The 72,089-nt window shown below is 46.1% G+C and overlaps 1 pseudogene; it reads right to left on the reverse strand.

Annotated features, from left to right (window-relative positions):
• Positions 1-429: 429 nt before the first annotated feature.
• On the reverse strand, positions 430-8,909 carry LOC143172231 (proton-coupled zinc antiporter SLC30A5-like; annotated as a pseudogene).
• Positions 8,910-72,089: the final 63,180 nt, after the last annotated feature.

Raw genomic sequence — 72,089 nt, forward strand, 5'->3', positions numbered from 1 at the left:
TTCAAAGTTCCGGCTCCAGCTCTTTCCTGAGACTGCTCTGTCTCCCGCTGGCTATGACTCGTTCAGCTGGCTCCCCACCGGTGCTCTGTTCCAGCATTTTCGCCCCACGTTGGGCGCCATTTGTGGGGGTGAAAAGCGGCACGGACTCCGGCAGACACGGCAACCAAAGACCTTTATTGCTCTTTGTTAGCATCTTTTATAGCAAGCAGAAGTGTACACGCGCTACCTGCAGCTTGCAGATAGGTTATAGCCTTGTGTTCACGCGCATCTATGCTCTAGCAGATTGGCCCGTTCTTCCTGATCATGCGAAATGCCTTCATGGTCTTTATCTTGTTTTCTCCTTCCAGCTGCACATTCCTTTCTCTGTTATTTTCTGCTTAAGTGCCTTGTCATGCCAGGTGGTACAGTGTTTGCTCATTAAAATCAAACTCAGGAATGTCCGTTAGTGAGATTCCCATCCCCACAAGTTAGCATATTTGTATCTATGTCTGGAGGATCTACCAATCTGGCCACTGATTCCATGAAGATAAAGAAAGCAATTACCATCAGAAAGAGGCCATTAATAAATCCAGAGATAATTTCTACATGTCCATACCTGAAAGCAAGCATATGTACTTTTGAGAGTGAAGAACAGGTACTCTGAACAAATTTCAAAGTTATAATAAATAAAGTTATAATACATTTAATATAGCATTAAGATTGCTTTGATATTTTTTCTTCAATGCCACAAAGATCATGCTTTAATTTCTGGGTTATTTATTTCTGACCAACAGGTAGCTAGTTTGCAATTGTCTATATACCAATAGTAAAAAGCTATAATAATGTAAGTATTTTTTTTATATATACTGCACATTTAGGGCTTCAAACTGCTAAACGGCTATGCAGTTTAACCATACAATTTCTGATTATGTCAGTAGAAGTGAAATCCTCATAAAAACATTGACTTTCAACATATATTTTTGTTTGACATACATACATACATATATAGAGTGAGGCAATTTCTAAATAATATTCACAGTGATAAAGTTTTATTTGTAGAGATAAATTAAAATTACATTTCAGACACTTTTTGGCTGGGGTAAGAGGGGAATAGCATGAACACAAATGGAACAGAAAAGAGACATAGCAAAAAACCCACAGAAGCATGTACCATTAAAACATCCTGAACATATCTTTATAGCAGAACATTTTGAAAATAAGTAGAATCATTTTCAGATAGTCCTTAAACAACCTAATATACATACCCATAGGAAAATATAAGAGTTGCTTTCCATCTTGTCATCAGAGCTGCAAAAAGGCCCATCACTAATGCAGAACAATCAAAAAGCATGTGAAATCCATCAGAAATAAGACCAAGGCTATTGGTCCATACTCTACAAAAAAGCTCCACAAAAGCACAAGCCTAAAATGAAAGGGAGTTTGAATTTTTCCTCAAAGATTAAACTGTAATTTAATGTCTTGGTAGCTAGCAGGAAACTTTTAATAGGACACCTGCTAGTTTTCAAAGGTATTGTTCAAAGTATTTCTAGACCATTTTCTCTCTCCTCCAACAAAACAAAAATAAGTGATACATTCCAAGTCTATGAAGAGACATTTTTGAACCTATCCTCCCAAAAGCCTTAGACCTAAGAAAACAACCCTCTACATGAGTAAATTTAAGTTTTCATTTAGAATTTTAAACTAATGTTGTGCAGACAAAATGTTAAGCATTTTTTCATTAAACAATGTAACAACTCTGATCTGATGTATCATTAGTGCAAAAGCAATGCTGTCTATACATCTGTTATGTAAAAATTTTCTTCACAGATTATTTCATAGAATATCTCAAGTTGGAAGGAACCCATAAGGATCATCGAGTCCAAATCCCTGCTTCTCGCAGGACCACCTAACACTAAACCATATGACTAAGAGTATCGTCCACACGCTCCTTGAACTCTGACAGGCTTGGGGCCGTGACCACTTCCCTGGGGAGCCTATTCCAGCGACTGACCACCCTCTCAGTGAAGAACCTTTTCCTAATGTCCAATCTGAACTTCCCCTGACGCAGCTTCATTCCATTTCCTCATGTCCTATCCCTGGTCACCAGAGAGAGGAGATCAGCACCTTCCCCTCTCCACTGCCCCCCTTGAGGAAGTTGTAGACTGCGATGAGGTCACCCCTCAGCCTTCTCTTCTCCAAGCTGAACAAGCCAAGTGACCTCAGCTGCTCCCCATAAGTCTTGCCCTCGAGACCTTTCACCATCTTGGTCGCCCTCCTCTGGGCACACTCTAATAGTTTGATGTCCTTCTTATATTGAGGCGCCCAAAACTGCACACAGTACTCGAGGTGGGGCCGCACCAGTGCAGTGTAGAGGGGGACAATCGCCTCCCTCGACCGGCTAGCTATGCTGTGCTTGATGCACCCCAGGACCCGGTTGGCCCTTTTGGCTGCCAGGGCACACTGTTGACTCATGTTCAACTTGCCATCAACCCAACCCCCCAGATCTCTTTCCGTGGGGCTGCTCTCCAGCCTCTCGTCTCCCAATTTGTATGTATAACCAGGATTACCCCATCCCAGGTGGAGAATCCGGCACTTGCTCTTGTTAAATTTCATACGGTTGGTGATTACCCAGCTCCCTAGTCTATCCAGATCTCTCTGTAAGGCCTCTCTACCCTCAAGGGAGTCCACAGCTCCTCCTAGTTTAGTATCATCAGCAAACTTACTTAATGTACATTCGACTCCTGCATCCAGATCATTTATAAAAACATAAAAAGAGCACTGGCCCTAAAATTGAGCCCTGCGGAACCCCACTAGTGACTGGCCGCCAGCCTGATGTAACCCCATTTCCTATAACTCTTTGAGCCCGACCCATCAGCCAATTGTTCACCCAATGTATTATGGACTTGTCTAGCTGTATGCTGGACATTTTGTCCAGAAGGATACCGTGAGAGACAGTATCAAAACCTTTGCTAAAATAAAAAAACCCCACATCTACTGGCTTCCCTTGGTCAACTAGATGGGTGACCTTGTCATAAAAGGAAATTAAGTTGGTTAAGCAGGACTTTCCCCTCGTGAACCCGTGCTGGCTATGACCAATGGCTGCATTGTCTCTCAAGTGCTTTTCAATAACTCCCAGAATAACCTTCTCCATAACTTTACCAGGCACTGAAGTGAGACTGACAGGCCTGTAATTCTGAGGGTCTTCCTTCTTACCCTTCTGGAAAATTGGGACAACATTTGCCAGCTTCCAGTCGACTGGGATCTCTCCAGATTCCCAAGACCATTGAAAAATAATGGAGAGAGGTCCCGCAATGACATCGGCCAGCTCTTTCAGTACCCTGGGATGAATCCCATCGGGCCCCATAGACTTATGCGCATCCAGCTGGAGCAGCAATTCTCGAACAAGTTCAGGGTCGGCTGGGAGTTTATCATCCCCCCAGACATGGTCTTCCAACACAGGGCTCCGGGGGTCCCAGGGCCCATCATCGGTGTTAAAGACAGAGGCGAAGAAGGCATTAAACGTCTCTGCTTTGTCTACGTCCCTATTTGTGAGGTGACCGACCTCATCAAGTAACAGACCAATGTTATCTCTGATCCTCCTTTTGCTGTTGACATATTTTAAAAAGCCCTTTCTGTTGTCCTTCACAGCACTGGCCAGCTTGAACTCTAATCGAGCTTTGGCCACATGAATTTTCTCCCTGCAGTGGCAAACAGCATCTCCGTAGTCCTCCCATGTCACCCGTCCTTGCTTCCAATGTCCATACACTTTCCTTTTCCGCCTAAGTTCTAGGAGGAGATCCCTGCTCAGCCAAGCCAGCCTTCTGCCCCGCTTGCTTGACTTCCGACACTTTGGAATTGCCTGCTCCTGCACTCTTAAGAGAGGGCTCTTAAAAAGTGACCAGCATTCATGGACCCCAATACCTTCAAAAGCACATCCCCAGGGGTCCTTACTAACTAGCTCCTTCAGCAGCCCAAAGTCTGCTCTCCCCATATCCAGGGTCAAAGTTTTGCTGGCAGTTTTTCTCCTATTGCCAATGATTTGAAACTCAACTACTTCATGGTCACTGTGACCAAGATAGCCACCAATCACCACTTCGCCCATGAGTCCCTCTCTGTTTACAAACAACAAATCTAGGAGGGCACCTTTCCTAGTCGGCTCCCTTAGTACCTGCACCAAGAAGTTATCTTCAACATGCTTCAGGAATTTCCTGGACCTGTTTGTGTCCGCTGTATGATATTCCCAGTTGACATCTGGGAAGTTAAAATCACCCATAGGGACAAGGGCAGCTGATCTAGAGATATCCCTTAATTCCTTATAGAATAATTCATCGGTCTTGTCATCCTGGCTGGGTGGTCAATAGTAGACTCCCACAACACCACCTGCTTTATTTGCTTTCCCCTTCATCCTTACCCAGAGGCTCTCAACCGTGTCATCGCCAACTGCAAGCGCCATACAGTCCAACCCCTCCCTTATATACAGCGCCGCCACCCCCTGCCTTGCCTGCCCTGCCTATCCCTCCTGAAGAGCCTATAACCGTCCATCATGGCACCCCAGTCACAGGACTCATCCCACCAGGTTTCGCTTATGCCAATGATGTCGTAGCTCTGGGACTGGGCCAAAGCTTCTAGCTCCTCTTGTTTATTCCTCACGCTGCGCGTTTTAGTATAGAGACATTTCAAATGTGCTCCAGTGTACTCAGCACATTGTGGAGCAGACTGAAGGACCTCGCTAGCACACCGTCCCTCAAACATTGGCGTGCCACCCCCAGGCTTATCTCTAGCGAGCCTGGTTTTATCCCTTCCCCCCTTCAAATCTAGTTTAAAGCTCTTTCCATGAGCCCTGCTAACTCCTGCGCAAAGATCCTTTTCCCCCTTTGAGACAGGTGTACCCCATCTGTCGCCAGCAGGCCTGGTGTCATGTAGACCGACCCATGATCAAAAAACCCAAAATTCTGCCGGTGACACCAGTCATAGAGCCAGGTGTTGATCTGCTGGCTCTTCCTGTTTCTTCCAACATCACTCCCTGCAACTAGAAGGATAGAGGAAAACACTACTTGTGCTCCTGATCCCTTAACCAGTCGTCCCAAGGCCCTGAAGTCTCTCTTGATTGCCCTTGGACTTCTTGTTGCAACTTCGTCGCTGCCTACATGAAAAAGCAATAATGGATAATAATCTGAGGGCCGTACCAGGGTAGGAAGTTTCCTCGTCACATCTTTAACCTGGGCCCCAGGGAGGCAGCAGACTTCCCTAAGAAGTGGGTCCGGTCTGCATATTGGGCCTTCTGTTCCCCTCAGAAGGGAGTCTCCTATGACAATAACCCGTCTTTTTTTCTTTATGGAAGTGGTTTTGATGCAGGGCGTAGGCCGACTTAACCTAGTTGACTGTTTACATCTTAGGAATTAGTTTTGAGAAGGGTACACAAGGAAACATTTTTAATACATACATTTTCCCTGTACGATTTACTGTTCTTTATTAATTGGTCTGCCTATAAACTTTCTTTCCCATCTTTCAGATTCCATAATGGAATTCCTTAAAGTTATCATGGATACTTCAAGTTTCTCCCCCTATTTTCTTGGATAATTGCCAAAGAACGAAGAGAGATCTTCACAAATGATGTTCTATCAATCTTGCTTACTGCATGATCTTTTTCTATTTGAGATAGAGAGAAGCTAGAAATAAAACCAGCCTACTCCAAAATGACATTACTCAATCCCACTCTTACTATTTTGTTGTCCCCATCCTTGAAGGCCTTATTAGGCTTATCTGCTGGTAACATTGAGATACCTCAGTCTTGAATGGGACCCTACTGTTCCAATCATTATACAAGTATTTACTTATTGGTGTAATAGTTATACATAGAACCAGTGCCGCACTGTGACAACAAATCAAACTGACCTGCCACTTACTGTAAGATTAGCATAAGAATCTTCTATTTTAACATTCCATTTAATGAAACTACTGTATCAAGGGTCACTTTAAAAGCAATCAATCATGGGAACCTTTTAAAGAATAACTCTTTTTACTGTACTATGGATGTACTACTGTGTTTGGGTTTGAAAAAAAGAAACCATGCACTTACCAGATTTAGGCACAAGAAATAGAAGATCTGCCTAGAATCATAGTCCTCAGGGATTCGTTTCAGTGATTCCTTAATAAACCGGGGTAACGACTGAGATCTCTGCTGTAATGCATCACCCATGAAGTTATAGAGAGGAGTGCCTTCAGGGGAATAGTCAATAAGGGTGCCTTTCTGCCCTTTCCTGGAGGGGGAGGACAGAATATTGGCAGCTACAAGGAAAGTATTGAAGTTTTTGTTGCTGTTTCTAAGCTTCACAGCTATTTTATAATGTGTTTTATCAGCAATCAAAGCTTACATAAAATTTGCAGGTAGCAAAGTGATTGTCAATTTCATCTTGAGGTTTATCATTAGATTTCATTGCTATGTAAGATTAGATCATCACTTCCACAACAGAACAGATCTATTACATTCTTTTTTTGTAGACAGCAAAGGAGCACAACGTTACAGGCCCTTTTTATTCAAATGAATCCATAAAAGCTCATCCAAAAGAATTTTGCACACATCCATTTTCTGATTGGCTTCCCAGTCACATGGACAATGGATTTATTAAAAGATAAATAAGAATACGTACATAAAATGAAGAAGAAATGAAGAAGACAGCACTCACTACCACTCCTCCAGAAAGAATGTGCTCTATGCTTTCATGGTGTGGTGGCTTGTTCATAGCTCAAAGCTGGTCTGTTATTGGATGTGTCCAAAAGTTGCTAAAAAGCAGTGCACTAATGAAAATAAGAAAGGATCCATATCGAGCACACTTAGAAGCTTCCATCTTGACAGAGCATATGGACTCCACATAGAAATCCAGGATCACAACAAAAAAGATGACTGTTATGAAAGGCATGATGAGAGAAGACCAAGACTCAACTCTACTCTGCAACAAAAAATACATTTCAAACAGGATTGTTCACCATTAGGTGCTTGTATATACAGCATTAAATCTAGTTCACTTTCATTACAAATGTTTTCATCAATCCATCAAAACATAAATACTTTTATACTTTCAATTTCTCATATAAAACCAACATTCCAGCTATAGAAAGACACATATAGCTAATATACATTGCTGTAGCTTATTTTAAATACTTTCATGTACTTAAAAGTAATGCCATATGCAATGCCATGTTTGCAGTGGTCTACTCTCCCTAAGCAGGAAGGCATAATGAACACGTCTTTAAATTACAATAATCTACTCCTCAGGAAAAAAAAAAGATCCCTGTATTTATACAGTCATTAATACTTGTGCAATGTTAGCATATGAATCCAGGATATAATATTTGAAGCTAGAAAGATGAAATAAAGTTATTGCATAAAAGAGGAAATTAAGGTATCACACAAAGATATACATCAAAATATAGAGGAAAAATTTCAAATAGAGCTTACTAGAAAAATAAAGATGACAACTTTGGTAGTTTTAAAGATATTTTAAAGGAAAGATTTAAGTTGCACTTCACAAGCAGAAGCATTACAAAAAATGATTTATTTTTGCTAACGTGTACTTGCTATCTTACCTCTGTTGTCAGAGAGGACGATGACCCATGAGCACAACAGAAGGATGGAAACAAGATGAGACAAAGCTTGAAGATGCTTGGCTCCACCTACATCTACAGATAGCTTTCAGGAAACCATGTGAAAACCAACCTTACAGCACAATGCCAGTACCAGAAGCAGTACTCCTCCCTGGAAACAGAGGGATCTCATTAGCATTTCTTAAGAGCCAAATACCTCACTCCAAACAAAGTGACAGTTACATGAAAAAAAATTAATATGCTTTCCTTAACTTATCAACAAAAAACAAAGACAGGTTATTTCCTCTAATTGTTACTCTAGTTCAAAACAGTAATACAGCATACATGGTTATACCTCAGCACTATTCACAATAGCCTAATATGACTTGAAATTTAAAACTCTCAATAATGTTAATTGGCATACAACAGCAGCAAACTGGTAGTGAACAGCAGATGGGGAAAAAGAAAAATCACATAAAACTCGGTTTCCCATCTCCCATTATAAAAAAAAAGTGTTGAAAGCATACATAAACCCCAAAAGTGTCATGTCACCTTGGCCTCTAATACTTTTACAACCTTTTCATTCACTTACCTTTAATCGCACCGTACCATATTTCTTCACAATATTTTCTTTCAAAATTGTTCTATAAATGAATCACAAGATACTCCACACAGCATCCCATCTCCCTTAGATCACACTTTGTGCACAGTTAACCAGTCTCAAACATTTGATTTATTTTGATATTAATACTTTCTCAGCTGCTCCAGAATAAATAGCTAAAATTATTTGGGGAAAAAAAAAAGAGTATTTTAAAACACGAGATTATAGTCACTGTTAAATACTGCACAGCAGTCATGATACAGGATTTATGTTAATTTTGGCAACTAGACTTAGGAAAATATACTCAACAGCATTAAAAATTAGCTCAATTTTCACTAAAAGCACTAAAACAGTGAGGTGTTTAAAATATGATCTATATCTTTCCAGTTTCTAAATATTTAAACTTTAGAAAACTAAGAATAATTGACAAGCACAATCCAGCAAATATTCAAGTAACGATAGCTTTTGGGAAAACTACTAGAGGGCACCTTAACAATGAATTAACTCACTGAAAACTCAGTGGATTAATCAATACTATTTCTGAATATACCATTTGGATCTGTAATGCCATGTTTTCATCCTTCTTTGAGAAGGCTTACTTTCACCTTGTTATCATCTACATGACTTTGTTTTTACTGCCCATCCTTAGATGTACCACTTTTTTCCAGTACACTTCACTAAGAAAAGACCTGTTGAAAACTTACTTCAGAATCACTTCCAATTTACTCAGTGGCTTTGGAAGCATGTTAGCTAGCTTCCATTTGCAGTTTAAAGTCCATTGTTGTTAGAGCTATTGCAGGCTATTTCACATCACTTTTCAGCCTAGCAGATAAACTGACTAGCACATTTGCAAAAGCACAAAACAATCTTTCTGGATATACCAAAAAGACTGCCAGCCAGGCTGCCAACCATTTACTGCACACACTTAGGCTACAGCCATTATGTCTAGAATTTCTAAAAAAAGGAAAGCTGATCAAAAAAGCTTCTAGCAATCCTAAGTGGTCTGATATGTGCAAATGGGAAGGACCCTTTAACTACAACTTAAAATCTGTCACTGTGTTCTAAGTTATCAACAAAGTAAGCAATGCCATTCGTTCGGTTGTAAATATCAGTATTTAGATGTAAAAGTAAAAACTTATGCTATAATATTCTTGAAAGCTAAGATTCCTATCAAGAAAAATGCAAGCATATTTAATTTGGTGCATTCAACTTCACATTCTATTCTCTCTGCTCCAGTAATAATAAGTGCTTGCTCTTACACATAGCAAGAAAGGATGCGATGTTCTGCTATTTTAGCCAGGACGTCATCATTATCAAAAAGTAGTAAGCAGATGACAGCTATGATGAAAAATGCAGCACCTCTCGTCTATAAAAAAAAAAAATAAAATTTTATAATATGCTGTAACAGATTAATGTAAAAAATTCCAGGAAATCAGCCCCCTCCCTCCCCCCTTCCTGATCAATGTAAGCACAAGTTCAGTAAGAAAAACATGAGAAAAACACATTTTTTGAAAAAGTGACCTTGACAATATCATTTTATACTTATTCCAGTTTTTGGATTTACCAGATAACTCAGGGCAAATCACCACTGTAACAAGATAGAAACCTGCATCTTATGAACTTCAAGTGTGATTGCTTCCTTCTTCATGGTGTATTTCTGCCTGCCAGAACACACAGCTACTTAAGCCTGATGATTTAATACTTGGTAGTATCAAGGAGCTATAAACAAGATCTAGTGGACAAACTGTAGAATTTTGTCTTAGGGGAGGTGTGGTGGGTTGACCCTGGCTGGATGCCAGGTGCCCACCAAAGCTGCTCCATCACTCCCCTCCTCAGCTGGACAGGGGAGAGAAAATATAACAAAAGGCTCATGAGGTCGAGATAAGGACAGGGAGAGATCACTCACCAATTACTGTCATGGGCAAAACAGACTCAACTCGGGGAAATTAATTTAATTTATTACCAATCAAAATCAGAGCAGGGTAATGAGAAATAAAACCAAATCTTAAAACACCTTCCCCCCACCCCTCCCTTCCTCCCAGGCTCAACTTCACTCCTGATTTTCTCTACCTCCTCCTCCCCCCGAGCGGCACAGGGGAATGGGGAATGGGGGTTGCGGTCAGTTCATCACACGTTGTCTCTGCCGCTCCTTCCTCCTCAGGGGAAGGACTCCTCACACTCTTCCCCTGCTCCAGTGTGGGGTCCCCCCCACGGGAGACAGTCCTCCATGACCTTTTCCAATGTGGGTCCTTCCCATGGGCTGCAGTTCTTCACGAACTGCTCCAGCATGGGTCCTTTCTACGGGCTGCAGTCCTTCAGGAACAGACTGCTCCAGCGTGGGTCCCCCACGGGGTCACAAGTCCTGCCAGCAAAACCTGCTCTAGCATAGGCTTCTCTCTCCACGGGTTCACAGGTCCTGCCAGGAGCCTGCTCCAGCGCAGGCTCTCCATGGGGTCACAGCCTCCTTTGGGCGCATCCACCTGCTCTGGCGTGGGGTCCTCCACAGGCTGCAGGTGGATATCTGCTCCACCGTGAATCTCCATGGGCTGCAGGGGGACAACCTGCTTCACCATGGTCTTCACCACGGGCTGCAGGGGAATCTCTGCTCTGGCACCTGGAGCACCTCCTCCTCCCCCCTCCTTCTTCACTGACCTTGGTGTCTGCAGGGTTGTTTCTCTCACATATTCTCACTCCTCTCTTCTGGCTGCTGCTGGTGTTGTGCAGTGTTTTTCTTCCCCCCTTCTTAAATATGTTATCACAGAGGTGCTACCACCGTCGCTGATTGGCTCAGCTTTGGTCAGTGGCGGGTCCGTCTTGGAGCCGGCTGGCACTGGCTCTATTGGACACAGGGGAAGCTTCTAGCATCTTCTCACAGAAGCCACCCCTGTACCCCTCCCCGCTACCAAAACCTTGCCACACAAACCCAGTACAGGAGGTAAAGGCTAGAGCACTGTGCAAAGGCTCTGAGAAAGCAGAGCTCTGCAGTGCTTTCATGAAGAAGGGACTGAAGTTACTATGAAATCCCAACTCCCTGAGCTTTCACCACCCTAACTTAAAACACTGTAATTTTGGTATTCATCATCTTGGCAAAACACTGAGATCTACAGCTAAAAGCTATTATTACAATTCATCTTCTGAAGCCAAATATAGCTATCACATTCTTGTTTTGGAAAGTCAGCTGACTTCTCTTCACTACAGTTCACTTCATAAAGCTGAAACATTCAGAGGACAGGGTTATCGCTCCCTTGTTTCTACTGCCTTAGACATACAGCTTAACTGCCAAGCGTGGCCCACTAAGATACTGATTGACAAAACCTCTCTGAAGCTCTACATTTACCCTTTGAGTGAATGGCTGGAGAAAGAATTTATCTTCTAGATTAACAGCTTCATGCTGGATGCCCTAAACATCTCAATTTGAGGGGGGTGGGGGGTCAGAGCAGACAACTGTGCTATTCACTCTAAGCCCAGCCTAAAAGCAATAAGGGGACTCCAGCATAAGTTATGAGACAGATTTCAAAACTCTCAGCCTGAGGCAGCGCCAAAGCCATACTTTCTCTTACCCAGCAAGTACTCTAGTCTCAGGTATATGACATCATAAGGTATCTTCCTCTGACTATCACTGTTTTTGAGTGAAAGTGGCCAAGACTGCTGGGATGAGCTCATTCTGTTTAAGGCTGATTAGGCACAATTATAGAACAACTTGTGAAATTGTGTGTAATGGGACTCAGACAAAAGACGTCTCAGGTATAGATCTCTGATTAAGTGAAAGACTGGGTCCAAGAATTCAGCATATACAGGCTCATGCAGAAATTAAAGTACTTTTAGAGAATTTTTTTGCAGAAAAATGAAGTATGTGAAAAGCTACAGACACTGAAGAGGATAGGCGAGGCATATCTAGGACATGACCTTACATGCATGTGGATCTGCCTGTGGTCCTGACATATTGGAAATCCATCCCTGGCTTGTCAGTCTTGTGCAGTGATATTTGGTTTGGCCAAGAGGTGTCTTGATGTCAGCATGTGAACTCTTTTATGTGTGAAAATGTGTCTGCATTAGTTGTGAAAATACACATTACTATATCCCATCAGGGTCAACGTGAGGGCTGTTAAACTTGGATGTTCATATATTCAAGTGGAGCACCACTGCACAAAGAGATGACTACTGCCCTGCTGTAAAGACAGGATGCAGTTAACTAAAAAACAAAATTGGGGAAGAAATAACACCTGGTGAAATTGGTTAGGATTGTTCAAGGGAATGGTGAAAATAAATGACTGTTAACCAGAGCAGAGTTGGAGTCTGGCTTGTCTGCAGGGGCAGCTGAAGGAGAGAAAAACTAAAGTCTCAGAAAGGATAGACCCAAACCCAGAGACTCTGACTGAAAAGAGAAGCCATACAGAGGAGGATATGGGGTTCTTGGATAGGGTTTGAAAGGGCTCTTATTTAAACCCCCCAAAACGTGCAGAAATGGTGAGAAAATCAAGACATAAAAACATATATAAACATTTATTGTTTCTTTTAGTTCTAAATGTGTATTAAGCTAGTTAATTTTTTTTTTTTGAGGAGCCTTGCAAAGCCTGTGTTTCTGTTTGCTTAAATATTGCATACTCTTGAAGACTTGAGTTGTAAAATCAGAGTATCTAAAAGGGTAGAGCTCTGGGGAAGAAATGTAATTGGAGTGTTAGCAGTGGTCCTGGGGTATCTGCGTTACCTCTCAATGAAAATGTGACATGGTGTCATGCACCGTATAGTACCAAAAGAAGGGGGGGAAAATGACCACTACTCAGACTCCACAGTCAGGTGGGTACTATATGGTGACAGTTTATTATGAGAGCCAGAATCCTTAAGCAAGCATACAGGTTCACGAAATAGTAACACATAACACGACACAACTACATACACAGGGAGGGTAATACGACCTGTCAATAAGGATCAAGCCGGTGGTCACAGACGGTTCGGGGATCTCAGTCCAGCTGAGAGGGAGCTCCAAGGAGCCTCCTCCAGTGCGCATCCTTTTGTGCTTTTGTTGCCGCATGGTCTTGGTAGATAAGCCCTTGGTTGGGTCTTATCTTTTACTCAAATGCGCCGTGTTCTCCCCTTCCCTCTTATTTTAACAATGAGGATCCGTAACTGCTAAATCACTAAACTAAGTGCTCAGTATCACAAGTTGACGTTACTTTATGCAGGCGAGGTCCTCCTTTCACTTCCCCGCCTTAGGTTTTCCTCTCTCAGTGCGTTCAAATGTGTTTCAGAGCCTGAGTCTTTAGGCCCTTGACATAAGTTTAGGCCTCAGAACTGAGAGGTGTGGCAGAGGCGGACTTATCAAGGATGACAGTGTCCGAACAGGCGAGAGCTATGGGGCCTTCGCTCCATCCTGTTCCCCGTTTCTGCACAGTCATTGCTCCCTTGTGTCCTGCTACATGGGGGCATGGGCATCACACGTGGTAAGAAGAACACATGCCTAAGAAATGTCCTGTGAAACAATAAACCTGATTGTTGCTGCAAGCTAGTGAGACCAAGGGAAACTTAGAAGAGAAAGGCCAAGAGAAATTGGGGAAGATACTTTTTTTTTTCATTTTTTCCACTAAATGAGATCTTGGGGCAATTGAAGCAAAAAGGGACCTGTGCCAGTTTCTAAGTGACATACTTCTTTTTGCTATTTCAAGATTACGCTTAACTATGGTTAATTAAAAAAAAAAAAAATCCCCTCTCCCCGAAAGCAAAAGTACTTAATTTTGTGCTCAATGAAGAGCTGCAGAGTCATTTCAAGTTTGGGCTTTTGGTCTGTCAAGAAAGATCAAGCTTTTTCCTTCTGGGTGGAACAAAATGATGTGTGGGGGTGCCACCGAACACAGAAGTGGTTATTTGGAGCCGGCTCTGGACTTGGGTCTGCGGGGAAGCACACTCGGGACTGTGGTGAATGTCCAGGTGGGGGAGCTCTGGCAGAGCTGTGCTGCAGATGGGCATTTATTCCAAGTTGTGCTTTCATTAAGAGTTTTGTTTAGAAAATATCTTAATAGCTTTGTATTTATTGAGTAATAGCGACACAGATATCTGTTCCAGGAAAAGCTCACCAGGATTAACTAAATAATTGGAATAGCAGAAAATGTCTTTTATTTCTGATTCAGCATGAGAGAACAGTGACTTTGCTAAGACTTGTCTTCTGCATTTCTTCCTTCTGATTCTAATGCAAGCCACGCTCTTTCATTTTTCAGATAGCAAAGAACAACTGAGCAGAGAATGACATTTCTGGGAAGTGTGCAGACATTAGTGGTCCATGGATTTCGGTTCAATCATGACAGTAAACTGACCCATAGCAATTCGCAGAAAATTTCAGGATTGGTGTCTGAGGAAGTGAGGAAAGGGGAGCTGTCTCTAAAATAACATTGTGACTTGGATTGCTGTGAATCTCCTTCTCTTCTTGCGCTGCTGTTGTATATCAGTGTATATCACTATGTAAACTAGTGAAATTACAGTGATAGAAGAGAAAGCAAAAAAAAAAGGCCTCTTGTAATAATTCAGATAAAATAAATGACTTAGCAAGAAAGCCTTATTGTGACTTAAAAATGACATTTTCCTGTTATAAAGCTCCAATATTAACTATGTAGCAGGCATGAGAAGGGAAAAAGGGTTGATAGAAAATCAGAAAAGTGCCTGAAAATCAGGGTCACTTTAGAGGCTTTCGTGATTTCCTGTAATGTGACATAAACCATCTATTGTGTTTTTGCTGGGAAATTTGTAGTTGAGGTCAATGTAGCAGAAAATAAAAGTAGAGAAAACTTACACAGGGTTGCTGTGCTGGAATGAGAGTTGTGTTCCTTATTGAACCGGTCACAGAGGATGGTGCCTGTTCAAATTTACATAAAACAAATGCTAAAGCATCTGTCAGACTGTATTCTAACATCTGTGTTGCTTCCTGTCAGTTTAATTTTGCATTATCAGAAAGCTTTTGTTTAGATATAAGCAGCTTTTGTTACTCGGACTCGTCAACATGGGTCTCTGGCAATGGTTTTCCCTCCACTCCCTGCTGCGGGGTGGTGGCACTGAGCAGTGGTGCTCGCCACAGCCCCAGTGCCGCTTTCCTGGCATGGTTCTGGCTCTGCTGTGCTCTGCGCAGACGGGGCTGGCGGTGGGAAGCTGGCCAGCTCCGGCACCTCTGGTATGGAGGGCAGTCAGCCTCCTCTGCCTAGCTCTGTGCTCAGGTGCGCAGCCCCGCTGAGAGCTAGTCTGCAGTCTGACCTGGGGTTTCCTGAGAAAATCAAGAAACCCTAGAGATCTGTCCTCCCTTCCATGTCCCCCCTTCAGGGTTTGGCCCTTTGATGGTGACGATGCATGCAGAGAGCTGAGCATCTCCCAAGGTCATGTGTGTGATTTGCTAAAAAGTTTAGTGGAGGGAACACATACAGCAAGGACCAGCAAAGTGATGTGGTTTCATAGGGAGCCGAGTCAGGGACTGAACCTTAGTCCTAGGCCAGTGGTTTAACCACAAGGTCAATTCCTCATTCATTATGACTTGACTTAATAATAAAACTGAAATAAATACTTGAAATTGTCTCAGAGAATTTTTTGCAACTTTCCAGTCAGAATTAATTAGGTGCTATGAATAGAGCACCTGAACCATTAGAAATGACTCACTGCTTTCCTTCCTAAGGATGTAAATTAACACATGTTCTGTTTTGCTGACAAAGTGAATTCTGCTTTAGGAAACTCATGAAGCATGGCTAGTGTGAGTAGAGACAAATGCATGATGCTAACTTTCCGTCCGAAAACAGCAACTTCAGTTAGCTCTTATTTTATATCATCTTCCCTCCCCTGTGACAGTCCTGAGTAACAAGGAACACATGCTGCTGGGAAGCTGAACCACACAATCCTCTTTCAACAGCATTTTGCCTCAAATTTCCCCCTTCCCCAGAATGACTGAAGGCAGCAATTACAGAGTCACCATCACATAAACATTAACAATAAAAACACTGTCCTCTCCAACCTCCTGGATGATATGGAGATAAAAACATTGATGGTCAGTCTACACCAGCCCACCTATGTTTTCTAACACTAGTAGAAAATTGAAGAGAACTGGTAATGCAGGCACAGGGAGATGATGGAGACATGGTGAATTCAAGGCAATAGACGGTCTAAGCCCCGTAACCTGCTTCCCCACCCTCCTGCCTCCCCCTAGATACTGCCCAGGGGCTTAAAAAACAAGCCCCTGGGCATGTGTTAAAAAAAAAAAAGTGCTTAAAAAACCCTATATTTGGGCTATGTTCTGGCAGACTGTGCCTCACTGTATCTGGCTTTGTGCTGGTATAAGATGTGTACGGCCCATGAGTAAGTGCTTGGACCCATGTTCAGGCGCTCAGGCTCTTGACTGTGGAGGACTGCAGGCTTGAAATGATGTGGATGGTGGGCAAGCCCAGCCTCATGAACAAGCCTGGCCCGATGCTTAACTCATAGTACAGGCATATTCAGAAAGCTCTCCGTGCTGACAGAGATAAATGGAAGCTGTAGGAAAGTGATAGAAAGCAGAGTTCAGGCTACTCTCTGTGGGTGATATTCCTCTTCATGTTTTATTTCCGGTTATTTTAAAATTAAGCCATAAATTGAAGGCAGAATTCACATTACACATTCATCTCCTCTTCTGCAGGCCCCTGGTGGACAACTGGTCTACTTTATCAGGACGTAGAGTGGAGGGTATCTAACCACTGTTGATCTGTTGTGTGTATGTATATGTACTGCTTGAACAGGCAGGTGTTTTCTTTTATGTTGTCCTGGGATCTCTCAGGCTTTTTTTCCCATACTATTACTTGTTAACAACCATACTGGTATTCCTCAGGTCCTGTTTTGACAAGATGTATAATAGGGCCTGGTCCCTAGAGAACCAGGACTTATGCTGAGGATACATTTTTGCCCATATTGGAACATAAGGTTGAATAAAAGACTTTTTTGGATTTAAAAAATATTGTTATGAAAGCAGGTAAGGTGAGGAGAAGAGGGGAGAGAAATAAAAAGGCGCTGTGAACAAAGGAACATTTTTATTGCCAAAATCATAACTAGTAATGATATGTAGGTTGTCTAGAATGACTTTCCAACTACTGAATCGTTAATTAAGCCTGAATGAAACTCCCTGCTATTGAGGCATTTAGGATGGTCTTAATCTATGTGGATTCTCTATTGTCTAGTAGTTGGGTCAAGCTCATACCGAAGACTTTTTCCTAGTGGGACACTAGTCTGGGTCTCTCTCCTCCACTTGGCTGCATATTTTCACAAAACTCTAGGAACTGAATGTTTCTAGGACCTCTACTGCTCTGTCAGTAGCTAAGGCTGGCCAACAAGTAAAAACATCTTAGGAGGGGATCAACGCAAAGCCAATGAAATTACCTGTAGGCACTGCTTAGGAAAGCAGGCTGGTAGAAAAGTACACATCCAGCAGCAGTGAACCTAGCTAGTAAATTAAGTGGTGAACACGCCTGGGCACTCGACTGAAGTGTCTGCATTGTAAAATGGTTTGACTGTCTCCTGGCATGTGTGGCCCTGGACAGTGGGTTCCCTCAGGCTGTCTCGGGGTATGGGTTTGGTTCTGGCCCCAAGGAAACTCATCAGCACGATTACTCACAGCTTATTTACTCTGTGAGATTTCATGGGTTGGCGGCAGGGTGCAATGGAGGGTGGCTGGCTGGCTTAAGGAAGGAGGTGCATGGAGTTGCTGGGGGCCAAATGAGGTAGCTTGTTCTGGTGTCGTGGAAGGAAGGGAACCTAAGTGATAAGTCCTTGTTGGAGAAGCAATGGAAATGGAAACCAAAGGAAGAAATGCACTGAGGGATTGCAAGGAAAGGAGCAGTTGAATTAAGATGGAGGTGCTCTGACAACTTTCTTTCATAATCAGGTTCTGCCTACAGCTCTGAGCTCATGTTTTTGTACTCCCCAGCTTGCTCCATCTGCTCCCACTTGCTCTTTGGTAAGGCTGAATGTTTTCACGGCTGGGCTACAGAGTACCAGGCTCTTTGGCACAGCCGGTGGCTGGGATCAAGGCTTGCATTGCATTCTGGCTTGGCAGGTTGTGCTTCCCCTCACTGCAAATCCTTTTGGCTTTTGCCACCCAGGCTTGTTCTTTCCTGACTGAGCATAGCCTGTGGATTTAATTGTCCCAATTAAAGCAGCACTGCTTCCCTCTCAAATGGACCAAGAGGAGCCTGTGGTGCAGAGGCTACAAACATGTCCTTTCTTACCTGACAAGTGAAAACCCTCTTACAGCAGAGCTTCCTTGCCTTTTGGGGGGGTCTAAAGCACTGCAGCTGTATTTCACACAACCATCTAAGGCTCTCTGTTTGTTGCAGGCTGTAAAAAATAGCAAGAAAGGACATGGTCAGCAAGACAATTCCCCAGATAATTGCGGAAACATGTTTAATCTTATGTTGCTGTGAGCCTGTTGTTTGTTTCTTGATGCCAGTAGTCAGAACATTTATCATAACTGCTCTGAATTATCTCAACATGCCATGATGTCAGTCAGGGCGAGAGTCTCCCTTTGAAGTGACCTTTCTTTCAGTAGGTAGATTTAGCAAAGAAAAGGAGAAAGGATTTAGTCAAGGTTATTGGAACAGCCCGAGATCACTGAGCTCACTTGGAGTGGATGCTCCTGCATGAACGGTTGCTTTGTGTGCACTCAGACAGCAGCAGCCGATGGGTAGCCCTGTAGGAGCACGGATGATGAAGGGCAAGATTTGACACTGGCATCCACAAGTGCGGGTCCACCAAAACCAACGGAGTGGCCTATTGTGCCAGGTCTGGATTTAGTAGTGAGTGTAAAGACAGATGGAATGTGGAAGAAGGAGATTACCAGAATTCAGGAAAAAGCACTGGGCTAAGTAGTTAGTCCATACTAGAGATGATCAAACTGCTCCCTGTCTCCTGATAAACAATTATTGGGATTATGGGCTGAGGGAGATGTCATGTCTCAGTCCTTCTAGTGCAACATATTACCAAGGCTCATTTTTCTCATGTCCAGAGCAGCTGGAAGCACTTGAAATGTGCTATGACATGGAGAGCTTGAGTCTTACAGCCATTAAAACACAGCCATGGGGCAGGCTGGAGGGATCGGCACTAGCTCTGCCTGTGCTCAGACCTGGTCGGACACCAAGCAGCTCAGCCTGAGTGTGCGGTGGCAAGAGGCTCAGCCAGAGTGAGTGCATGCTGCATGAATGTAGGATTATTAGCTTAGCTCAGCACCAGGCTAATGTGGCCATGAGCTTCCCAAGATGGCATGGCTCACGTCCTGCCAGGGAGGCAAAGCAGGCCTGTCCCTCCTTTTGATCTACCCCATAGACATGTCTAATGTGTCTGGGACAATGCTGGTGCAAAACTGGCTTCAGCCTGGCAGCTGCCACAGATTCCCCCGTGCAGGTGAGGACGTCAGAGGAGTGATCCACCCTCACTGAAGAGATACACTGACCCTATAGCCTCCAGAGGTGCTGCCGCCAGAGAAACCCGAAGCTGCAGAGGGGACAGAGTGAGGAGGGTGGCAGGGTTCAGAGCATTGCATACGAGGATCTGGGGGAAAGCCTGTGGATTTAATTGGGACAACTAATGCGTCTTACAGCTTGATATCCTCTGCAGCACCAAGAGAGCAACATGCCTTCGCCTGTATGTGTTCCTGTCAGGAAGTTTGGCATCAGTACCATAATGGCTAAGACCCATTGTTTTTGCCCCTTTTTCCCCCCAAAAGAGGGCTGTTGTAGAAGCATTGATTTCAAATCATTTTCATGAAAACGGCAGCCTGGATAGAGAGGAGAGATGCCACGGAGGGCTCCTTTGAGGGGCCGGCAGCTGTCTGCGTTCACCCTTTATTGAACCCCGTAGAAAATCTACATGGGAAAGGGATACTTTGGATGTTCCTCATAAAAGAAAGCTTCACCTGGATTTTGTGCCCAATTAGAAAGCCCAAGCCTGAGAGGCAAAGCAGCAGGAAACCAAACTCCAGTAGTTCAGTGGCTCCTGGTGCTACTTCTCCCTTCCTCTCTCTCATTAATGTATGTGCAGACCTGGGAGCGGGTTTGGCTGGCAGTGCATGGGCATCCTGGCGTGTTTGGTTTGAAGGAGCTGAACCACACGGAGAAGCTTGCCTCATTTGCAGCATTCTACCACGTCAGGGGCATGCTGTGAGCTGGGCTCAGAGGCGCTGGCCCAGAGGAGGATGAGGCCCAGGAGTGAACCCGGGGGGATGGAGCGGGTTTGGCTGCTGAAGTCATGGAAGAGCCAACCCCATCTTACTGACTTGTTTCCTTCTTTAGGAGCGCTCCTATAAAATATAGCTCACTGAAGGGCATTGTCCCGTTTGCCTAAATGTTTTGACACTGTTAGTTATTGTCAGATTTTATTGGTGCTCTTCGAGGTTTCATTGGTTCGCGGAGACCAAGCCCTCAGGGCATATGACAAGGGATATGAGCTAGAAAAACAAGCAGCCTTGTACTGCAAGAAGTCATGTTTCTTTACTGTAAACACATGGAAATTCTTGGCTAAAAACACAATATGGGAAAAGCAAACTTTGATGAAAACTAGATCAAGGAATGACTGAGCCAATACAGTTCATATGAAAATCAAAAATAATACTCAAAATAAAGAAAGCCAGGAGCTTTCTTGGCTGTCTTGCAATGATCGGGAACATTTTAATTGTGAATGTAATTAGTTTGTGTTTTTCTTGAGGTTTGCAAAATTCTATCTAGCCTTTTTGTTCTCCTTTTTCTCTCTCTTTACACTTCTTGTTTTTAGACATTACCACAGAAGAACCCAAGTGTTATGAGAAAGATTGGCGGTGTTATATTTCTGGCCAGACTGAAATGAGGAATTTTCAGAATCTTTCCTGGAAGAAAAGGCATGTGATGTTGTCATTTTTCTAAATCGGGTAGTTTTGGACACTTCAAAACTATGCCTCAGGCTACTGGTTGCTCTGCAAATAAAAATGCAGGACTCCGTATGCTGGAATATTGAGTGACCTGTTTTGCTGAACCCTACATTGCACATGTAACTATTTAACAGGGACTGAATTCCCAGAGACAACTTCCCATTTACATTACAGTCTCTTCACCACCTTGGTAGTGCAAATGGACACTTAGGCTGACATATGTATGTACACACAGCTGCACCCACAGCTACACACAAATGTATGCATACATTTATCCCTAAAATGCATACATTATATATCTATATCTAGATATATTTTCTACAAGTGAATCCAGACAGCAATTATGAAACTTTTGTTTTACACGTGATGATTGTGGTGATATCCTCTTGCACGAGTGGAGGATTGGTCATGTAAAGAGTCAAGGGTGAGCCCCCTTTGTGATATCATAGAATCATTTAGGTTGGAAAAGACCCTTAAGATCATCGAGTCCAACCGTAAACCTAACACTACCAAGTCCACCACTAAACCATGTCCCTAAGTGCCTCATCTACACGTCTTTTAAATACCTCCAGGGATGGTGACTCAACCACTTCCCTGGGCAGCCTGTTCCAATGCTTGACAACCCTTTCGGTGAAGAAATTCTTCCTAATATCCAATCTAAACCTCCCCTGGTGCAACTTGAGGCTGTTTCTTCTCGTCCTATCGCTTGGTACTTGGGAAAAGAGACCGACACCCACCTTGCTACAACCTCCTTTCAGGGAGTTGTAGAGAGCGATAAGGTCTCCCCTCAGCCTCCTTTTCTCCAGGCTAAACAACCCCAGTTCCCTCAGCTGCTCCTCATAAGACTTGTTCTCCAGACCCTTCACCAGCTTTGTTGCCCTTCTCTGGACACGCTCCAGCACCTCGACGTCCTTCTTGTAGTGAGGGGCCCAAAACTGAACACAGTATTCGAGGTGCAGCCTCACCAGTGCCGAGTACAGGGGCACAATCACTTCCCTACTCCTGCTGGCCACACTATTTCTGATACAGGCCAGGATGCCATTGGCCTTCTTGGCTGCCTGGGCACACTGCCGGCTCATATTCAGCCGGCTGTCGACCAACGCCCCCAGGTCCTTTTCCGACAGGCAGCTTTCCAGCCACTCTTCCCCAAGCCTGTAGCGCTGCATGGGGTGGTTGTGACCAAAATGCAGGACCTGGCACTTGGCCTTGTTGAATCTCATACAATTGGCCTCAGCCCATCGATCCAGCCTGTCCAGGTCCCTCTGCAGAGCCTTCCTACCCTCGAGCAGATCAACACTCCCGCCCAACTTGGTGTCGTCTGTAAACTTACCGAGGGTGCACTCGATCCCCTCATCCAGATCATTGATAAAGATATTGAACAGAACTGGCCCCAAAACTGAGCCCTGGGGAACACCACTTGTGACCGGCCGCCAACTGGATTGAACTCCATTCACCACAACTCTTTGGGCCTGGCCATCCAGCCAGTTTTTTACCCAGCGAAGAGTACGCCCGTCTAAGCCATGAGCAGCCAGTTTCTCCAGGAGAATGCTGTGGGAGACGGTGTCAAAGGCTTTACTAAAGTCCAGGTAGACCACATCCACAGCCTTTCCCTCATCCACTAAGTGGGTCACCTTGTCATAGAAGGAGATCAGGTCAGTCAAGCAGGACCTGCCTTTCACAAACCCATGCTGACTGGGCCTGGTCGCCTGGTTGTCCCGTACGTGCCGTGTGATGGCACTCAAGATGATCTGCTCCATAACCTTCCCCAGCACCGAGGTCAGGCTGACAGGCCCGTAGTTCCCTGGATCCTCCTTCCGGCCCTTCTTGTAGATGGGCGTCACGCTTGCTAACCTCCAGTCATCTGGGACCTCCCCGGTTAGCCAGGACTGCTGATAAATGGTTGAAAGTGTCTTGGTGAGCACTTCCGCCAGCTCTCTCAGCACCCTCGGGTGGATCCCATCCGGCCCCATAGACTTGTGCGTGTCTAAGAGGTGTAGCAGGTCGCTAACCATTTCCCCTTGGATTATGGGGGCTTCATTCTGCTCCCTGTCCCTGTCTTCCAGCTCAGGGGGCTGGGTACCCCGAGAACAATTGGTCTTACTATTAAAGACTGAGGCAAAGAAGGCATTAAGTACCTCAGCCTTTTCCTCATCCTTTGTCACTATGTTTTCCCCCCACATCCAATAAAGGATGGAGATTCTCCTTAGCCCTCCTTTTGTTGCTAATGTATTTATAGACACATTTTTTATTGTCTTTTACCACAGTAGCCAGATTAAGTTCTAGTTGGGCTTTGGCCCTTCTAATTTTCTCCCTGCATAACCTCACAACATCCTTGTAGTCCTCCTGAGTTGCCTGCCCCTTCTTCCAAAGTTCATAAACTCTCTTTTTTTCCCTGAGTTCCAGCCAAAGCTCTCTGTTCTGCCAGGTCGGTCTTCTTCCCCGCCGGCTCGTCTTTCGGCACATGGGGACGGCCTGCTCCTGCGCCTTTAAGATTTCCTTCTTGAAGAATGTCCAGCCTTCTTGGACTCCTTTGCCCTTCAGGACTGCCTCCCAAGGGACTCTGTCAACCAGGCCCCTAAACAGGCCAAAGTCTGCCCTCCGGAAGTCCAAGGTAGCAGTTCTGCTAGCCCCACTCCTTACTTCTCCGAGAATCAAAAACTCTATCATTTTATGATCGCTGTGCCGAAGACGGCCTCCAACCATCACATCACCCACAAGTCCTTCTCTCTTTGCAAACAACAGGTCCAGTGGGGCGCCTTCCCTAGTCGGCTCACTCACCAGCTGTCAGGAAGTTATCTATCTTCCACACATTCCAGGAACTTCCTAGACTGTTTCCTCTCCGCTGTATTGTATTTCCAGCAGACATCTGGTAAGTTGAAGTCCCCCACGAGAACAAGGGCTAGCGATCGTGAGACTTCTCCCAGCTGCTTATAGAATATTTTGTCTGCCTCTTCATCCTGGTTGGGTGGTCTATAACAGACTCCCACCATGATATCTGCCTTGTTGGCCTTTTCCCTGATTCTTACCCATAAACACTCAACCCTATTGTCACCATCATCAAGCTCTAGACAGTCAAAACACTCCCTAACATACAGGGCTACCCCACCGCCTCTCCTTCCTTGCCTATCCCTTCTGAAGGGCTTATAGCCATCCATTGCAGCGCTCCAGTTGCACGAGTCATCCCACCATGTTTCCATGATTGCAACTATATCATAGTTTTCCAGCTGCACAATGGCTTCCAACTCCTCCTGTTTGTTGCCCATGCTATGTGCATTGGTGTAGATGCACTTCAGGTGGGCCATTGATCCTGCCACCTTTTTTTGGGGAGAAGCCCTAATTCCTATGCAACTGTTCTCAGGTGCTTCCGTGGTTTCTAACACATCAACAACCCTTGCATCTTTGCTGCTGCGTGGATCTCCATCCCCTACCCCAACTGAGATGGCTAAGGTGCTGTGCGTGTTAGTACAGAGACATTTCAAATGTGCTCCAGTGTACTCAGCACATTGTGGAGCAGACTGAAGGACCTCGCTAGCACACCGTCCCTCAAACATTGGCGTGCCACCCCCAGGCTTATCTCTAGCGAGCCTGGTTTTATCCCTTCCCCCCTTCAAATCTAGTTTAAAGCTCTTTCCATGAGCCCTGCTAACTCCTGCGCAAAGATCCTTTTCCCCCTTTGAGACAGGTGTACCCCATCTGTCGCCAGCAGGCCTGGTGTCATGTAGACCGACCCATGATCAAAAAACCCAAAATTCTGCCGGTGACACCAGTCATAGAGCCAGGTGTTGATCTGCTGGCTCTTCCTGTTTCTTCCAACATCACTCCCTGCAACTAGAAGGATAGAGGAAAACACTACTTGTGCTCCTGATCCCTTAACCAGTCGTCCCAAGGCCCTGAAGTCTCTCTTGATTGCCCTTGGACTTCTTGTTGCAACTTCGTCGCTGCCTACATGAAAAAGCAATAATGGATAATAATCTGAGGGCCGTACCAGGGTAGGAAGTTTCCTCGTCACATCTTTAACCTGGGCCCCAGGGAGGCAGCAGACTTCCCTAAGAAGTGGGTCCGGTCTGCATATTGGGCCTTCTGTTCCCCTCAGAAGGGAGTCTCCTATGACAATAACCCGTCTTTTTTTCTTAATGGAAGTGGTTTTGACGCAGAGCCTAGGCCGACTTAACCTTGGCGACATCTCCAACCTAGATGGACCATCGTCCTCATCATTGTTTGGTTCCACTTGCAGAGCCTCATACCTATTATGCAAGGGCACCTGGGAAAGTGAGGTAGTCACAGAGGCGATGCGCCTGCTGTGCCGGGCAGGAACTTGTTGCCATTCCCCAGCTATCCCTTATGTCACTGCATTCTGCTGGGTGGAGAGAGGATAGGGAATCCTCCGTATCATGTGTCCTGTCTGCCTGATGGGCCTGTCCCAGGGAAGGTAGGGTGCAGTTCCAGTAGTCTATCTCCTCTCAGACTCCCTGATGCTCCTCAACCTACTCACCTCCTCCCGGAGCTCTACCACTAAGCTGAGGAGTTCCTCTACCTGGGCGCACCTCTCACAGGTGTACTCACTACTGCCATCCAGTACTGGCATGAGAGTAGGGCACACCCTGCAGCCTGACACCTGGCTGGCAGCATGTTCCCATCAGAGCTCTGTCTGGGAAGCTGTATCAGTCACGGCAGGTGCAGAGTTTAGAGAGGACATAGCCTTCTGCCGGGTGGATACCATTGCTCCCTGATCAAGCCGGCAGAGCTACAGCGCCCTTCCTGCACACCTTTCCATGCAAACTTCCGCACCATGCCCCTGCTGATGCACCACACCCTGTTTGCCTGCCCTGTTCGTGGCACCCCTGGTTGCTAGCGCTCCCTAGGGGTTTCTTTTATAGGTGTGTGGGGCTTGGCCACCATTGCTCCTGGCCCCGCCCAGGTCTCGTCAGCTGCTCTTGCGCAGGCCTCCTGGCAGGTCACTCCGCTCCCCTGAGGTTTCCCCGGTTCAGGAAAATCCCCTGTACACTGTGCTAGAGTGCTTCATTGCGGATCGTGCTGGCACTGGAGCTGCTCGCCTCGGTGACAGTGCTAGTTTCGGTTATACTGCATTTAAATCTCCCACCATTGCTCCTGGCTCTGCCCAGGTCTCGTCAGCTGCTCTCGTGCGAGCTGCAGGTTCCTGGCGGGTCTCTGAGGTTTCCCTGTGTCCTGGTTTCGGCAGGGATAGAGTTAATTTCCTTTCTAGTAGCTGGTACAGTGTTTTGGATTTAGGATGAGAACAAAGTTGATATAACACACCGATGTTTTAGTTGTTGCTAGGTAATGCTTACACTAGCCAAGGACTTTTCAGCTTTCCATGCTCTACCGACTGAGAAGGCTGGAGGTGCACAAGAAGCTGGGAGGGGGCACAGCCAAACTGGCCAAAGGGACATTCCATACCATGTGACGTCATGCGCAGTACATAAACTGGGGAAAGCTGGCCGGGGGGGGCAGCTGCTCGGGGACTGGCTGGGCATCGGTCGGCGGGTGGTGAGCAATTGCACTGTGCATCACTTGCTTTGTGTATTGTTATTATTATCATGTTATTATTATTATAATTTTATTTCAATTATTAAACTGTTTTTATCTCAACCCACGAGTTTTTCTCACTTGTGCTCTTCCAATTCTCTCCCCCATCCCACTGTGGGTGGGGGGAGTGAGCGAGCGGCTGCGTGGTGCTCAGTTGCCGACTGAGGTTAAACCACGACACCCTGGTTCAGGAAACCCTCCTGTACACCATGCTAGAGTGCTCCGCTGCGGATCGTGCAGGCACCAGAGCTGCTCGCTCTACTGTTAATACAAAAACCCTAGTCAAAATCCCAATCATATGGAGATCAATGGTAGTTCTGTCATTGATTTCAGAGCAATGAGGAGTCGGCCCAAAATTTCAATTTGCACTACCTCCTTAATAGTTTTGTCTATTAAATTTAAATTGCCGGAGAGTATAAGATAAACACTGGGGGTAAAAAAATGTAATAAAAGGGTTTAATTTATTTCTGGGTCTATCAAACATTTGTGCTGATAGTATTTTTATGTTCTTATTTTTCGTTTTAAAATAAATAACACTGTGATGGGAGATCTCCTAATTTCCCGTTAATAGAGTTTAAATTGAAAAGCATTTTTCAGTGGGAGAGCTGCCCATTTAAATTATGGATGGCAATTTTGTGCCATTAAGCTCTTTCCATGAATTTTGTTCCATTTAAGCTCTTCTCTTCTGGCTGGAGATCCTTGAGTCATAAGACATTTATAGCTTCTTTAACAGTACATAACAACAACAGAATTGACACTTCCATATACATATGCGGTGTTCCCCAGGGCTCAGTTTTGGGGCCAGTCTCGTTCAATATCTTTATCAATGATCTGGACGAGGGGATCGAGTGCACCCTCAGTAAGTTTGCAGAGGACACCAAGTTGGGCGGGAGTGTTGATCTGCTCGAGGGTAGGAAGGCTCTGCAGAGGGACCTGGACAGGCTGGATCGATGGGCCGAGGCCAACTGTATGAGATTCAACAAGGCCAAGTGCCAGGTCCTGCATTTGGGTCACAACCACCCCATGCAGCGCTACAGGCTTGGGGGAGAGTGGCTGGAAAGCTGCCTGTCGGAAAAGGACCTGGGGGTGTTGGTCGACAGCCGGCTGAATATGAGCCGGCAGTGTGCCCAGGCGGCCAAGAAGGGTAATGGCATCCTGGCCTGTATCAGAAACAGTGTGGCCAGCAGGACTAGGGAAGTGATCGTCCCTTTGTACTCGGCACTGGTGAGGCCGCACCTCAAATACTGTGTTCAGTTTTGGGCCCCTCACTACAAGAAGGACGTCGAGGTGCTGGAGTGTGTCCAGAGAAGGGCAACGAAGCTGGTGAAGGGTCTGGAGACAAGTCTTATGAGGAGCAGCTGAGGGAACTGGGGTTGTTTAGCCTGGAGAAGAGGAGTCTCAGGGGAGACCTTATCGCTCTCTACAACTCCCTGAAAGGAGGTTGTAGCGAGGTGGGTGTCGGTCTCTTTTCCCAAGTACCAAGCGATAGGACGAGAGGAAATGGCCTCAAGTTGTGCCAGGGGAGGTTTAGATTGGACGTGAGGAAAAATTTCTTTACTGAAAGAGTGGTGAAACATTGGAACACGCTGCCCAGGGAAGTGGTTGAGTCACCATCTGTCCTGGTTTCGGCAGGGATAGAGTTAATTTCCTTCCTAGTAGCTGGTACAGTGCTGTGTTTTGGATTTAGGGTGAGAACAATGTTGATAACACACCGATGTTTTAGTTGTTGCTAAGCAGTGCTTACACTAGCCAAGGACTTGTCAGCTTCCCATGCTCTACCGACTGAGAAGGCTGGAGGTGCACAAGAAGCTGGGAGGGGGCACAGCCAGGACAGCTGACCCCAACTGGCCAAAGGGCTATTCCATACCATGTGACGTCATGCTCAGCATATAAAGCTGGGGGAAGAAGAAGGAAGGGGGGGACGTTTGGAGTGATGGCGTTTGTCTTCCCAAGTAACCGTTATGCGTGATGGAGCCCTGCTTTCCTGGAGATGGCTGAACACCTGCCTGCCGATGGGAGGTAGTGAATGAATTCCTTGTTTTGCTTTGCTTGCGTGCGTGGCTTTTGCTTTACCTATTAAACTGTCTTTATCTCAACCCACGAGTTTTCTCACTTTTACCCTTCCGATTCTCTCCCCCATCCCACTGTGGGGGGAGTGAGCGAGTGGCTGCATGGTGCTCAGTTGCCGACTGAGGTTAAACCACGACACCATCCCTTGAAGTATTTTAAAGACGTGTAGATGAGGCGCTTAGGGACATGGTTTAGTGGGCATGGTGGTGTTGGGTTGACGGTTGGACTCGATGATCTTAGAGGTCTTTTCCAACCTTAATGATTCTATGATTCTATGATCTATAAAGATGTTAAAAGTGTATTATGGTTATAACAGAGTGTCCTGGTTTCGGCAGGGATAGAGTTAATTTCCTTCCTAGTAGCTGGTACAGTGCTGTGTTTTGGATTTAGGATGAGAATAATGTTGATAAGGCACCGATGTTTTAGTTGTTGCTAGGTATTGCTTACACTAGCCAAGGACTTTTCAGCTTCCCATGCTCTACCGACTGAGAAGGCTGGAGGTGCACAAGAAGCTGGGAGGGGGCACAGCCAGGACAGCTGACCCAAACTGGCCAAAGGGATATTCCATACCATGTGAGGTCATGCTCAGTACATAAACTGGGGGAAAGCTGGCCAGGGGGGCTGCTGCTTGGGGACTGGCTGGGCATCGGTCGGCGGGTGGTGAGCAATTGCACTGTGCATGACTTGCTTTGTATATTATTATTATTATTTTATTTCAATTATTAAACTGTTTTTATCTCAACCCACGAGTTTTTCTCACTTGTGCTCTTCCAATTCTCTCCCCCATCCCACTGGGGCAGGAGGGGAGTGAGCGAGTGGCTGTGTGGTGCTCAGTTGCCGACTGAGGTTAAACCACGACAAAGGTGCACTTTGAGGCTTGGTGTAGCTTTATAAATGGCCATTATGAGATAATAGGAGTGGGAGAATTCTGTCCTTGAAGCTCATTTTTGATGTTACTCTGATTTGAGATTATTACCACAGTGTGTTGCGTCAGTCATGTTGGATATGCAGTAAATGACCTTGACCGTTAGGAAGCCATTAATCAACAAATCATCAACAAGATTAAACTTAGTGTCTCCTTTTATGCGTTTGGACATGAAGGACAGCGCCTGATTGTTCCCGAGCTGCTATATTCAGAAGAAAAATGCTGCTGACTTCCTGGTGAGTTAGTGCAGTTTTGTTTTCATGGTACCACGTATTCCTGGTGAGGACGTGAAATCCTGTGGGCTGATATGAGAGAATGTTTTGCTGGCTGCTCACCAGTTGCCAAGGAAATTCAGAGGCTGGAATTTCTTGATTTTATGGATATGAACAAATTGTTTGGAAGATCTTGCCTGGGGCCTCAAACTGAAGGCAAATGCAACAACAGCTTTGCTTGCAATAGTGATTTTTAAGCATGAAGAAGCATCAAAAAACAGTGTAGTATGTGCTTCTGCTAAAGCAGTTGAGGGTTATTGTATATCTCATTCTCAAGAGGTGCAGGTGGACAAGGGAAGCATGTTTTATCATCTTGGAGTGGGAGAAGATTAATATTTACAATCCATTGTTTTTTGGTGTTGCTGGTCCAGAGCACTGGCTGCTTCAGTGATTCCCTTCATTATAGCTCCAAGCTCAGTTCAATTTTCCTGTCACATATATTTGTATTTTACGTTTAGTAGAGTTAGATCTTAAAATAAGTATTGGCTTTTGAAATATTTCTGCTGCTTATGAGAATGCCTTAGTTAAACTAGCAGATATGTCTGATAGAAGAGGGAGAGTATCAGGAAAATTTGACATGAACAGCCTTGAAATGTGGTACTCAAGCCTGTAACATGACCCAGTGAGATGCACTTGCCCCGATATATTTTTAAAATACTCGAGAGTCAAACTCTCAGCCAATGCAGGTTTGTGCGCCTCTTTCTTACATTTGCAGTTCACGTTGTCCATAAACATCTACTCATCCATGCCAAACTCTCAAGAGGTACCCTCCGTTCCTCCTGATATCTTTGGATTTCTTTCAATACTGTACACTGTAGAAGTGAGACTCGGACCCTGTCTTGCCTATGCTCACAGCGCAATTCTTGGAGGAGCCAGATTCACCAGGTAACTGAAAATCTCTATAACGGAAGGAGCTCAGGGAATTTGTCCTTTGTTTCCAGCAGGAATATACCAAGGAACACATCATATTTTATTTTTGAAGTACCGATGTCTCACTTTCTTTATGTAGTTAAATGATTTGCAATGAATGATATGTATAATCCACTTTATCTGCTACTGTATGATGCATTGCAAATGAGTTAGCAATTTTTAGGACAGGGACTGTTGAATTGTTATGTGTGTGCATACACTGTGTAATAGGACAGGGCGTGGTTTCTAAGGGTTACCACAGTAGGTATACATCCTCTATGCCTGGTAAAGCTGGGTCTCAAATCATAATATTTACTAAAGAGATACAATACTACATCCATACTGCTGTGCAGGAAACTTCTGAAACAAAAAACACAGCACCCCTAGAACAAACACACTGTATTTAAGGGCACTACTAAACATACTGTTTTGCATTACACACTTTAAAAAAATGACCTATAGTACTCCTATTAGACATAAACCCACCCATGTTTATGTTTGGTGATGATGAGGAGAGGGACAATTAAGGTTTCTGGTGGTAATGGTAGAGATCAGCTGGTAATTCAGCTAAGTTACAGTTTTGCTAATGTGCTCTGTAACTGGTGAGATTCTGCTGTAAATCGGTGGATTGTATATGTCTGTGAGTACATGCATTAAACCAATAAAGGCTTGAGACAGTATTATTGGGTTGCCCTATGGGATGGTAAACCTACCTACTCCACTGACTGACATAGGAGCTCAAGGAGATCAGTATTAGGCAGGAAAGCTAAATCTTGGCCTTGCAAACACTTCTGCGTGTGCTCAACTTTAAAGCTGTGTCTAGCTCTACTGATGTTAATGGCACTCCTCAAGGGCTTAGAGATAAGTTGATTTTTAAAAGCTTGCAGGTCTGTAGGCTAATAGCATCCCAGTATTGGACCATAGGAGAAGAAGAAAAAAATGTATCGCAGAATGTGCTGTATTAATTCAACAAATGTATTTAAGCTTTAATTATTTATAACATTTCAGAGTATATTAGTAAATGTTCTGTAATGTATTGATAATAGTAATGAAGTCTGAGTAATTCAAGATCTAATTACATCATCTTGCTATTAAGTCTTGCTTAGAAGTAGAAGAGAAAGCACCGATATGAATTCAAACAACAAAATATGATTCAGCAAAAAAGTTCTGGTTGGACTAGATTTCTAAAAGTTTCAGGAATATTGAGTAGTAAGTATCTCTGCTTGGTTTAATAGATGGGATTATTTAGGTTAGTTGGATAAATTGGAGTATTGGTTTAATTACAGTATATGTGGTAAGTGAAGCAGACTGTCCTATAATCTGTGTTTAAAAGGTATTTAGAACCCACCAGAAACTTCCCAAACCTGCTTCCCATCACTTTATTCATGGGAGAGGCATCACTACCTTGCACAGACTGGGCTGGCACAGCAGGAATGAGACCTAGCATACACACGGCATCGTCGGACTGACCGCCACAGCCGTAAATGCTAGTGCTGGCACCAGCTGTGGTTTGGCAGGGGACACTGCCAGCTGGTCTGAAGGGCTTATCCTGGCTGACCTGGGCAATGAGCACCATGAGGAAAAGGTCTCTGCCTCAGCAGGCCAAAGCCGGCTCCCTGAGGAGGCATCCCGGCTTCCCACTGAATTACCAGGGTGGTGAAAATGGCTGTTGTGGTTGACAGGCAGCTGTGCCCAAGACGGCTTCCTGTGCTCATCTTGCATCACCTTCTTTGTGGTGCTCTCCTTTACTTCCTCCCTAACGCTCTCATAGAGAGATCACCAACACATACTGGTTATAAATGGATCGATAGACCATAAAGAATGATCATTAGGAAGATAAGACCTCCCTAGCTCATTGGCAATTATTTTATATTTCTGATTAATGATTCCATTTTAGCCATTTCAGTGCTCAGCAGTCTTCATTTGTTAGTGTTGATTATGAGAGTTCATGCCTTGCCTGAATCTGAGTAATTTTGACCAACAAATGTGAATTAAAATCAATAGAAATGTCATTAGCATCCCAGTGCCGTGAAAGATAATGCAACCATTTCTCATGCATTCAGTTTATTAAAATTTGCTAAAGTGTGAAATATGTATGACAAGTAATGATGTTTTAATCTTTTGCCAAGGTAACAATTGAAAGCTGAGTGATTCCATTCAGTAATTATAAAATCAAAATGAGGGAAGATTGTAATCAAGAAGAATTCCGTCTCATACTTTGTCATGCCTCCATGCAAGATAAAATTCTAATTTGTAGCATCTCTTTTATCTTGTATTGGGTTTACGTGGCAAGGTTTTGGTAGCGGTGGGGAGTACAGGGGTGGCTTCTGTGGGAAGATGCTAGAAGCTTCCCCTATGTCCAATAGACCCAATGCCAGCCGGCTCCAAGATGGACCCACCGCTGGCCAAGGCTGAGCCAATCAGCGATGGTGGTAGCACCTCTGTGATAACATATTTAAGAAGGGGGAAAAAAAACTGCTGTGCAAGAGCAGCTGGGAGAGAGGAGTGAGAATATGTGAGAGAAACAACCCTGCAGACACCAAGGTCAGTGAAGAAGGAGGGGGAGGAGGAGGTGCTCCAGGTGCCAGAGCAGAGATTCCCCTGCAGCCCGTGGTGAAGACCATGGTGAAGCAGGCTTTCCCCCTGCAGCCCATGGAGGTCCACGGTGGAGCAGATAGCCACCCTGCAGCCCATGGAGGACCCTACGCTGGAGCAGGTGGATGTGCCCGAAGGAGGCTGCGACCCCATGGAGATCCCGCGCTGGAGCAGGCTCCTGGCAGGACCCGTGACCCCATGGGGGACCCACGCTGGAGCAGTCTGTTCCTGAAGGACTGCACCCCGTGGAAAGGACCCATGCTGGAGCAGTTCATGAAGAACTGCAGCCCGTGGGAAGGACCCACATCAGAGAAGGTTGTGGAGGACTGTCTCCCGTGGGAGGGACCCCATGCTGGAGCAGGGGAAGAGTGTGAGGAGGAAGGAGTGGCAGAGACAATGTGTGATGAACTGACCGCAACCCCCATTCCCCGTCCCCCTGCACTGATCAGGGGGACAAGGTAGAGAAAATCGGGAGTGAAGTTGAGCCTGGGAGGAAGGGAGGGGTGGGGGGAAAGTGTTTTTAGATTTGTTCTTATTTCTCATTATCCTACTCTGGTTTGATTTGCAATAAATTAAATTAATTTCCCCGAGTCGAGTTTGTTTTGCCTGTGGCAGTAATTGCTGGGTGATCTCCCTGTCCTCATCTTGACCCACGAGCCTTTCGTCGTATTTTCTTCCCCCTGTCCAGCTGAGGAGGGGGAGTGATAGAGTGGCTTGGTGGGCACCTGGTGGCCAGCCAAGGTCAACCCTATTTGCCCCAGTTTAAATCTCATGGCTAGTTAGAAAAGAACCTTTTTTTTTTTTTTGGACTCTGATGAGAAGATAAAAGCAGCCTGCAGCCACTGAGGGGTTATATCCTCATGTGTGCCACGGTTCCTTAAAAGCTCTTTCTCCATTTTCACATAGCCTTACACAGGATAAGGCTGAGAGGACATCTGCGTTGCGTTGCTGGAGTGCTGGCAGTTATTTCGGTCTTTATGAGGCAGCTGAGCCCAGTCCTTCCTCCTTCCCCTCCAAAAAAAAGCAATGGCAACTTCTAAGTCAAACCATGGAAATGTCCTCAGAGCCTGGTGGGCTCTGTGAGTGATGCCTGGAGCCAGGCAGTGCATGCTACCCTGCCAGAAATGTGCTGTCCCACCAGCCGCTCAGCATCTCGCCTGTCGCTGAGGCACCCTGGAGATGTGAGCCCTGAATGAGCCAGTCAAGAGGCTGAACCTCCAAAACTATCCATAAATATTTTGCGTGAAGTTACCCAAAAGTGATGAAACTCTGCTCTCAGACAGCATTTCACTGTAATAGCGAGGTCCAGTAGCAGAACAGGGGCTCGGGAGATCTGGCTTTGTTTCTGGCTCTACCATTCATCTCAAAGAACTTGAGTCTTCTGCTGACCCATACCTTAACCACTGAATAACAAATACTGTCCTGCAGAGGCTCCGTGTAAAAGGGGGACATGCCTTTTATATGCCCAAGGGGGACATGCCATTTAAACCAGAAGATTTCTTTGATTTTCTGGTGACATAGCAAAAGCAGAATTTGGCCCTGTGTTCCTTGAAAGAAGGAAATTTTAAATTATTATCAACTGCAGCTTCTCACTGCAACATTTTGCATGATGCAGGTTAATGGCTGTCTGCTAGGAAGGATGACTTCTCTGTTTCAGTCATCTAACAGGATTTTTGGCATCCTGCTCATTAGAAGGGTTATTTTCTTTAACCATATTCCTGTAGGAATGCATCTTTTAAGTATCCTGCTGCATTATTTTGACATGACTTTCATATCTTTTCAGCTTATAGTTTCTGGAATTCTTTTTCTCCCAATAAGAAGCGATGTTGCTGGCTGTGCTTTTTCTAACAAACCTTGATGAAAGATCAGGAAAAAAAAGCTAATATATCGGATGGCTTGATAATTTCAGGGTCAAAACAGATTTTAAGTGTTGATCTTCTTGCACTTGCTGATGAATCTGTTTGACCAAGCAGCTGATGTATCAGATCTAGCTGGCAGTACACAGAACACATTAGGAAAACAAAGAGAATGTGAGATTAAACTGAAAAGAGGCAAGAACAGCATTTTCTCACCGTTCTGCATGAAGGCAGAAGATGCTCCGAGAAGATACAAACTCAGTTTTCTTATTGGACCTATGGCCTCTTCCCCCCATCAGATTATTCAAAAGTAATTTTGCTTTTCACTCTCTCAGACAGACCATTTCCCCCTCACTGGTATACTTATTTATTAGTAGCATTATTTGTAAAATGCCAACTTCATTGCCTGCACTGTTATGATGTTATCTCTATGTGCTTCTGTGAGAATGTAACAATTTCATGAAGAAAAATGATGTAAAAATGATGTGGGTACATAAAATGGGATTGACAAAATGTAATAAATCACTGCTGGGCTGAAGAACAGAGCTACATGTGTAATGAAATACCTCAGCCTTACATCATCATTTATGTAACATCTGGCAGAGCCTTGTATTTCAGTGCTGCTTTGAATCAAGATCATTTTTTCTCTCTGAGAAAAGAGAAAAACAAGCCATTAGGTTTTGCACATAGAAAACTGGAAAAAAAGAAAAAAAAGAAACCCTTGAAATATCTGTGTGAGGTTCCTCTGAGAAGTTTTGCGATCCCCTACTTGATGCAAATAATATCATGTCTGAGATGCCTACAAAATAGTTAACATCCAAGGATTGTTTCAGTTTTGTAAGAGAAACACGTCTTTAATATGAAGGGGACATTTTTGAGGTTGCACAGTTAATTTCCCCAAATAAGAGTTTTTCTAATTTGCATCATTACATATACCCTGTGGCCAGACTTCTAGCAAAAAACCAGGTGTGAATTATATGTACTTGGGTGTTTTTCACAGGGATCTTTTTCAAAGGAGGATTGAATTATCTTTCTGCCATTGTGGACTCCTGGTCCTGTCTCACGCAGATACATGGGTGCTCCTTCAGTGCTGACTCCTCCACCCCGGCCACCAGCAGAATCTTCCTCATCCCTGGAGTGAATCGCTGTGCCCAGGTGTGAGAGACTGAAAGAGTTAATGTCTCAAACATTGTGGTAAAACAAGTCACGGCCTGCATAGCAGCGATAAACCTTAAACGAGAGGTCAGATAACTCAGGACGCGGAGGGTGTGCCGGAGGGTGCGCAGTTCCATGTTTTGATAGGCCCGGCATGACAACGCACCATATATGGCCAGAGGTCATACAGAGTTTATTTGAGGAAGGGGCTCACGACCACCCCCCCCAGTGGTGCCTGCACAAAGGATCAGGAGCTACATAACTCCCCGAGAGGCGGGAACTAGACTATAAAAGGCACAACTCCAAGGAGCCATGCGCACGCCCATCACCGGAGGATTGCCACGTCCATCATCGTCATCGTGGGATCCAAGGGTGGTGATCTCTCTCTTTCTCTCTCTTTCCTTTTCTTCTCTTTCCTTTTCTTCTTATAAATGCCTCAATAGAATCCATGCCGCCTATTATTATGCTTTCCAAGTTTAAGTTGCATGCTCCATAAATAAAGCATTTAATTGATCGCCTGGTGTTGTTTCACCTTAATTTAGCCCAAGGGAATCATGAAACCGCTATGACCCCCTGAGTCACCCAGTCTGGGTCGTAACATTTTTATTGGCGACGAGGATGGGATTCCCTTGTTGGTGCTAAAGTGATCATTGGAACTATGCCTTTACAATGGCCCCCCTCTCTGAGAGGGATCATACACAAGGGGAGATAGTCCTCAGAGGACTGATAAGGGATCTGATCCCTATATTTGTATATTCATTATGGCCTCCCTGGGAGGTCCAATTGTAAGCTGCACCCTTCTCCTGGAGAAGTTAGGGGGCCATATCGCCCCATTTTCTCCCCTTGATATGACTTGGGCCCAAGTAAATTGGCACAATCCAAAAGATATAATGGAGGGAATTACTACGCTTATGAAGGCACTAGTGGCGGCCCGGGAAGAGAGGCACCTGATGCAAAAACAAATAGAAACCCTGCAGAGCCAACTAACCGTGGAGCGTAATCATACTCAGCAACTCCAAGCGGCTCTGACAGATGCGTGGGACCGAGAAAAGACTTTACGGTCCGAGTTGAAGGAGAGGGGGCAGAAACCTCCTGATCAAGTAGATCTTAATCCGGTTCCGGATAATGAGTCGGAATTTGCACACTTGGCACCGATGGCCGAGAAACAAAGCCCAACACCTTTGCACCCGACTAAGGAATTGGAAATTATCCAAGCAACATCCGGCCCCGAGAATAAAAAAGCAGTAACGAGGCCAGTAATTAAGAGAAAAATCATTGAAAAGGGGGACGGTGGGGAAGCTACCACTGAGGAATGGGTGAACCGACTTCCTCCAAGAGTCCCAAAGACAAAGAAAGGCCCGTCGTGGGCTGAGGGGATCAAAATGAGAATTCTCCGAGATTTGACACATGGCATGCTTGTTGACCTCGAGAAGCTTGTTCGAGCATGGAAGGGAAAAGGAAAAAACCTCTCTCTCTCTCTCTCTCTCTTCTCCCTCTCTTTCCTTCCCCCCACCTCAGTGAGGGCCCCAGTCCCCAGGTAACGCAATCCTCAACCCCCCCTGCCCCGGCCAGACCGACGCGACCCCCTGATAATAGAAGATATACACTATGGGCAGAGGGCATTTCAAAAGGGATTCCCAGGGAGGTGATGGATGGGTTGTCCACTCCCAACCTGGAAAGTTTAGTGAAAGCCTGGGACAAAATAAAGGGAACCCCATCTCCCTCGGACCCCAAGGATCTTTCTCTCCTATTCCGGGAACCTGGAATAATAACCCCGTCCGCCCCCCAGGAGACTGAGTTGATTGATTTGAGCATCCCTGAGTCGGGAAACCCCCTCCGCCATCCCCAATCAGTGAGCTGGGGGATGGCCGGTGGATCTATTTAAGAAGGCTCACGGAAAGTGACAAAGGGGACTTGTTTACTTTTCCCCTGGGCCCCTTTAAGACTCCAGTCACCTTTTTAGTAGACACAGGGGCTCAGATGTCAGCTCTCCGGAGGGATGTTGCTAACTGCCACGGAATAGTTGCTGATAAAAAGCAAATTTGGGTCACAGATGTTTTTTGAAATTCTAAGTCACAGCCAACCACCCGAGTCAGGTGCTGGCTGCCGGGAGATACATCCCCTGTTGAAGTCACAATGATATTAGGCTCATTGCCCACAAACATTTTAGGATTGGATTTATTAAAGGGGACAGCGTGGGTAGATGCAAAGGGAAGGGAATGGAAGTTCAGACTCCCTGTGGCCTCAGTGAGACTGTTACAGTCGGCGCCTGCACTCTTTTCTTCAAAGACAGTCAATGTGAAACCCTATGCCTTGCCATTAGGGGCAAGGGAGGGAATTACCCCTGTAATAACTGAGTTGCGGGAACAGGGGATAATTATCCCAACTCACTCCCCTTATAACTCCCCTGTGTGGCCAGTTCGTAAACCAAACGGAAAGTGGCGATTAACAATTGATTATCGGCGCCTGAATGCCAATACAGGTCCCTTAACAGCTGCAGCGCCTAACATGGCTGAGCTGATTGCAACCATACAGGAACGAGCCCACCAGATCTTGGCAACTATTGATGTGAAAGACATGTTTTTTATGGTTCCCTTGCAGGAAGCAGATAGAGAACGTTTTGCTTTTACCTGGGAAGGGGTGCAGTTTACTTTTACACGTCTTCCTCAGGGATACCGCCACTCACTGACCATCGCCTACTACGCACTGGAACAGGAGCTTGCCTGGGTTACCCCTGAGAAGGGAGTTAGGATATACCAATATATTGATGATATATTGATTGGCGGCCCTGATACCAGCATAGTGGGACAGACCCAGATGAAAATAATCACTCACCTGGAGAGTTTAGAACTCCAGATCCCAACAGAGAAGGTACAGCTCCCATCCTCGGAGGTAAAGTTCCTGGGTATCATCTGGTGGAGGGGTGGGACAGTGTGTATTCCCCCCGAAACCTTGACTACCCTTGAACAAGTGGGAATGCCCGGAAACAAAAGGGAACTCCAACATGCCTTAGGCCTGTTGGTATTTTGGAGGAAACACATTCCAGATTTTTCCATCATAGCCCGACCCCTATACGATCTGACATACAAAAGGGCCTCTTGGGATTGGACCCCCATCCATGAGGAAGCCTTAAAGCTGCTGATTTTTGAGGCTGGGGTATATCGGGCCTTAGGCCTGATACACCTGACTGATCCCCTCCATATCGAGTGGGGTTTTGCCATTCACGGGCTATCAATACACATGTGGCAATGTGGACCTTAGGGTCCAACTCATCCCATCGGGTTTTATTCATGCAGTTTCAAAGATGCAGAAAAACGATATTCAGTTTGGGAAAAGGGCCTTTTTATAGTTAATCTAGCCCTGCAGGAAGCCAAAAAAATCATAAGGCAACAATCAATTATTTTGAGAGGGCCCTTTAAAGTCCTGAAACCAGTATTGGCTGGGACCCCACCCCCCTCAGGGGTTGCACAGCGGGAAACAGTCAGAAAATGGTATGCACAACTGGATCACTATTGCCATGCACATAAGAGAAGGAGCACCTAAGGCACTTCAGATACAAGAGTCACCCGATAACCAATCCAACCAGGAGACCCCCCCTTCCCTTATAAAACCAGCTCCCCCATTTGAACCTCACTTGAAGAATGTGTGGTTTACTGATGCATCTTCAAAAAGAGAAGGAAAGGTATGGAAATACCGGGCAGTAGCCTTACATGTTGATTCAGGGGAGCAAATTGTAACGGAGGGGGAGGGAAGTGCTCAGGTAGGGGAGCTGATAGCAGTTTGGAGTGTGATAAAAAGAGAGGCTGAGAGCAAAGAACCAACATTTATTTATACGGATTCATATGCTGTATTTAAAGGATGTACTGAGTGGCTCCCCTTCTGGGAACAAAATCAGTGGGAAATTAACTGGGTACCCGTATGGCAAAGGGAAAAATGGGAGGAAATCTTAAATGCTGCTAAAGACCTTTTCAAAGAAGCCGGTGGCAGGGGCTGGCCTGTTACTCGGGAACTGTGTAACACGATCATTTCTGCTTGTAGTCAGTGCCGTACCTGATTAGAGAGGCACCCCTTGCAAGAACCCCCTCTCCACTTACGGGAAGGGAAGGGCCTCTGGGAGACCTGGCAAGTTGATTCGGGGTGGAAGTGGTGTCGGGACTTACCCAGGCTGAGGCTGTTGCGAGAGCAACTGGGGACAACATGGTGAAAGGGTTGAAGCTATGGTTTAGTTATCTACCTAAACCCCAGTCAATCCAATTAGATAACGGTAGGCACTTTACTGCCGGGGTGGTTCAGGAATGGGCAAAAGGTGAGGGAATACAATGGATATTTCACACCCCCTACTATCCTCAAGCTAATGGGATAGTGGAAAGGACAAACGGATTGCTGAAACGTGTACTTAGCCCCCACAATTCCGGATGGCCTGCATGACTCCTCGATGCTGTAGCGAAAGTGAACAGTCACCGGGGGGTCAATGGATGTCCCAGGCCCACTGCATTTTGTCCCAAACCCCCCTCCCTGCTCTGGGGGAAGAGGGAAACGAAGGACCCGGTAAAACCACTCCACTGCCCATGACAACCCGTCTTGGTAGACTTACCAAGGGTAGGAGAAGTATCCTTAACTCTGAAAACTCCGCTTAACCTCTATGCCTGGATAGCCACTGATGCCCACAGAAGGGATCATAGAATCATAGAATCATTGAGGTTGGAAGAGACCTCTAAGATCATTGAGTCCAACCATCGACCCAACACCACCATGCCCACTAAACCATATCCCTAAGTGCCTCATCTACTCGTCTTTTAAATACCTCCAGGGATAGGGACTCAACCACTTCCCTGGGCAGCCTGTTCCAATGTTTAAACACTCCTTCAGTAAAGAAATTTTTCCTCACGTCCAATCTAAACCTCCCCTGGCGCAACTTGAGGCCGTTTCCTCTCGTCCTATCGCTTGGTACTTGGGAGAAGAGACCGACACCCACCTTGCTACAACCTCCTTTCAGGGAGTTGTAGAGAGCGATGAGGTCTCCCCTGAGCCTCCTTTTCTCCAGGCTAAACAACCCCAGTTCCCTCAGCCGCTCCTCATAAGACTTGTTCTCCAGACCCCTCACCAGCCTCATTGCCCTTCTCTGGACACGCTCCAGCACCTCGACGTCCTTCTTGTAGTGAGGGGCCCAAAACTGAACACAGTATTCGAGGTGCGGCCTCACCAGTGCCGAGTACAGGGGCACGATCACTTCCCTACTCCTGCTGACCACACTATTTCTGATACAGGCCAGGATGCCATTACCCTTCTTGGCCGCCTGGGCACACTGCCGGCTCACATTCAGCCAGCTGTCGACCAACACCCCCAGGTCCTTTTCCGCCAGGCAGCTTTCCAGCCACTCTTCCCCAAGCCTGTAGCGCTGCATGGGGTTGTCGTGGCCGAAGTGCAGGACCCGGCACTTGGCCTTGTTGAATCTCATACAATTGGTCTGGGCCCATCGATCCAGCCTGTCCAGGTCCCTCTGCAGAGCCTTCCTACCCTCGAGCAGATCAACACTCCCGCCCAACTTGGTGTCGTCTGCAAACTTACTGAGGGTGCACTCGATCCCCTCGTCCAGATCATCGATAAAGATATTGAACAAGACCGGCCCCAAAACTGAGCCCTGGGGAACACCGCTCGTGAACGGCCGCCAACTGGATTGAACTCCATTCACCACAACTCTCTGGGCCCGGCCGTCCAGCCAGTTTTTGACCCAGCGAAGAGTACACCTGTCTAAGCCGTGAGTCGCCAGCTTCTCTAGGAGAATGCTGTGGGAGACGGTGTCAAAGGCCTTACTGAAGTCCAGGTAGACCACATCCACAGCCTTTCCCTTGTCCACTAGGCGGGTCACCTGGTCATAGAAGGAGATCAGGTTGGTCAAGCAGGACCTGCCTCTCATGAACCCGTGCTGGCTAGGCCGGATCCCCTGGTTGTCCCGCTCATGCCTTGTGAGCGCCCTCAAGATGAACTGCTCCATAATCTTCCCCGGCACCGAGGTCAGGCTGACAGGCCTGTAGTTCCCCATATTCTCCTTCCAGCCCTTCTTGTAGATGGGCATCACACTGGCAAGCCTCCAGTCGTCCGGGACCTCCCCCGTTAACCAGGACTGCTGATAGATGATGGAGAGTGGCTTGGCAAGCTCCTCCGCCAGCTCCCTCAGCACTCTTGGGTGGATCCCATCCGGCCCCATAGACTTGTGAGCGTCCAGGTGGCGTAGCAGGTCATTGACTGCTTCCTCTTGGATTATGGGGGGTTCATCCTGCTCGCCGTCCCTGTCTTCCAGCTCGGGGGGCCGAGTACCCTGAGGATAACTGGTCTGCCTGTTAAAGACTGAGGCAAAGAAGGCATTGAGTACCTCAGCCTTTTCCTCATCCTCGGTGACAATGTTCCCCCCCGCATCCAATAAAGGATGGAGATTCTCCTTGGCTCTCTTCTTGTCATTAATATATTTGTAAAAACTTTTTTTGTTGTCTTTAACGACAGCGGCCAGATTGCATTCTCGCTGGGCTTTTGCCTTTCTCATTTCCTCTCTGCACGACGTAATGAGATCCCTGTACTCTTCTTGAGTCGCCTGCCCCTTCTTCCACAAGCGGTAAACTCTCCTTTTTTTCCTGAGTCCCAGCAAGAGCTCCCCGTTCAGCCAGGCCGGTCGTCTTCCCTGCCCGTTCTTCTTACGGCGTACAGGGACAGCCTGCTCCTGCGCCTTTAAGACTTCCTTCTTGAAGAGCGTCCAGCCTTCCTGGACCCCTTTGCCCTTCAGGACCGTCTCCCAAGGGACTCTCTCAACCAGCGTCCTGAACAGGCCAAAGTCCACCCTCCGGAAGTCCACGGCTGCGGTTTTGCTGGCCCCCCTCCTTACTTCACCAAGAATCGAGAATTCTACCATTTCATGGTCGCTAAGCCCAAGACGGCCTCCGACCACCACATCTCCCACCAGTCCTTCTCTGTTTATAAACAGCAGGTTGAGCAAGGCACCTCCCCTGGTAGGCTCACTTACCAGCTGTGTCAGGAAGTTGTCTTCCACACACTCCAGGAACCTCCTAGACTGCTTCCTCTCTGCCGTGTTGGATTTCCAGCAGACGTCCGGGAAGTTGAAGTCCCCCATGAGAACAAGGGCTAGCGATTGAGAGACTTCTGCCAGCCGCCTGTAGAACGCTTCATTCGCCCCTTCATCCTGGTTGGGTGGTCTATAACAGACTCCCAGCAGGATATCTGCCTCGTTGGCCTTCCCCCTCATCCTTACCCATAAACACTCAACCGTATCATCATCACAATCGTTGAGCTCCAGACAATCGAAACACTCCCTAACATACAGAGCCACCCCACCGCCTCTCCTTCCTTGCCTGTCCCTTCTGAAGAGTTTATAGCCATCCATCGCAGCACTCCCATCGTGAGAGTCACCCCACCATGTCTCTGTGATGGCGACTAAGTCATAGCTATCCCGCTGCACAATGGCTTCCAGCTCCTCCTGTTTGCCGCCCATGCTGCGTGCATTGGTGTAGATGCACTTGAGCTGGGCTATCGATTTCACCCCCGGCATCGGCATGCCACCCCTAGGCTCATCTGTAGCGAGCCTGGTTTTATCCCCTTCCCCCTTCAAACCTAGTTTAAAGCCCTCTCAATGAGCCCTGCCAATTCATGAGCAATGATCCTTTTCCCCCTGTGAGTCAGCTGGACTCCATCTGCCGCCAGCAGGCCCGGTGCCGTGTAAACCTCCCCGTGATCAAAGAAGCCAAAATTCCTCCGATGGCACCAGCCCCTGAGCCACGTGTTGATCAGGTGTGTTTTCCTGCTCCTTTCAGTATTCTTCCCTGCCACTGTAGGGATTGAGGAAAACACTACCTGTGCTCCCGATCCTTCAACCAGTCGCCCCAGTGCCCTGAAGTCCCTTTTGATCACTGCAGGACTTCTCTCTGGAACCTCATCACTGGCAGCCTGTATAACCAACAGCGGGTAGTAGTCGGAAGACCGTACCAGACCAGGGAGCTTCCTAGTGATGTCTCTGACCCACGCCCCAGGGAGGCAGCAGACTTCCCTGTGGGACGGGTCCAGTCGGCATATAGGGCCCTCTGTTCCCCTCAGAAGGGAATCGCCTATGACAATTACCCTCCTTTTTTTCTTAGCAGAGGCAGTCATAATGTGTGGGGCTGACTGCCTCACCCTAGGCAACCCCCTGGATGGACCTTCATCTACATCCTCGTTTGCCTGGCCCTCAAGTTCCAGGGCCCCATATCTGTTGTGTAAAGGCAACCGGGAAGGTGAGGGAGGCCAGGCGGGGGTTCGCCTGGCACCCCGAGCAGGGACCTGTTTCCATTCCCCCCCCGTCACTTAGGTCCCCTCTTTCTACCTGGTGGCAAGAAGGCAGGGGATCCTCTGCTTCTTGTGGAGCCTCCATCTGCTGCCTTTGACCTCAGGGACGGTAGGGTGCGGCTCCACCAATCTATCTCCCTCTCACACTCCCTGATACTCCTTAACCTTTCCACTTCCTCTTTCAGCTCTGCCACCAGGCTGAGCAGATCATCCACCTGGTCACACCGCACACAGGTGTTGTCTCTGCTACCCTTCAGTACAGCTGACAGGCTCAGGCACTCCCTGCAGCCAGAGACCTGGACAGCTGTATGCTTGCGTGTGGGCTCCATCTGGGTCACCACATTCCTTCTGGCAACAGCTTTCGGCCGAGTGGAAACCATAGCTGGTCCTCTTCTCGGAAGCCGACGACTACTAATTGAGTTGGCCTCTAGAGCCAGGAGGGGGGCTGCGCCTTGCCCGCTCGCCTTCCCTGCACGCCCTGCCCGCACGAACTGCCGCGCGAACTGCCGCGCCACACCCTTCTGACGCGCCACGTCCTGTTTGCCTGCCCTGTTCGCCGCGCTCCAGGTCGCTCGCGCTCCCTGGGGGCTGCTCTTCTAAGTGAGGGGGTTTGGCCGCTGCCCCTCTTGTCCCCGCCCACGCTGAGTCAGAGCTGCCGCTCATCAGGAACTCCCTCCTCCGGCTCGGATGGATTGTGCCATTCTTTTGAACCTGCTTTGTTCTTGTTCTATGTATTTGCAGGTCGTCACAGAAACCTTTACAGCCATATGTGATTTTGTCTCCTTGATTATACTCTGTTTGGCATATCTATATATGTTGCAGGTTGTGAATGAACCATCGCGGGATCCACGTTCACAATTGCAGGGTTGTTGATGTTTGTGTTATTGGCTTGATTTTATTGGAAATGATTTGGTGACTATATTGAGAACGATGGACGGGAAAACCTGTTTTCTTTTTATCACTGTTGGGATACTGGGATCACGGGGTGGTACCCCCAATTTGGCTTGGGAGTTGATACAGGGGTTTGTACATATTTGGAATCACATGGACCAAGGAGTATGTATTACCCTTCCTGACTTGACAGAAGGGGGATTTAAATTTGCAATGATTGATTTAAACAGTAGCTTTCACTTAGACGGCTATCGCCTAACAATAAAAAACGACACAGTGGTTGATCGCTTGGGGACCAGGTATCAACGTCCGACCAATTTTTCCTGGGAAAAATTGTGGAATCAAACTTGCAATGAATATAGAAATGAAACTCAGACAGTTAACCAGACCTGTACGAAAATAGTGTGGGGAAAGCCTCCCCTCACCGATGGCTATTTTGAATATGAGTATAAGATATCATGGGACCCATTGTGGTGTATTGATATTCCAGGCCAAGAAGGGAACACAAGTGCCCAGAATCATAGTTGGCACCACTGGGCCTGGTCTTGGAGACATGTTTTGGACAAAGAACAGGGGGATCCAGATGATCTAGGTGAAGTCGGCTCGAAGATTAAGAATAAGACCAAGTCCTCATTATTTAATTTTACCCAAATGATAAATTGTACCATGGGGGCTGGTGACCCACTGGAAACCTGGTATAGCCCAGAGTTGAGAATGTTCATTCGGGATATGTGTACGTGTTGGGGATATCCAATATATGGTTTCCGACAACAAAGACGAGATCTATGTGAGCGAGTAATGAACAAAACCGGTCGAGGTACATCCCTAACAACTTGCGGAATTCCCCTCTCCCATGATCCCACATATGTGAACGGTGGGGGAGGGAGCAGCAGGATGGACACTTGCTCTACTGCGAGGTACGCGTCCCCATGGGGCACAGTGTGGGGATGCTCAAAAGGAAAACTATATTCCCATCTTAATGTGAGACTACATGCCGGATTACAGTGTGGAATAGGAGTTCCTACAATGTGTCCTTCTAGAGTGTTCAATTTCTTAGTGCCTCATCAAAACAGAAGGTGCCGGGAAAGTGATGGGTCCTAGGTGTGACCCGAGTGGGCGGTGCATGGAATCCGAGTACCCGATTATTATACCTGGGGCATAACAACATCTCTGATGTTAGAAAATATATTTACCCCATATGTGACCCTTAAAAGACACCAATTTGTCTTAGAAAATCTGATCTGGCAAATACACGTGCTAAGCAATTGGACCAATCATGCCTTCAAGGAAATTAATTTAAAGATTCAACAGGCATCTAAAATGACTTTACAAAACAGATTAGCTTTAGATACGTTATTGTTAAAAGAGCAGGGGGTATACACAAGGCAACTACCACCATAGAAGAAGCACGAAAGAAGATGAGAGAGGTATCGGAGCAGACCGGAGAGCTTTTCCAGGCAATGCAGCTGAAGGACTGGTTTAACGGCTGGAGCCCTGGATCTTGGTTCAAATCTCTCCTGAATTCACTGGGACTTACAGGTTGGGGAAAATGGCTTTTAAATATTGCTATGATGTTGGGCTGTGGGTTCTTGTTTTTAATGATTGGCCTTGCTATTGTCGTGACTTTTATCTTCTCTATCCTCTATCCATTATGTGAAAATCACCACCCTGGATGAAGATTATATAAGACAATGTTTGAGCCACGGGGTGGTGTGAGAGACTGAAAGAGTTAATGTCTCAAACATTGTGGTAAAACAAGTCACGGCCTGCATAGCAGCGATAAACCTTAAACGAGAGGTCAGATAACTCAGGACGCGGAGGGTGTGCCGGAGGGTGCGCAGTTCCATGTTTTGATAGGCCCGGCATGACAACGCACCATATATGGCCAGAGGTCATACAGAGTTTATTTGAGGAAGGGGCTCACGACCACCCCCCCCCAGTGGTGCCTGCACAAAGGATCAGGAGCTACATAACTCCCCGAGAGGCGGGAACTAGACTATAAAAGGCACAACTCCAAGGAGCCATGCGCACGCCCATCACCGGAGGATTGCCACGTCCATCATCGTCATCGTGGGATCCAAGGGTGGTGATCTCTCTCTTTCTCTCTCTTTCCTTTTCTTCTCTTTCCTTTTCTTCTTATAAATGCCTCAATAGAATCCATGCCGCCTATTATTATGCTTTCCAAGTTTAAGTTGCATGCTCCATAAATAAAGCATTTAATTGATCGCCTGGTGTCGTTTCACCTTAATTTAGCCCAAGGGAATCATGAAACCGCTATGACCCCCTGAGTCACCCAGTCTGGGTCGTAACACCAGGTTCACCTGGGGTGCCAAGCAGGATGAGCTCCTCTGAAAAATGAGCCGACCCCAGGTGGCTTGTGTGCAGCCTCCCAGGAGGGAGCCTCATCCTGGCCCCTTCTGAAGCCTACGGGGGTCAATGGAAAGCTTGCTCCTGGCTGCAGGGGTCTCCTGGGAGTGCACAGACAGGACAGTGGGTGCTTTGCAGTAGGGACACAAGAAAACGGTGGCCCTCCACTGACGAGGAGCTCCCTCCCTATGGAAACGTGGGAGGAACTGCCTGACTGACACAATGTGCCGCTGGTGTGAATGTTAGTTGAAATGTATTTAATTCGCTGTTGCAGTAAATTTAGTCAGAAACTCTGCTAAGAAAGTCTCTGGATGACACCCTGACCTGACTGAATTGAGCAGAAGTTTTGCTGTTAATTTCGAGGGGACTTGGGTTTTGCCTTGTGCCTTTTGCCTCTGAAGTCCCCTGGAAGGTCTTGGGGCAGTGGCTGCAGTGCTGTGCGTGGTGACTGCAGGGCTGCAGGGTGCCAGCCCTCCCAGCAGCAGTGATGCTTTCCTTTCTCAAACCTTCGTCAGGTGGCAACTGCCCGGGATGCGGGAACAGGGCATTGGCAAGAACTCTCTGTATCTAAAAATAGGCTTTTTGCTTTCTTTTTTCAATATTCTACCATTCAAGGAGGATATAGGACAGGTTGCCAAAGAGAAATCACTATTTGTTTAGCTCCTTTTCAGTTAATCAAATATCATGCAAATAAGCCACTCTTACTGTAATCGCTCTTCTCCCAGTGAATTTCATATGGTATATTTATCCAGCAGTATAGGTCTGGCTCATACATAAATAGAGCTAGTTGTTATAGCTATTATACTCCCCCTCCATATTTTCCCCAGGTTGGTACAGATTGGTAGATCTTGATATGCTCGCGAGTAAAGTGCGATATGAGTTTGTTTTTTCATAGTGGAAATGGAAAGGGGAAGTAGAGTGGCCCAGATACAACAGTTGCTGTTCTAGAAACCCGATGCGGTATAGGCGTCTGGAGTGCTTTCATCCTTTCTGAGCAATTGTTAGAGCTACCAAAAAGTTTGTTTGCTTCATTTTTTAAATCAGCAGTGACTTCTATTGATTTTTGTTTTGGAGGAGAGTGGTACTGTAGAGCATGAATGTCGCTGCAAGCAGGACAGTATAAAATTGTGTCCTGGTTTCAGCAGGGATAGAGTTAATTTCCTTCCTAGTAGCTGGTACAGTGCTTTGTTTTGGATTTAGGGTGAGAACAATGTTGATAACACACCGATGTTTTAGTTGTTGCTAGGTAGTGTTTACACTAGTCAAGGACTTTTCAGCTTCCCATGCTCTGCTGACTGAGAAGGCTGGAGGTGCACAAGAAGCTGGGAGGGGGCACAGCCAGGACAGCTGACCCCAACTGGCCAAAGGGATATTCCATACCATGTGACGTCATGCTCAGCATATAAAGCTGGGGGAAGAAGAAGGAAGGGGGGGACGTTTGGAGTGATGGCGTTTGTCTTCCCAAGTAACCGTTATGCGTGATGGAGCCCTGCTTTCCTGGAGATGGCTGAACACCTGCCTGCCGATGGGAAGTAGTGAATGAATTCCTTGTTTTGCTTTGCTTGCGTGCGTGGCTTTTGCTTTACCTATTAAACTGCCTTTATCTCAACCCATGAGTTTTCTCACTTTTACCCTTCTGATTCTCTCCCCCATCCCACCGGGGGGGAGTGAGCGAGCGGCTGCGTGGTGCTTAGTTGCCGGCTGAGGTTAAACCACGGCAAAGGCAAAAGAGAGAGGCAATGGCCATACGATTGAAGTGTAAGATTTGGAGTCAGGATGTCTTATTCCTATTTCTGATTTTCTTGCAGGTGACCTTGGGAAAAGAAATCACTATCAGGGCTGAAAGCTGGTTATGCACGGGGCCACAATCACTCTTACTAGCAGCAGAGGCAGCAATGGGCCATTTTAGGATGAAAACCTCTCTTTCCAGCACCTGAGGCTTTTGGATGAACATATTTTTCCCTTTCTTACAGGAGTATCATGGCAATGTACAGCTGCCCTAGGGATTTCCAAGGGGAAGGAGAAATGTTTTTACATCTCAGAGGCATCTCCCTGACATTTTTGATCGTGGACATTGCAGGAGTGGAAGCAGATTGTCACATCAGGGTGGTACTGGGCAGGAGGGGGGGAAGGTTTAAGGACAAACGCTGGTAGAGGCTAAGCTCACCTTGGGGTGAAAATGGAGTTGAGATAATGCCATCTCAACCAGCTCCCTCCCCCATGATTAAAAATGAATTGCCATGGCTTGAGTGACAGGCCTTTGCAGTGAGGTAGCAGTAGATGATGTCTCTCCACAAGGATTTCTGCAAGACACCAAGTGAGACCTCCAGTGAACTTAGCTGTTCATTTGCATTTACAGTTTGTGCCCATGCGCCTCATGCTATGTCACAGCCACAATTTAAGCAGGGTAATAGAAGACTGAATTATCTAATGCTAATAAGGTTCTTTCAGTCCCCTGGAAAGGATCACAAAAATATCAGCTGACAATGCAAGAATATCTATGAGCATCAGTGAGAACTGGCTCTCGAGGAGAAAAGAAGATGCTTTTTAAAAAAAAATATTGCCCTAATAGCAGGTGAGATTTTTTTGATCTCCTTATTTCACTTTCTGCAGCCCTGTCTGTGAGGAAACCTGGGTTCTCTCCTGGTCTGAGATGCTGTAGTCATATGGCAATTTGGGATCTCCTGGTTTAAATCAGCAAAGTCCAAGGAAAGACACACAGCTTGCTTTCTCTTCCTCTGCACAAAACCATTTCTCCAATGGTTTGGTAGCCAGGAATGCTGTCCCTTAGTTTCATATGTATCCTCATGGGATCAGAGCCCTGGTATTAGGGCATATTTCCTTGTCAAAGACTGAGCTGAGAATGAAAAGACCTTCTCTTGCTGTTCTTTATTTTGCCTATGGCAAGGGCATGAGCTGGTGAGGAGCTGTTGCTGTTTTCTGCTTTCTCAGAATAATTGCCACTGCCTTCCTTAAAAAACAGAGTGAGATCAGTCTCTTCCAAATAGATTGCCATACCCACGTGACTTGCTACTGTTTATTTCATCTTGGTGAAAGAGGCGATGCTGGTTTGTATCACTGATCTAACTTAAATGCCTGTACAATATGTGGGCACTACTCTACATGGTGATAGTCCATGTCTGATTCAGTGTATGGCAAGGGTCTCATGCAGTCCATTACTGTGCCAAGCAGGAAAGAGCATTTTACTTTTTAAAGGATCAGTAATGTGCTCAAGATTTAGTCAAGTGGTAGGGCAGGTGCTAATACATACCACTGGGACAAGAAACAAGTATGCCCAGTCTGCCAAGAAGATGATAGCATTTCTGGAGAGGCGAGAGTAGTCACTCACTAGGGGGAGACAGCTGAAATGGGCCAAAGAGCAGTGGTGCCTGGGCGGGCAGAGGCGGAGCCAGCTCGCTCCCACTACTGGCCCAGGGGCGAGTCCCCATTCCCCACGTTCACCAAGGTCCTGTGGCTTTGCAGCAAGGCCAGGATGCCCTTATGATTTCACTTCACGCAGGAGGAGATAAAGCATGGTTTTTTTCCATTTCTGTCAGCCTGTGTCCATAGTAAGCTTTGCAACTGTGCCGCCTGTTGGGTTTTATGACATCGTGCTTGCACGATGACTTGGCTGAAATTAAGGGTGAGTTGAGGCTAGGATCCAGGCACCTCCAGGCTGGCAACCCTCTCCCAGGAGAGGGATCCAGGGCTGGATCCCTCTCCCTGAAGCCAGTGCCCAGTGCATGGCTTGAGGTCACCCTCACCTGCACCTACGCTGAGCACAGGGAGCTGTCACCATCACTGCCGCTGCCGTCCGCCCAGACGAAGGGCCGTGAGTGACTGGGGTGGGCGCACCAGCCTGCAGGCAGAGGGACAGTAACCAACCAGCCTTTGGCCATTGCTCAGCAATCAGAGCTTTGAATAATCTTAATGAGTTAATTCACCACATAGGAAATGTTTCCCTGCTGGTGTAACAGATGAAGGAACAGTAATGGTTACATGGAAAGAATTTTGTATGGAGATGCAAACAGTGTCATTTCAGATTTGTTTCTTCTTGACAGCTGTTTAGCATTACACAGATGTACGTATTGATAATTTTCCCCATCATTTCTACAGCATGAAGCTGCACTTATTTCCCAGATCTTCTATTTAATTCAGCCAAGCAATATTCAATTAACTATTTAAGCAGAAGGTTGAGGACAAACAAGGCTGGGCTGGAAGAAGAATCGATTGGTAAAATCACAGCTGGTTCCCAAACTCTCTGTGGAAAGGTGCCTCCAGCGGGCTCTCCTCCCTGCCTCTCTTCCCCCCAATTTTGGGGAGCTGTAGGGACAGGGGAAAGCGGAAGGGAGGCAAATCCTTCATCTCCTACCCTGGCCTCAGCCCAGGCTCAATGTTCCCACTAGGCTGATACTTTTTGGCAGGACTCTTCTGGCAGGAGAAATATTAAAGTGAATACGTATTGTTGTCAATTGGTAGGCTGAAGATTGCCACCAGTGCACAATATCAGGTCTGTGCAAAATATTTGAAGAATTTCTGCTGCCTAAGGTCATTCCTGCATTGTTTCTTCCCCATGCTGGTTATTCACGGCAACCCTTACTGAAGCTATTGGCCTATTCTAGATTTCTCTTCCATTGTGTTTTGTTTACTTTGAGCTGGTGATGTTCAGCTGACACATGCCAAGTTATTCCTGATTTATTGCAGATGAGGTCAGAATCAGAACCATTATTTGAAAACAATAAGCTCAGGATATGTAGTTTGGGTATTTTTTCCCTTTGTTCTCTGCTATTTCATGGTTTGCTTCCAATGTTCCTTCCCACAGACTTCCAATAGAGGTTTCTTGCTTTATAAACAACTGAACTGATTTCCAATATGGACTTTTACATCCTTGAAAAAAGATCTCCTCAGCGGAAATTGGCAGTTCTCTCTGTATGTATTTTCTTATTTGCATTTACTTGGAGGGGCTTGGAACCCAGAGACAAGATTTATGTCAACAAATCCCTCTCCCTCTTATCCAATTTAGTTGTTTTAACATAATACAATCATTTTCTAAATCAAATTGATGGAGCGATTCCTAAAGGCATTACACCAACTGTATATCTGCAATCATATTCACATTCTTTTATTGCATTAGCACCAGGCTTGAACTTTTCAAATTTGTATTGTGCTTTACAGAAGTTCTCAGGATATTTGAAGCAGTTTTTAGCTGGAATCAGGTGTGTTTTAAACAGAGAGTGAATTATAGAACAAAGCTTGCGTAGAGACAAGCTTTTAGTTTCATGGAACAAGTAGAAATCGGAATAATAAAGCAAGAGGAATATTGCATTTGCCTGGTGGTTTTGGAAACATCGCAAAGTGGGTGCTGTGTTACAACACTGATTCTGGGAGTCTCACCAGACTCTAAAAGATTATATTTCTTCTCTTTGAAGAAGGTGCTGAGTAAGGGTCTGACATACAGCAAAGGTGTATGAGAAGAGAGTGCCCAGGGGAACGCACCGAAAAACTGGGACAAAATCCAACGACGCTCCTGCACTGGCTTTCGGCAAAAAGGTCTCCTGTTGTTTGAACGTTGTCTTTCTTTTCTCCATATGGGCTGTCACAGGCATTCTTCTTAATATACGCTTGTAAAACAAATAAGGGGAATTTTCAAAGACACAAATGAGACTCTTGCTCTCTGTCCTGGTTTCGGCTGGGATAGAGTTAATTTTCTTCCTAGTAGCTGGTATAGTGCTGTGTTTTGGATTTAGGATGAGAGTAATGTTGATAACACACCAATGTTTTAGTTGTTGCTAAGTAGTGCTTACACTAGTCAAGGACTTTTCAGCTTCCCATGCCCTGCCAGCGAGAAGCTGGGAGGGGGCACAGCCAGGACAGCTGACCCCAACTGGCCAAAGGGATATTCCATATCATGTGACATCATGCTCAGTAGATAAACTGGGGGGAGTTAGCTGGGGGAGGGGTGACCGCTGCTCGGGAACTGGCTGGGCATCAGTTGGCGAGTGGTGAGCAATTGCATTGTGCATCACTTATTTTGTATATTCTTTTATCATTATTATTTTCCCTTCCTTTTCTGTCCTATTAAACTGTCTTTATCTCAACCCACGAATTTTACTCTTTTTTTTCCCCGATTCTCTCCCCCATCCCACTGGGGGGGCGGGGGAGTGAGCGAACGGCTGTGTGGTGCTTAGCTGCCTGCCGGGTTAAACCACAACAGTCCTTTTGGCGACCAACGTGGGGCACGAAGGGTTGAGATAACGACAGATCTGACTAGAGCGTGTTAAGGCAAACTTGTTGTAAGCATTCATCATATTGGTTTAACAGCCGCTGGTCACAATGTTAATTAATTTACTCTCAAAGTTGTCATGCTTGCTCTCACAGTTGTGTTATGTAACCCCTTACGTACTGTATATGTTCCCTGTTGTGCTGTCTATCACCTCTGGGAGCTGGATCAAGGATATCATTTTGCTGCACTGTGTAACACTACTGGTTTATGATGTGATAGAATTTTTGGTTGTGAGACTAATTTTTGTATTTGTACTTCTGTACTTATACTCAGTATTGCCGTCATCTCCGTACCTCGGGAGTCACTTTTTGGAAACTATTAATAATGATACCTTTTACCTTTTCTCCTTGGGGAACCAATCTATGGGGGAGATGCGGGGGGACACTTTCCCCTGCTCCTTCACCTTCCCTTTCTCCTTCAGGCAAGCTACAACAGCTCTTGAGAATTTTGAATAGCCTTGGGATGTTCAAACCAGCATGGTCCCATTGCTCTGTCACCTGAATGTGGTTCAGGCCTTGATCTTGTTTACGGTTAAACATATATTTAAGAATACCATCCAGAGATCAATCCCGGCGACAGGCACTGTGGCTACTCAAATGCCGGTGACAGGCACTGTGGCTACTCAAACCCCCACGAAAGGAACTGCGGCTACTCAAACCTCGGCAACAGGGATTGCGGCTACTCCAGCCTCTACAACAGGCATTGTAGCTACTCAAATCCCAGTGACAGGCACTGCAGCTACTGAAACCCCGGCGACAGGCACTGGGGCTGAACCAGAGAACCAACCCATGCCGGTATCAGTCAACCCTATACACAAGAAGAAATACACAAGAAAATCAACTTGTTTAGTAAGGGATGAAGATGAACCAGAGCCATCACGAGAACAGGAGCAGGAAGAGGCAGAACCCAAAAATGAGATGGTAACCACCTGATCCCTATCACTGAGTGAGCTGCAAGACATGCGAAAAGATTTCAGTCGTCGTCCAAGTGAGCATGTTGTCACCTGGCTGCTCCGATGCTGGGATAATGGGGCCAGTAGCCTGGAATTAGAGGGTAGGGAAGCCAAGCAGCTGGGATCCCTTTCCAGGGAAGGGGGCATTGACAAAGCAATTGGAAAAGGGGCACAAGCCCTCAGCCTCTGGAGGCGACTCCTGTCAGGGGTGAAGGAAAGGTATCCCTTTAAGGAAGATGTCATATGTCACCCAGGCAAGTGGACCACCATGGAGAAGGGTATCCAGTACCTGAGGGAATGAGCCGTGCTGGAGGTGATTTATGATGACCTGGACAATGAGCAGTTACCCAAAGATCCAGATGAAGTCAGGTGCACACGACCCATGTGGCGGAAGTTGGTACGGAGCGCATCATCGTCATATGCCAACTCATTGGCAGTAATGACCTGGAAAGACAGAGAGGAACAAACAGTGGATGAATTGGCTGGCCAACTCCGGCAATATGAAGAAAGTCTCTCTTCCTCCCTATGGGCCTGCATCTCGGCTGTGGAGAAACTGCCGGATGTGTTAGCCGAGAAACTGTCCCAGGAGTTCCAGCGATTCAAAGAGGATAGGTCCTACTCCCCACCTGTACGGACCAGTATCTCAGCCATTAGGAGTAAGCGTCCCTTTGCTCAAGAGAGAGGATATAGTGGATACACACCACGGACCACCCTGTGGTTTTACCTGCGTGACCGTGGAGAGGACATGAGGAAGTGGGATGGAAAATCTACCTCGACCCTAGAGGCACAGGTACGTGAGTTGCAAGGAGACACAATCACAAAAGGGGGTTCTTCCAGGAAAATTGCTGCTCCAGTTTCCAGTGGGCAGTTCCCCAGACAGAGTAGAAGGGCTGATTTTACTTCTGATCTTAATAAAGGGACTTTTGATTCGCATTTACAAGAAGTGAGTAACGAATACTATGACCAGGACAAGAGGGGCCCTGCCTCCAGCCAGGTGCAGGAAAGGGACAACCAGGTTAACTGGACTGTGTGGATTCGGTGGCCTGGCACATCAGACCCACAGGAGTATAAGGCTCTAGTAGACACCGGTGCACAGTGTACCCTAATGCCATCAAGCTATAAAGGGGCAGAACCCATCTGTATTTCTGGAGTGACACGGGGGGATCCCAACAGCTAACTGAATTGGAGGCTGAAGTGAGCCTAACTGGGAATGAGTGGCAGAAGCCCCCCATTGTGACTGGCCCAGAGGCTCCGTGCATCCTTGGCATAGACTACCTCAGGAGAGGGTATTTCAAGGACCCAAAAGGGTACCGGTGGCCTTTTGGTATAGCTGCCTTGGAGACGGAAGAAATTAAACAGCTTGTCCTGGTTTCGGCAGGGATAGAGTTAATTTCCTTTCTAGTAGCTGGTACAGTGTTTTGGATTTCGGATGAGAACAAAGTTGATAACGCACCGTTTTAGTTGTTGCTAGGTAATGCTTAGACTAGCCAAGGACTTTTCAGCTTCCCATGCTCTACCGACTGAGAAGGCTGGAGGTGCACAAGAAGCTGGGAGGGGGCACAGCCAAACTGGCCAAAGGGACATTCCATACCATGTGACGTCATGCTCAGTACATAAACTGGGGAAAGCTGGCCGGGGGGGGCCGCTGCTCGGGGACTGGCTGGGCATTGGTCGGCGGGTGGTGAGCAATTGTACTGTGCATCACTTGCCTTGTGTATTATTATTATCATCATATTATTATTATCATTTTATTTCAATTACTACACTGTTTTTATCTCAACCCACGAGTTTTTCTAACTTGTGCTCTTCCAATTCTCTCCCCCATCCCACCGGGGGTGGGGGGAGTGAGCGAGCGGCTGCGTGGTGCTTAGTTGCTGACTGAGATTAAACCACGACACAGCTGTCCACCTTGCCTGGTCTCTCAGAGGACCCTCTTGCTGAAGGTCGAAGACCAACAGGTGCCAATTGTGGGGGTGAAAAGCGGCACGGACTACGGCAGACACGGCAACCAAAGACCTTTATTGCTTTTTGTTAGCATCTTTTATAGCAAGCAGAAGTGTACACGCGCTACCTGCAGCTTGCAGATAGGTTATAGCCTTGTGTTCACGCGCATCTATGCTCTAGCAGATTGGCCCGTTCTTCCTGATCATGCGAAATGCCTTCATGGTCTTTATCTTGTTTTTCTCCTTCCATCTGCACATTCCTTTCTCCGTTATTTTCTGCTTAAGTGCCTTGTCATGCCAGGTGGTACAGTGTTTGCTCATTAAAATCAAACTCAGGAATGTCCGTTAGTGAGATTCCCATCCCCACAGCCAATCGCTAACACCAAGGTGCACCGGCGGCAATATCGCACCAACCGAGACTCCCTGATTCCCATCCATAAGCTAATTCGTCAACTGGAGAGCCAAGGAGTGATCAGCAAGACTCGCTCACCCTTTAACAGTCCCATATGGCTAGTGTGGAAGTCTAATGGAGAGTGGAGACTAACAGTAGACTATCGTGGTCTAAATGAAGTCACGCCACTGCTGAGTGCTGCTGTGCCAGACATGCTAGAACTTCAATACGAATTGGAGTCAAAGGCAGCCAAGTGGTATGCCACAGTTGATATTGCTAATGCATTTTTCTCAATCCTTTTGGCAGCGGAGTATAGACCACAATTTGCTTTCACTTGGAGGGGCGTTCAGTACACCTGGAACCGACTGCCCCAGGGGTGGAAACACAGCCCCACCATTTGCCATGGACTGATCCAGGCTGCACTGGAACAGGGTGAGGCTCCAGAACACCTGCAATACATTGATGACATCATCGTGTGGGGCAACACAGCAGGAGAAGTTTTTGAGAAAGGGAAGGAAATAGCCCAAATCCTGCTGAAGGCCGGTTTTGCCATAAAAAAAAGTAAGGTCAAGCGACCTGCACACGAGATCCAGTTTTTAGGAATAAAATGGCAAGATGGACGTGGTGAGATCCCAATGGAAGTGATCAACAAAATAACAGCCATGTCTCCACCAACTAGCAAAAAGGAAACACAAGCTTTCTTAGGCGTCGTGGGTTTTTGGAGAATGCACATTCCAAATTACAGTCTGACCGTAAGCCCTCTCTATCAAGTGACCCGAAAGAAGAACGATTTCAAATGGGGCCCTGAGCAACGACAAGCTTTTGAACAAATTAAACGGGAGATAGTTCATGCAGTAGCCCTGGGGCCAGTCCGGGCAGGACAAGATGTCAGAAATGTGCTCTACACCGCAGCCAGGGAGAACGGCCCTACCTGGAGCCTCTGGCAGAAAGCACCAGGGGAGACTTGAGGTCGACCCCTAGGGTTTTGGAGTCGGGGATACAGAGGATCCGAGGCCTGCTATACTCCAACTGAAAAAGAGATATTGGCAGCATATGAAGGGGTTTGAGCTGCTTCGGAAGTGATCGGCACTGAAGCACAGCTCCTCCTGGCACCCCGACTGCCGGTGCTGGTTTGGTTGCTCGAAGGGAGGGTCCCCTGTACACATCATGCAACTGATGCTACGTGGAGTAAGTGGGTCACACTAATCACACAACAGGCTCAAATAGGAAACCCCAGTCGCCCAGTAATCCTAGAAGTGATCATGGACTGGCCAGAGGGCAAAGATTTTGGAATATCGCCAGAGGAGGAGGTGACGCGTGCTGAGGAGGCCCCAATGTATAATGAACTACCAGAAAATGAGCAGCAATATGCCCTGTTCACTGATGGGTCCTGTCATCTTGTGGGAAAGCATCGGAGGTGGAAAGCTGCTGTGTGGACTCCTATGCAACAAGTTGTAGAAACTGCTGAAGGAGAAGGTGAATCGAGTCAGTTTGCAGAGGTGGAAGCCATCCAGCTGGCTTTAGACATTGCTGACCGAGAAAAGCGGCCAGTGCTCTATCTCTATACTGATTCATGGATGGTGGCAAATGCCCTGTGGGAGTGGTTGCAGCAACAGAAGCAGAGCAACTGGCAGCGCAGAGGCAAACCCATCATCTGGGCTGCCGCATTGTGGCAAGATATTGCTGCCCGGGTGGAGAACCTGGTTGTAAAAGTCCGTCACGTAGATGCTCACGTACCCAAGAGTCAGGCCACTGAAGAACATCAAAACAACCAGCAGGTGGATCAGGCTGCTAAGATTGAAGTGGCTCAGGTGGATCTTTACTGGCAACAGAAGGGTGAATTATTTCTAGCTCGGTGCGCCCATGACACCTCAGGTCACCAAGGAAGAGATGCAACATACAGATGGGCTCGTGATCGAGGGGTGGACTTGACCATGGACACTATAGCCCAGGTTATCCATGAATGCGAAACGTGCTGCAATCAAGCAAGCCAAGCGGTTAAAGCCCCTCTGGTATGGAGGACGATGGCTGAAATAGAAATATGGGGAGGCCTGGCAGATCGATTATATCACACTCCCACAAACCCGCCAAGGCAAGCGCCACGTGCTTACAATGGTGGAGGCAACCACCGGATGGCTGGAAACATATCCCGTGCCCCATGCCACCGCCCGGAACGCTATCCTGGGCCTTGAAAAGCAAGTCCTATGGCGACATGGCACCCCAGAAAGAATTGAGTCAGACAACGGGACTCATTTCCGAAACAACCTCATAGACACCTGGGCCAAAGAGCACGGCATTGAGTGGGTATATCACATCCCCTATCATGCACCAGCCTCTGGGAAAATGGAACAATACAATGGACTGTTAAAGACTACGCTGAGAGCAATGGGTGGCGGGACGTTCAAACATTGGGATACGCATTTAGCAAAGGCCACCTGGTTAGTCAACACGAGGGGATCTGCCAATCGAGCAGGCCCTGCCCAGTCAGAACTTTTACGTACTGTAGATGGGAATAACGTCCCTGTAGTGCACATAAAAAATATGCTGGGGAAGACAGTCTGGGTTATTCCTGCCTCGGGCAGAGGCAGACCCATCCGTGGGATTGCTTTTGCTCAAGGACCTGGGTGCACTTGGTGGATAATGCGGAAGGATGGGGAAGTCCGATGTGTACCTCAAGGGGATTTGATTTTGGGTGAGAATAGCCCATGATCTGAATTATGTGATGTTAAGTACTAATTATAGTTATAATAGTTATACTAATAATACACAGATATACTAATCATACTAATAATATTATATGCCATACTAATGTTATTACAATAAGAATCACCCAGACTAATGAAGAATAACTTCAGTGAAACCAAGCAAAGCACAGTGATGATGGTACCAGAACTGACTTCAACATGAAACAATCCAACACCACATACCATCTCCATTTTTCCTGCCCTGAAAGATTATTATGACAGATGGAGCCCGAAGTCATGGACTAAATGAACTCACCGAACATTTTAGAGGGATGGCCCACAGACGAAGGGAATGATATCTGTGTGTGTGTGTGTGTGTATATATATATATATATAAAAAAGGGGGTGGTGATTAATGAAAATGTACTGGAAAATATGAGACGAGCATGACGCAGATGGTATAGAATAAGGGGTGGATATTGTCCTGGTTTCGGCAGGGATAGAGTTAATTTCCTTTCTAGTAGCTGGTATGGTGTTTTGGATTTAGGATGAGAACAAAGTTGATAATGCACCGATGTTTTAGTTGTTGCTAGGTAATGCTTACACTAGCCAAGGACTTTTCAGCTTCCCATGCTCTACTGACTGAGAAGGCTGCAGGTGCACAAGAATCTGGGAGGGGGCACAGCCAAACTGACCAAAGGGACATTCCATACCATGTGACGTCATGCTCAGTACATAAACTGGGGAAAGCTGGCCGGGGGGGGCCGCTGCTCGGGGACTGGCTGGGCATCGGTCGGCGGGTGGTGAGCAATTGTACTGTGCATCACTTGTTTTGTGTATTATTATTATTATCATATTATTATTATTATCATTTTATTTCAATTATTAAACTGTTTTTATCTCAACCCACGAGTTTTTCTAACTTGTGCTCTTCCAATTCTCTCCCCCATCCCACCGTGTGTGTGGGGGGTGAGCGAGCGGCTGCGTGGTGCTTAGTTGCCGACTGAAATTAAACCACGACAAACGTCAAGGTCAATGTTCTAAAAACAAACCTCACAAGCGAGACATCACTAATCACTGCAGACCACAGCAAACTGCAAAAACCAACACCAATCTTTAACATGTACAGCAGGAAAAAGAGCACGATGCAGATTATACAAATCAATATTGAGAACAGAGAAACCAACATTGTGACCTACAACTATTAACAGATATAAGTTCCTTAATACACTCCGGTTAATCTGTTGATATCTCAAACCCTTTGAGCCCCACGTTGGGCGCCAAAAAGGACTGTCGTGGTTTAAACTCAGTCGGCAACTGAGCACCACACAGCCGCTCGCTCGCTCACTCCCCCCACCCACAGTGGGATCGGGGAGACAATTGGAAGAGCACAAGTGAGATAAACTTGTGGGTTGAGATAAAAACAGTTTAATAATTGAAATAACATGATAATAATAATATGATGATAATAATAATAATACACAAAGCAAGTGATGCACAGTGCAATTGCTCACCACCCGCCGACCGATGCCCAGCCAGTCCCTGAGCAGCGGCCCCCCCAGCCAGCTTTCCCCAGTTTATGTACTGAGCATGATGTCACATGGTATGGAATGTCCCTTTGGCCAGTTTGGCTGTGCCCCCTCCCAGCTTCTTGTGCACCTCCAGCCTTCTCAGTCGGTAGAGCATGGGAAGCTGAAAAGTCCTTGGCTAGTGTAAGCATTACCTAGCAACAACTAAAACATGGGTGCGTTATCAACTTTGTTCTCATCCTAAATCCAAAACACAGCATTGTACCAGCTACTAGGAAGGAAATTAACTCTATCGCTGCCGAAACCGGGACAACGTGCCAAAAATATGCTAATTAAAAGCCTACAACGTACATAATCACCACTGTTGTTTGGAAGCACTGTATTTCCATGGACAATATGATCAAAATAAAGTCCTATCACCTTAAAGTCCCTTCATCACTGCTTGGTACATCCCGGCATATTGGGCGTATGCCACACCGGAAATGGCGAGTTCCTGCTATGAAAAGGCATTTCCCTCCCATGGGGAAAGGGATTGCTGTGGGGCGACAGGTCTGCGCAAACAAACAGCTGCCACTTTTGCTATGGTGCGATGGCATCTGCTTCATCAGGAAGATTGCATCTCATTTTGGGGTGAAATTCGCTGACTTCGATGCTTTGAAAAAATGCCTCACCAGAGTGTAAGCATTGGCAGACAGTGGGCACGGTTAAGCCGGCAGCACTTGGGCCAAGCCCACCCTTAGTGGATGGATGCCCACGGAGAGCGGGGAGCTATGTCGGGGCTGGACGTGGCTCACAGCTCAACCCAGCAAGATAAACTCCTCTTTCCAGTACCAGCGGAGACCCGATACCGGCGCTCAGCATGTGTCCCACATGGGTATTCGCTAAACAATAAACTCTGCCTCTTATCACAACGTCGGTTATCAGAAAGCATTTTGTGCAGTTTCATTTGGGTGGCTGACACAGGTGTTACTGTACAGAGCCTCTGTCACTGCGATAAACCTATCGCCTGTCCACTTGGGATATTTCACACTCTTTGCTCTTTCTCCAAAAGAGAGATCTGAGTCTCTCCCTCTTTCTCTCTCTCTTAGTCTAAACCAAGATTTTTAATGAAGAGTATACATCTGATTTTTTCCCTTAAACTGCAAATTGTAATTAAAGAGTAAAACAAATCTACCATGAGAAGAATAGTCCTTAACAAATGAAAATAATAGTTTCCTTTAGCTAACTGATAGCAAACCCTATGTATACTATATTTAGTACTTATATATAGTATACTATTTAAAAAGGATACTATTCCTCTTAATGTCCTTTGTTAAATTTTTAGATCTGAACTCCTCCCATTCAGGTAAGCTGAATTATCTGGCACAGCTCTGGGCTGTTGGATCTGGACCTGGCATTTTTGGCTGCCCCATCCCTGTGGTGCTGGGAGCATGGAGCACCCAGGTGTACCTCTAATGCAGGGCCTGAGTCATGGTGCCGCTGGCACCGGCTTTTTTGGATAACTTATGTCCTTGGCTTTGGGAAGAAGTGAAATATCAAGCAGAGGGAAGGAGGGGAGGTCAAGTGCTATTCAGATAAACTCCCTTTTCCCCATGTCCCTTCCCCTTGGAGACTGCATGGCAAACTATACCCAGCTGCACTGTCAGCTTCTGTTTCCACCCCTACCCCACCAGCACATGCGTCCCTGCTGCATCTTGCACATCTATCTTTACAAGCACAAGCTCCAGGGGCAAATGACCAAGGGGTGAAATCAGCTGGGCAGAGTCCTTGAGTGGTCTGGCACATCACTCACCAGGTGCTGCATGCACACCAGAGGGGCTGCAAAAGGGCATGGGAAGTTTAGAATGATGTGATTATTACTTTGGCTACTTAGCAGCTAAATGTTATGACAATTATTAAATAATTTTAGAAATTGGGCCCTGGTTATTTGGCTGCCGGATCCTCAGCTTGCCTGGGCTGGTGTAGCTGTACATAAACTGGGAGGGTGTGCTAATTTTATACCAGCCCTGGATCAGCTACAAACCTTGTATGGAAAATAAAGGGAAGAGATGTCATGTTTGTGTGGACACATGGTTTTAAGAATGAGTGACAGTTGTCAGACCGGGAACCAGCCCAGATCTTGGAGATGGCAATGCCAACACCCAATCCCCTAAAACAAAATTTGGGATCAGTATATGTAAGCAGATAGAGTTGACATCTTTGAATGAATGGAGTGTAGACATCAGCCTAATATGCCTCGGGCGTGTCTACTCCATGTTCTGTAGCGGTTTTATAAGTGACTGTGCACTGTTGTGCTTACTGCTACTGCTGACGGAGAAAGAACAAGTCCATTCAAGTGATAACTGCCTTAACCAAACAGTGACAAATGAAGACCAAGTCAAAATATTCATGCCATTTTTAGAGAGGTCACTGAATGAAAGATGATCCTGGTCAGAATGTCTCCATAGATCTTGCCCTAGCTGCAGCCCCACTTTAACGGGCTTGTTGGGGAATGGGATGTGTGCTTTGGATGTTTCATCCAGCTAATATTGGTCGTTGTTGTGGCATTTACAATGTCTTAAAGGAAAATTCCAGTGATTTTTCAAAATTCTAGTCAGTTATTGAAAGCAGTGGAATTGCCTTTAGAAAAAAATGAATGTTATATTTATAAGACCAATCATCAATCAGGCAAAGAAAGAAAGAAGAAAACCCAACAACCCAGGAAAGCAAATGGTGATAAAGATCCCAGATAAAGTCACTCTTCTCAGTGGGCAGCAAGTCTGATGAACTGAAATAGAAAGTCCTTCTCATTGATTTCAGTGGAAAAAGTAATTGACTTTGAACTCTTTGAATAAGTTGCAATCTGTATTTAATTTCTTGTCCAAGGAAGAGAATGTCATTTTGTTTTTCTTGTGGCTCCTATTAGCTTTAATGTCAGTTGCACAGCTGAATCCTTTTCATCAAGCTCCAAATTTGCCCCTGATGTCAGTGTGCTTAGGACTGAAACAAAAATCAGCCTTTCATATCTCAGTTGCTTAAAGGATCATGCCATAATACCACATTTATTAATTCAAAATCTCTCTTGTCCATACATGCACAAATGGATCTGACTATTCAGAGGAAAGGCAGAGAAAGTGTAAAGACTGTAATTTAACTTTTAGACATTAATGCAGCCTATTAACTTACAGTTCTAGCAAACGTACATGTTTTTGCCCTTGGACTGCCTGAACAGAGAGATTCAGTACTTCAGGCTGTCAAGGTCACAGATCCAAACTGCTGACTTTCTTGCAGGGCCAAATTACCTTTTGAATAACATACATACAGTGTTAGATTTGTCATCATCAGTCCAAACATGGATGGAGGCTCTGCATCCAGCTGACTCCTGAGGGTGCCCAGAGGAGCCACAGTGGAGTTTTATCATGAGGATCAATTTGGGTGAGATCTTGTTAGTCTTGTATTGGAACAATCATCTGAAGACAAAGGAGCGGTGCTTGAGTTTGTGCACCATGTTTTGCCTGTTCCAGTATGAAGGACGTGATCTGATCCTGCAGAGCTTCCCGAAATAAAAACCTTACATGTGCACTTGCTGTCCACATTACATGGGTATGTATAAGCTGTCTATATAAACCCCTGTCTTCTTTAGTTGTCACTTTGACTTGTTTAGCCAAAGATTACTTGGAGGAGAAAACAGTTTTGATAATTAAACTCTAATGATTTACACTGGCAGTTTGGGGACATTGCACTTTGTCCTAGTTTCAGCAGGGATAGAGTTAATTTCCTTTCTAGTAGCTGGTACAATGCTGTGTTTTGGATTTAGGATGAGAACAAAGTTGATAACGCACCGATGTTTTAGTTGTTGCTAGGTAATGCTTACACTAGCCAAGGACTTTTCAGCTTCCCATGCTCTACTGACTGAGAAGGCTGAAGGTGCACAAGAAGCTGGGAGGGGGCACAGCCAAACTGGCCAAAGGGACATTCCATACCATGTGACGTCATGCTCAGTACATAAACTGGGGAAAGCTGGCCGGGGGGGCCGCTGCTCGGGGACTGGCTGGGCATTGGTCGGTGGGTGGTGAGCAATTGTACTGTGCATCACTTGTTTTGTGTATTATTATTATCATCATATTATTATTATCATTTTATTTCAATTATTAAACTGTTTTTATCTCAACCCACGAGTTTTTCTAACTTGTGCTCTTCCAATTCTCTCCCCCATCCCACCGGGGGTGGGGGGAGTGAGCGAGCGGCTGCGTGGTGCTTAGTTGCTGACTGAGATTAAACCACGACACACTTTCAATCACAAACACAAACAAGAAGATCAGAAAGCTCATCTAGAAAGACATTTTTTATGGAGAAATAATGAGTCTTGTTAAGTCAAGGCTCCTGATAGCAGTGTATGCTGGAAAGGCAGTGAATGTTAAACATGAATCCCCTTGAAAAGACTCTTTAAAATTCCAGAAAAGCATAAACAGACCATCATGTGAATGAGGATTGGGACTCATTTGTTTGCATTTATCAGCCTTTGTTCTGAAAATTAAGGGATAAAGACAACCACGACTGTGTTTTTTTGAAGTGCTCTGGTAGGGAGAAGCTATGAGCTTGAGGCATGGGCAGGAGACCTGGCTATGCCTGGGTCCCCCGTGAGGTGCCTTCTTTACGTAGGACAGAGTGTTCCCCCTGTGCTCATAGTTTCACAATGATAAAAGCCTAATGGAAACTGGAAAAGCGGATGATAAATCTATTTTAAAATGATGCTATATTATTTTAAATACTTCTCCTTTTAAAGAGAAAGAAAAAGAAGAAAAGTGATCCAAATACATCTGTTTCCCAAGAGAATATGACTCTCTGTCTTTTTGTGTGCAGAGTAGAGAACCAGAAGAAAAACTTTTTCCAGTGTTGTTATTTTGCTGATACTTTCTTGTATCTTGGGTGGAACTTCTGATAAAAACAGAAGACAGGCAAAAGTATTGCTGTACAGCAGTGTATAACATGGGGTTAGTGTATTCAGGGGAACCTAGTCCCTGCCCTGATCAAGCTGCAGGAACAGCCTGGATGTAGGTGTTCATGTCTGACTATGTGCAGCCCAATATTCTGTGCTGTTTTTCACTGTTTATCTTCCTCTTGTTTTTCATGATAACGTGCATACAGATTTACTCTGCTTAGATAAAATTCTGACTCCTTAATGTTGTTCATAGAAGGACATTCTTGTACCAGTTGAGTACCGAGTTCTGGTCTTGCTTTTTACCTTTTTCTTCCTGGTTCATACACTCTTGTTTTAACACTGGTTGTATTTTCAACTCGTCGTCATGCTTATCCCAAAACTGGTTTTGTCTATTTTCCTGGGCTTATCCCAGGAACTTTCAAGAACTTCTTTTCTGTAGCCCCATTGAAGGTTTTACAAGCTACTTTGCACCAAGTTCTGCTACAGGTTCATGGAATTTTTCTTTTCCCTAATTACAGACTTTTTATTTATCTTTTGGTACCAAAAGCTGTCACAGACTGTTTTGCTTGAGAACATGTCTCTTATCCCCAACCATGACAACAATTTTGCTATCAATATTACAATCCTGTGAAAGTCATAGCAAAAAGGGCAATCTGAGAAGTTATAGAAATGCTCCACTGTAAAGGTCAAGCCTACATGTCCTGCACTGGATTGACTATGTACAGCACCGTAGGGGCTCAGAATAACCTGTCTGAGTAAATGAGTAATGAACTAAACCCAGAGGTAATTTTTGGACACAAAGGTCCAAGGTGGTATACCTGAGGTTGCTTTTGACCAGCATTACCAATTTTACTTGAGGATCATTCAGTCTGCCTAGAACATCATGACCTTCCAGCATCTCTTGTCTTTCAAAACAAGCCCTAAACCTTTCCCCAGAGCTAAGGCAAATTCGGACCCAGCCTTTATGGTAAGCAGATATGACTTACCAGAAAGACTTACCTTTGTGGTAAGTCTGGGTAATCCTCTCTTCCACAACAAAAGCACTTTCCTGACTTTGAGATTTCATCAGAGGTCATGATATAAAGTCAGTTCTGTTGCAAACAGTTCCCTGTGCACCGTGGCCTCTGCGTAACAGGCTACAGGCACCAGGCAGGTTTCACTATACATTTTTAGTGCACAGTTAAGATCTTGTCTGAAACTTTTGATACTGTTGACTAAGGACTCTTGCTTTGATGGCAAGTGGATGATGCTAGTAGGCCATGGTTTTAGTCCATCATGGCAGAAAAGGAGAAAGCTGTAGAAATGTCTGACTGTACATTGCTAGACTGACATATGCTGTTCCTTGAAGTCTAATCTGCTTTCTGTCTTCTTCAATGTATTCATGAGACATTTCCTTTTTATGGCACATACATTATCACAGTATCTCAGCACTTCAGCATCTGAGTTGCATTTATCCTCACAACCTGTTGTGAATAGGGAAGCATTTTTATCCTTACATTTTTTAAAGAATGAAGAATTGCCAGGAAGGTATTAAGTAAGTGACTTGCTGAAGATCACAGAGCTATTGCAGGCCAGGAAATCCTAAATCTGAAACTCATATGGTAACAATTATACCATCCTTCCTCCAAGACCATGTAAAGAGACACTTTCTAGCGGTGAGGGACAGCCTTACCAACAGGCTGATAACACATGAATGCGTTTGCCTTATGAGCCTGGTGTGACTTGGCAGAGCACTTGGGCAGTGCTTCCAGCTGGAAGTGTGAGGGCATTTGTCTTTGGAAACTTCACTTTTGAACAGAGCCATTCTGTGGAAGGAAACCTATATTTTCTCCATGTTTCTGTTCCTGAGGAAATGTGGTTGGAGGCAGCAAGCAGCAAGAGCTTTGGTGCATTTTCACTAGACTATTTGTAGACATAGGCGTGAGACATTTTCTGTGCATTGCATCATATTTGCTGGCTGCACTTTTATTATCTCCTGATGACCCTGAAGCAGCAAACAAAGGTGCGCTTGTTCGCCCCTCTCTTGTCAGGAAGCAGCAGAAGTGGTCACCGATTTGAATGGTCACAATCATCTGATTTCCAGAGCTGGCTTCAGAAAACAGCTCTTACCAAGATTTTCTGAGACACTCTTTGGATGAGAGGACAAGTTTGCCAGCGAGGCCCAGCTGCAAAGATGTAGCACATGTAGATGGTTGACTTGACACTTTATGAAAGTCTTCTAATCTGCCCCCCCCTTTTTTAATATTTGGAAAGCCCATGGACTGGGAATGGGCTGACAGGTCTGGAAGAGTGCTTGGCCGTGGGGAAGCGTTATGGAGTTGGGGTGACTGTAATGCTGAGATCTGTACTAAGCCTCATGTTATTCAACGCTGTTATCGGTAACCCTTTTTCCAAAGGTAAAAGAGCTTCTGTTCAAAATTTTCTGCCACTACAGGGATTGGTGGAGTGGTAATTACTGCTGAGAATGGCACACTCAGAAGTGCACTCATTTAAACCAAATATGTTTCAGTGTAGAAAAACTAAGAAGTCATACACCAAAGAAGGAGGGCTGCTGGCCTTTCTTATCAAATGGGACACCTCAGACACCAACTTTGACCTGGGCAAAGTTAAGGAGGTGACTCCCACCCGAGGGGCTTTGTCCTCTCAAAAGAAGGTTATGGAGAAGCTGCATCCACCATGCTCACCTCACTTTACCGCCTGCAGAATCTGTGATCAAAGCATTTGCTGTCTTTGTTATCTATCAGAGAGGTGATTTACTTGCAGTGTGTAACACTTCTGTGGGGAGAGAGTAGTAGCTATGAAAAGAGTATTTAATGTAGCGGAGAAAGGCGTAACTGGCTGGAGACATAGTGCTGGGCGGGGGGGGGGTGTGTGTGTGTATTTCTGGAGTAAACCATAGAGGCAGGAGATGGAGTTTTTATTTCCTGATGTTTTCATATTAAGACTGGATGCCCAGACAGTCCAAAATGTCTCAGTCAGACCAAAGCCAGCTGTTCTTTAGCCAGATGCAACTGTGGGGCTCTATGGGGCAGCAAAGTGAAGTGTAATAACACAGGCTCTCAGGGCTGAGGATCTGCCTACCTTGAGGATCTCAGGGACTCATCGGGTAATGAAATGAATCCTGCCCAGTATCCTCTATAGAGCAGATAGTCCACGTTAAATTGGGGCAATGTTTTTTATAAACCAAGTTGTGCTTGGCCCTACTCAGAGACATCCTCTGAAGGACGATGGCTCGATTCGCACCTCACCAGCTGCTCAAACATCCCCTCCGCCAGATGTGGTAGCCACAGGCAGCTGTGCTTTCACCCTGCTCGGTGTCCTGCAGAGACCTACCACCCTGTCCCCGCAGGTGGCAGCTTGCCATGCTGGTCTGCTGGGGCTGCTGCACTTCTAACTTTGAAGGGAGCCTTCTCTAGAAATAACATTGGTATCTTTATAAATTAAACTTGTTATGTTTGTGATTTAATGAAGCCTATCTTGAGATTGGCATATATTAGGTCACTTACTCTCTTTAACCTCTTTTATTTCTAAGAAACATATCCATAAGTAACATCATATAAGAGATTCCTTTTACACCTGTCCTTATACACAGATGGGTAGAAAGCAATAACATTTAGAAATAAACATCCCCATATGGACAATGCACACAAAATTTACACTGCGGACACCAATCCAGTCACAAAAGAAGCTGTTTTAAATATTCCACCATCTAGTGATCAGAGGAGATTAATAAGCATGCGGCAGAGGCCAGCCCATCAGCCAGCAATCAGCGAGACCCTCCAGAAACCTCTTCCTGAAGGGAAGAGCTGGAAACATGAACAGTCTCTGGTCAGAGGCAAGCACAGGCTGATTGCTGCGCCCTGTGTGTGTGTGTGTGTGTGTGTGACATGGCTCGGTGTGCAGGTTTGACAGACTTACTGCCCTCTGTGAGGAGGAGGGCTGCCGGCACGCGGCAACACTGACTGCTGAGACTAGCACAAGGGAAATGTCACCATATTTGACAGGAGCTAGAGATGACAGACATGCAATTCAACACAATTTCAGTCTGGTATTTACCCAAGTAATTTACTTTTTGCAATTACGCCCAATGCTGCTGGTCATCTGGGGCCGCGTCCGAAGCTGGCGATGCTCCAGTCCCCAGGGGGATCGAGGTGCCCAGGTTTTCATGTTTCAGCTGCAGACCGGAGTGACAGCAGGTAAAAGCAGAGCCATCCAGGAGAGTGGTCAGGAGGTGTTGTGGGCTTGCAGGGTGCAGGGCTTGCAGCTCCAATAGCTGCAGGGAGCACTGGCCAGGGCTTCATCCCTGAAAAGGCACCCTGCTCTGTTACATTGTCAGCAGACAGTGACAGGTATGAGCTGAGCATCAGGAGAAGGTTGCTGTGCTCCTGAAGGATCTTTCTCCTTGAGATAATTTTTCCTTGGTGAGAAGTTTCTTTTGGAGTATTCATTTAACTGTCCCTTTCCCAGAAGTTTTAATGATATCTAGTGCAGGCAGATGTTCTGGACTGTGATTTGGTATTTAAATTTCTGTTAGTGTGGCAGCTTCACCCTCTTGTTTACCTTTCTGTGCAAATCCTGTCCTGTCCTCTTCCTGAGGTGCATTTGGCTTTGTCAGTGACTGATTGCTGTCCACTTAATATTTCCCTCACTCCTTCCAGCAGGTATTGCAAACGGGCACTGAAGAGGTCTCCAGGCATATGAAATTGCCTTAGCCAATTTATTTGTTCCTGCACACACTCTGGGTTTGTAAAGATCACAGGCAAGAGTTTTTTCTCTCCTAGAGAAGGCGTCCAAGGAGCAACATGCTCAGAGCCAGGGCAGTTATTGGCACATCGTTTCTGACGACATGTATAGCCTGGGGCATCCCTGTTTCCTTCTCTGAAATGAAATGGTCTAGATGTGTGTGACGGTGTGCTCCCCCGCCCAACCTGACCTTTATCTCCTGTAACCCTACCTAAGTGAGGACTACCAGGGGCAGTCGTTAATGGATGCTGATGGTGATACTTCGTCCATTAAGGAAGTGGATTCGGGAGCCAGATAACAACACAATAGCCCTTGGTTATTGTGAGAAATACGCCCACCTAACCACAGTTATCAGTATGCAAATATGACTATGAGTCAATCATCTTACCCCTATAAATAGTGAGCAGCCCAAGAGCCCTTTGAGCTCTCCTGCACGGCAGTGGGCTGCACGGCAGGATCTCCCCTTGAGTAGGGACGCCTCTCAAGTTTACTCCTCGAGGTTGAGAGATTCCTTGCCGCGACAGATCCTCAGTAAGTGACTAATAGCATGCTAAACTTTGAAATCTTAGCTGAGTGATATAAAGGATTGATTGCGCATATATAATCCTTTAGACATAAACCATTGACCAAGACTGGGATTAGGATTGGATCCAGCCGTACCTAAACTCCTCTCTG

Source organism: Aptenodytes patagonicus, chromosome W, assembly GCF_965638725.1.
Source record: "Aptenodytes patagonicus chromosome W, bAptPat1.pri.cur, whole genome shotgun sequence".
NCBI classification, from domain to species: domain Eukaryota; kingdom Metazoa; phylum Chordata; class Aves; order Sphenisciformes; family Spheniscidae; genus Aptenodytes; species Aptenodytes patagonicus.